The following is a 72,089-nucleotide window of genomic DNA, read 5'->3' as shown; positions in this document are numbered from 1 at the left end:
CAGAGGCACAATTTAGCAAGGAGAAGAAAGACCATATGAAGAGTGACCAGGAAAGTCACAGCAATATCCCAATGCTAAGGACTGTGCAGACTGATGAAAAAGCCCAAGAGGATGTTAGAGTGTTGGCCATTGAGAAGAGAGGTCCCCAAGGAAAGTCTACAGCCAGAAAAGAAAGATCAACAAAAGGAAAGATGAAGCGCAGAAACAAAGCAAAAAGGGGCTGGAAGAATAGAAAGATTCCAACAGAGGGGCTTTCTAAAGGTGACAAAGTGCAACTGATATATCAACAGCTGGAGGCAAATCAACAAACTGAGGATTACTACACTGTCAGCAACATACTATCATTAGAGCATGCTGAAATTGAACACCAGAGAACAAAGAAGAGGATCACGGTCAGGGGAGACAAATTGAGGCCCTACAAGCACCAACCACCATAAAAGAAAGCCTCAATGTCAAGCTAGTGACAATAAAAGAGCGCTCCATGGGAGGCAACCCATGCTTTAAGATTCATGCCATTTTACATTTAATAAGTTATGATCACTTGATGCATGAATTCTTTTCCCTTTTCATGAACACGTCCATTTATTGCATGCACTATTTTGAAACATATGCTAAGATTGGTGTGTCTTCAAGCACACTTAACCAATATTACAAAGGATTTTGTTTCACATGCTTAAAATGTTTTGATAGAGCATATGGCCGAACACTAAGTTTGGTGTCCACAATAGCTTCATGAAAATTTGAAACTCATGCATCAATAATCATACATGTGTTATCTTCCAAAACCTTATAAATAGAAAAATTCTTATTCGATAATGAAGGCATTAATTGTGATGTATCCTTTGACAAAAAAAAAAAAAAAAAAAAAAAAAACAAGTTTGGTGTTCATCAAACCTTGATGCACCGATTCAAGGATACAATTAATCCTTCATGAAAAAAAAAGAGAAAAAGAAAGTATGATGAAGACAATTCTTATGAACATTTAACATTTGAACTTCACTAATTGGAGGAAGAAACTCATTTTCTTTATACATTACCAAACATCAAGTTTGGTGTCCTCCAAAGGAAGTGTCACGGTTCACATGAGATAAGAATTGATGGTTCACATATTTTTACTAAAAAGAACAATATTGCTACGGTTGGATAAGACTAATGCATGTTGTCTTGTTGTGATGACTAGGAGGTCAAAAAATCTTCAATGAAAAAGACAAGACAAAGGAAAGCATAGCATAAGGACAAAATCCTATCACATGCTTCAAGGAAGAAATCTGCCACTCCTTGAGAATGATCACGGCAAAGGCAAGGGAAGGAGCAAATTTTGTCTTCATTCTTCCTTACATGCATACCTTTGATCTCCATAGTGTCTAATTGCATCCTAGCCCTTCATTGCTCATTTAAAAGCATACCACCTTCAAGCCATGCACATGACCGAATCACTCCTCAACATAACAAGCCTTGTGCAACTTTTCTTCTACTTTAAACTCCAAACACTTAAACTTCTCTTCATAACTTCTTGTCATAGCAAGTCCGGACCTAATCTCTTTCTCCTCCACACACACACATCAAACTCTCCAACATTCTTCACATTCCCTCTCTACCAACCAAGTGATCATGGCATCCTCCTCAAGAACCAAACGACGAAAAGGAAAAGATCCAATAGTGGAGGAAGAAACACATGAATATGACCAATGGAGGTTCAAGTCTTGGTCTCATCAAATGCAAATTCAATGGATGAACGAGAAAAAAATCTATCCTGAAATTCCATTCATGTTGCCGGATGATGGATGTCAAGAAATAAAGAACAAAATCCGGAAGAGGAGATGGGAGGAACTTACATCACCAGCCACCCGAATTAATACCAATATCATAAGAGAGTTCTATGCAAATGTCCCAAGGATTGACATGCGTGAACCTCCAACGTACAAGAGCTATGTGCGTGGGGTGGAAGTAGACTTTGGCCCGGATGCAATCAAGAAAGTCTTGAAACTGAAATCAGTCCGCTTTGATGAACCGGGATATCAACAAAGATTGAATGAGGAGCAGGATTATGAGGAGATTGCAAGAGACATTTGTTTTGAGAACTCAGAATGGGAAGGAGATAACAAGAACAGATACAAGTTCCTGAAGAGATGTAACCTCACTCCGGAAGCAAAAGGATGGTATGAGTTGATGAAAAGGTCAATTCTGGGGACAGTGAACACCTCAGAAGTTAACAGGGAGAGAGCCTTAATGCTGCATTGTATCATGGTGGGTGGAGAGATAAGAGTTCATGAGATCCTTGCAAGAGACATTCAAAAGATAGCTGAAAAGAATTCGGCCGGATCTTGGTTGTACTATCCGAGCACCATTTGGAAGTTGTGTGCAAAAGCTAAAGTTCCATTGGAAGAAGAGAATCCAATGTGGTTAAGCCAAGGAATGCCCATAACCATTGAACGAATGATGATGCCCCTTGAAGCACATCAAGGCCGAAGACCACATGGAGGAAGAGAAAGAGAAGAGCCAATGGAAGAAGATGAGCTACACATAGAAGAAGAGCCACAAGAGGAGGAGGAGCAGCCACACTTTTTCCCACATGGCAATATGGATATGACTCAAATGCAAGAAGCAATAGGGAGATTGTCTCAACAGTACACGAGAATCCAAGAGAGGCAAGAGGAATACCATTCTCTGTACATGCAAAACCAACAAGCACAAGAAGAAAGAGAGCTAAGAATAATAAACAAAAAAAATGAATTCGAGTCAAGATTTCTTGCGATGCAAGAAGAACATGCCTTTCAATCTCATGAATCTTTTGGGAAGTTGGAACAAATGCAAGCTGAAAGTTTGAAGGCTTTCAAGGAGTTCACAACACTCCAAGAAGCAAGGTATGAAGTGCAAGCCGATTACAATGTCAATAGCCAAATCAAACTGAACTATATTGGAGAACATTTGCACAACATGGATCCGGCGTTCCCAACTTTTGATGAATTCTTCAAAATGAGAAGTGAGGTAAAAGTGAACAGGGCTATGAGACTTGAAGATAGAGTGGAGGAGGCTATGAATAATGCTGGCTTTTGGCAAGATCAACAAGCACCAAACAAGGATGGTGGGAACACTAGCAGCCAAGTGTATGAAAGGAGAAAGAAGAGGCATGACAAATGAAAGGTGGACTTGCTCCTTATTCAAAGAAAAAAGCATGCATTCTGTCTGTTCTAAGTTGTCTTTGCATTTCTAAGTAGTCCTCTTTAATTAAAAGTCTTTGCATTGTGTTTGTTTCTTTCAAAATAAGTAGGCTAGTTTTTGTGTTTGCTTGTGTGTTCATTTTCACTTGACAAGAAGTATGTATTGTCCCCTGCATCTTTAAATTTAATAAAAGAACAGTTTGAATGTGAAGTGAAATGGTCTCTGTTAGATAGAAGTGGAATAAAAGTAAGTGGTGGTATGTGTGTGATTGTATAATAGCTCACTTTTAGTGAATAAAGAGCTAGGATATCCCCTTCTAAGTAAAGAGTGGCTTACTGTCTAGGAATCTCAATTGAATTAAATTCCTTGGTTAGAAAGAAAAACAAAAAGAAGGAAAGAACAAAGAGAGCCAAAAAGTGGCAAAACAAAAGAAAAACAAAAAGAAACAAAGCTGGACACCAATAGCTTGAACCTTAAAATATATGCCTGTGATGTCTTTGTACTAGGATCTGCTTGGATTAGTAAGCTTTTAGGAGTGCCTCAACACTTGGTGACTTGGGTTAACTAACCCGGGATCATCAGCTGAAAGTCCACTATCAAGAGCAACCTAACTACAAGGCATTTAGTAGCCCAAAGAGGTGCTGGGCATCAATGTTTTAAGAAGGAATGTGAGCCAAGTGTCTATGGTGAATAATGTGTCAAGTATAAAGAAAAGAAAATGAACTTGCTACACATGACACTCAAATAAAGCTTTTGAATAAAGTAATAACCAAGGATAAAGGAATAATGAGAGGTCATAGCAGTATGTCACTTGAAGCTTGAAGGAGACTTTCTAGGCCTAGGAGTCAATAAGAAGTGAGTATTTGCATATCCACATAAAACCCCATGAACTATCAATAATACTCTGCTAGCATGAACTTCCTCTTCCATTTCATTCTTGCTTCTTAATAATTCATTTCTTGCTTGGGGACAAGCAAGCTTTAAGTTTGGTGTTGTGATGACAAGTCATCCTAGCCTATTTTAGCTAGTCTTTTTCTTTAGTTTTCATTAGAATTATGCACTTTCTTGAGCTACAAGCAAGCTAATTGAGTAGATTTTCATGGTTCCCTTGATTGAACCAACCATATATGAATTCATGCCATTTCATGAGGTTTTGTGCTATATTTGTTGCATATTATGAAAGAATGAAGATCTCATGATTTTGAGCATAGCTTTGATTAGTTTGGTTGATTAATGATAGGTGAAGAAAGCTTGGAGAAAGGTTGAAGCAAAGAGGAATGGCTAGAAGTGAAGAGAGGACAATGGAATAAGTGAAATTGAACCAGGAGACATGAAGTTAGCCCCAACGTTAGCCCCCTAACTTGGAGGCTAACGTTAGGCATGAAGATTACTCCCTGGGCTCCCCACGTTTGAGCCAACGTTAGCCCCCTAACTTGGAGGCTAACGTTGGCAAGAGAAACTTCTTCCCTGGGCACCAACGTTTGCGCCAACGTTAGACCCCTAACTTGGGGGCTAACGTTGGCACATGAACATTCAAGGAAGAGGCAAAAGTTAGCCCCAACGTTAGCCCCTAACTTGGAGGCTAACGTTGGAACTTGAGAGTTTCTCCCCTGGGCACCAACGTTTGCGCCCACGTTAGCCCCCTAACTTGGAGGCTAACGTTGGCACATAAATTACAAAGGGGGAAGGGCCAACGTTTGCGCCAACGTTAGCCCCCTAACTTGGAGGCTAACGTTGGCGCAACTAGCACTAGACAAGGCCAACGTTAGGGTCAAAGTTAGACCCCTAACGTTGGCACCAACGTGCACACCAGAGAAATATGCTTGCTACTATGAAAAGTTAGGGCCAAAGTTAGACCCCTAACTTTGGCTCAAACTTTAGGTCCAACTTTGGCTAACTTCAAAACCGGTTCAATTGGTTCACTTTGGTTCTTCTTCAAACTTCAAGAGCAATCAACCAAGGTCTCTTTCAACCCAATTCCACCAAGAGCAAAGGCCCAACTCAAGGCTTGAAGATCATTTTGGAAAGTGTATAAATAGGATAGAATTCAAGTTATTCGGGGAGCTTTCCTTTTAGAATTTTCAAAATAGTTTTCGGAGAGCTTTTGAACTTGAGTGAACTTTAATTTCTTGTTTTCATTGCTTTCAATTTCATTTTACATTTGTCTTGGATCTTGGATTGGAGAATTGAAGAAATTCTGTTTCAATCTCAATCTTGGATCTCTCTGTTTCTTTACTGTTAATTGAATTTCATTTCCGGTTCATTGTTCTTCATCTCTTTTTTTTTGCAATTTACAATTTCCTTGCTATTGTTCTTGTTGGATCTAGGAAGGCATTGAGATCTAGACTTGGTTTTCTAGTCTCTGGGTCCTGAGATCTGAATTTCTCATTTCAATTCCTTGTTTATTGCTTTTTCTGTTAATTTACTTTATTGCTTCAAGATCCGGTTTAATCCCAATTCCCTTTCCCTCTTCTGTTTGATGAAATTTAGTTTTTCCTTGTTTAAATTCTGCAAATCCATTCCCCAATTCCCTTTACATTTCAAGCAATTTATATTCCTTGCACTTTAAGATTCCGCAATTTACATTTCTTGCACTTTAAGTTTCTGCCATTTAATTTCTTGTTCTTTAAGTTTCAGCAATTTATTTCTTGTTCTCTTTACTTCAATGCAATTTACATTCTGCAAGTCACACAATCATCAACCAAATCTTGATTCGCTTGACTAAATCAACCACTAAACTAAAATTGCTCAATCCTTCAATCCCTGTGGGATCGACCTCACTCTCGTGAGTTTTTATTACTTGATGCGACCCGGTGCACTTGCCGGTTAGATTTGTGGTGTTTTGGAAGAGATTCGTTTCTCACCAAAATATCTCATCAGTTAGTGGTCACGTTAGTGCCACTAACGTTGAAGTTAACGTGAACCATCTTGGGCTAGGAACGTTAGTGAAAAAGGTGATTGTCACTAACGTTCTCGAACCCACATTTTCACTTAACATTAACGCCACTAACGTCCTAGCTAAAGTCCATGCCTACTTCACACTTTCTCTGCAAGTAAAGTTGAGCCCACTGAAGACTGCAACTGCTTCAACTTAAGATCCAAAGGCCCATATCCAAGACTTGAAGAGCCAACTAGAAGATCAGAAGAGTAGTATATATTGGAGTAGTTTTGAACTAGAGAGTAGCTTTTGGGAGCATTGAGAACCACTCTCTGTATAATTTTACTTTCTCTGCAACTTCTAGTTTTTACTTTCAGAATGTATTTTCCATCTTTGCTTTCCATTTCCAGATCTATGAACAACTAAACCCCTTTCATTGGGTTAGGGAGCTCTGTTGTAATTTGATGGATCAATAATAGTTTTCATTATTCTTCCTCTTTCTTTTCTCTTGATTTTACTAGAAAGCTTTCAATCTTCATCCAATTGGGTATGTCTTGGAAAAGAAGCTATTCATACTTGGATCTCTTCGGAACCTTGGAAGAGGAATGAAGAGATCATGCTAGAAATGCTTTCTCATGTTGGACCAAATTGGGGTTTGGATGGATATAGTGACATATAATCCTACCAACATTTTGATTTGGGAATAAATGTGGTATAATCAGTGACCACACTTCATCTCTTCTCATGAGCAATTAGACCAAGGAATTGGCTATTGATCAAGATTTGAGAGATTGAATTACCAAGGAATTGGAATTCAATCACTTAAGATTGCCAAGGAGATCAATGAATGCATTGATTGAGGAAGAGATGAAAATGAACTTGATCCGGAGAATACAACATTTCCTGAGCCCAATGAATTCCCCATTTCTGATCTTACCCATTCTCTTTACTTTTTGCCATTTACTTTTATGTTCATCTTCCCCATTCCTCATTTAAGATTCTGCAATTTACTTTCCGTCATCTACATTCAGTCCTTTATTTCCAGTAATTACATTTCCTGCCATTTACTTTCTGCCATTTAAATTCCTGCAATTCTCCAATCAAATTCTACTTAGCTCAACTAGAAAATTTCACCAATTAAAGTTGCTTGACCAATCAATCCCTGTGGGATTCGACCTCACTCTATTGTGAGGTTTTACTTGACGACAATTCGGTATACTTGCCGAGGGAAAATTGTTGAGACAAGTTTTTCGGCATCAAGTTTATGGCGCCGTTGCCGGGGATTGATTTTGTATCAACAATGATTAAATTGGTTGATTACCTAGATTGAGCATTTTTCTTCTGTTTGATTTAATTTCATCTCAATGATTTACTTTTAGTTGTAGTTATTTTCTTTCCTTTACCCATTACCCGTTTGTAGTGTTCTCTTATTTGTTACAATTCAGTTCACTAACCTACTAACTGTTTGATATATTGCATCACTCACACTAACAGCATTTCTAACAAGAATACTTCCTACATTTATCTCTTTCTTACTTGTGCCTTGTTGGTTGTATGACAGGTAGAAGAAGCGGGGCTTCAACTTCCTTTAATTCTGAACCTGAGAGAACCTTCCTTAGACTAAGGAGGGAAGCAAGAGGAAAGAGAGTCGTTAGTGCTGAGGAAGAGGAGTATTTTGAACCAAACATGGATGAGAATATGGAGAACCATCATGAAGAAGAGGCTCACAACCATGGCAGAGAAGGTCCAGTGCATCATGCTGGACAAAAGAGAAGGGTTCTGGGATCTTACATAAATCCAAACCCAGGAAACTGTGGAAGTAGCATCCAAAAGCCAACCATACATGCAAATAACTTTGAACTAAAGCCACAGCTCATTACCCTCGTTCAGAACAACTGTTCATTCGGAGGAAGTGTCCAAGAAGACCCCAATCAACATCTCACCACATTCTTGAGGATATGTGATACTGTGAAGTCTAATGGTGTTCATCCTGACACCTACAGATTGCTTCTGTTTCCCTTCTCACTCAAGGACAAAGCATCTAAATGGCTGGAATCCTTCCCGAAGGAGAGTTTAACAACCTAGGAAGATGTGGTGAACAAATTCTTGGCAAGATTCTATCCTCCTCAAAGAATCAACAGGTTAAAAGCTGAGGTACAAACCTTCAGGCAACAAGATGGTGAGACTCTATATGAAGCATGGGAGAGGTTTAAGGACTTGACAAGAAGGTGCCCGCCAGATATATTCAATGAATGGGTGCAGTTACACATTTTCTATGAAGGTCTTTCTTATGAATCAAAGAAGGCAGTAGACCACTCATCTAGGGGATCTCTGAACAAGAAGAAGACCATAGAAGAAGCCATAGATGTCATTGAGACTGTAGCTGAGAATGACTACTTCTACGCTTCTGAAAGAGGCAAAACTAGAGGAGTGATAGAGCTGAACAACGTGGATGCACTGCTGGCCCAGAACAAGCTGATTACCAAGCAGTTGGCTGACCTTACCAAGAAGATAGAAAGGAATCAAGTAGCAGCAATCACTACCTCATCAGCAGCTCAAGAAGGAGTGAATACAGAGGCAGAGGGTGATCAGGAACAAGCCAACTACCTTGGAAACTCACCTAGGCAAAACCATGATCCATACTCCAAAACTTACAATCCTGGTTGGAAGAACCACCCAAACTTTGGGTGGGAAAATCAACAAGATCAAGGCAAAGATCAGAGCCGCCACAACCCCAACAACAATGCAGCTCACCAACATTCCACACAGAGATCATATCAGCACCCACCTAACAACACCTCTCAACATCCATATCAAAACTAAAATGGCCATTCTCACCCCTCCAACTCCAACTCACCATCATCCGAAGATAGACTCTCAAGGATTGAGACCCTACTTGAAGGCATATGCAAGGAACTCCAAGAGAACAAGGTGTTCAAAGAGGAGGTTCGAGCCAATATCAAAAATCAGGGAGACACCATTAAGAGGCTAGATAATGAGCGGATAATTTATACGCTTTTTGGCATTATTTTTAGTATGTTTTTAGTATATTTTAGTTAGTTTTTATTATGTTTTTATTAGTTTTTAAATAAAAATCACATTTCTGGACTTTACTATGAGTTTGTGTGTTTTTCTGTAATTTCAGGTATTTTCTGGCTGAAATTGAGGGACCTGAGCAAAAATCTGATTCAGAGGCTGAAAAAGGACTGCAGATGCTGTTGGATTCTGACCTCCCTGTACTCGAAGTGGATTTTCTGGAGCTACAGAAGCCTAATTGGGCTTTCCAGCAATATATAATAGTCCATACTTTGCCCAAGATTTGATGGCCCAAACCGGCGTTCCAAGTCAGCTTAAGAATTCTGGCGTCAAAATGCTAGAACTGGCACAAAAGCTGGAGTTAAACGCCCAAACTGGCACAAAATCTGGCGTTTAACTCCAAGAAAAGTCTCTACATGTGAAAGCTTCAATGTTCAGCCCAAGCACACACCAAGTGGGCCCGGAAGAAGATTTCTGCATTAATTACTTATTTCTGTAAACCCTAGGCTACTAGTTCTCTATAAATAGGACCTTTTACTATTGTATTTTCATCTTAGTTCTTCAGGTTCCCTCTCTGGGGCCGAAGCCAATGACCACCATTATCACTTTTGTATTTTCAACGGTGGAGTTTCTACACACCATAGATTAAGGTGTGGAGCTCTGTTGTTCTTCATGAATTAATGCAAAGTACTACTGTTTTTCTATTCAACTCAAGTCTATTTCTTCTCCAAGATATTCATTCGCACTCAAGAACATGATGAATGTGATGATTATGTGACACTCATCACCATTCTCACCTATGAACGTGTGCCTGACAACCACTTCCATTCTACATGCAAACAAGCTTGAATGTGTATCTCTTGGGTTTCTAATCTAAGATTAGAACCTTCGTGGTATAGGCTAGAATTATTGGCGGCCATTCCTGAGATCCGGAATGTCTAAACCTTGTCTGTGGTATTCTGAGTAGGATCTAGGAAGGGATGACTGTGACGAGCTTCAAACTCGCGAGTGTTGGGCGTGTGACAGACGAAAAAGGATCAATGGATCCTATTCCAACTTGATCGAGAACTGACAAATGATTAGCCGTGCGGTGACAGCATGCGTAGAACATTTTCACTGAGAGGACGGGAAGTAGCCATTGACAACAGTGATGCCCAACATAAAGCTTGCCATGGAAAGGAGTATGAATGATTGGAAGAAGGCAATAGGAAAGCAGAGGTTCAGGAGGAACAAAGCATCTTCATACGCTTATCTGAAATTCTTACCAATGAATTACATAAGTATCTATATCTCTATCTTTATTTTATATTTTATTTATCTTTAATTATCAATCCTCCATAACCTTTTGAATCTGCATGACTGAGATTTACAAGATGACCATAGCTTGCTTCAAGCCGACAGTCTCCGTGGGATCGACCCTTACTCACGTAAGGTATTACTTGGACGACCCAGTGCACTTGCTGGTTAGTTGTGCGAAATTGTGACAAAGTGTGATTCACGTTTGAGAGCTCCAAGTCTTTGGTGCCATTGTTGATGATCACAATTTCGTGCACCAAGTTTTTGGCGCCGTTGCCGGGGATTGTTCGAGTTTAGACAACTGACGGTTCATCTTGTTGCTTAGATTAGGTACTTTTTTTTTTTATTTTTCAGAATTTTTGAGAATGAATTCTAGAGTTTCAAGGTGATGTTCTTATCATCACAAAAGCTGATTGATTCTCATCAATTTAGCTGCTGAATGTAATGTCCTGCTAAAGCTTGGCTAGCCATGTCTAATCTTTTTAGACTGAAGCTTCAGACTAACATTGCATGATTCCTGGAATTCTTATTAAAAGTTTTGAATCTCTTTATTCTCTTTTCCATATGATTTTTGAAAATCACAAAAAAAAATTATAAAATCATAATAATCAAAAATATTTTATGTATCTTAGTGTCAATTTTTAAGTTTGGTGTCTTGCATGCATTGTTTATTTGATCTTAGTTGCATTTTTTATTGTTTCTCATCATTAAAAATTCAAAAATATGTTCAAAATTGTGTCTTTTCAAGTCCATAATATAGAAAATTGAAGATTCAGAACATTCAACAGAGGAATTAAACAGAAAAAGCTGGGCATTCAAAACGCCCAATGAAGAAGGAAAACTGGCATTTAAACACCAGCCAGGGTACCTGGCTGGGCGTTTAACACCAAAAAAGGTAGCATTTTGGGCGTTAAACGCTAGAATGGATACCATTCTGGGCGTTTAACGCCAGGAGGACACTAGAGGGAAGATTTTGTTTTTAATCCAAATTTTTTTCAAATCTTCATAATTTTTCAAAATCAAATCTTTTTCAAATCATATCTTTTCAATCATATCTCTTCAAAATCAATTTCTTTCCATTTTTTATTTATTATTATTTCCGAAAATCCTTGCTACAATTAATGATTTACTTCAAAATTTTCAAGTTGTTACTTGCCTATTAAGAAAGGATCAAAATTTAAATTTTAGAATCATATCTTTTAATTTCTTGTTAGTCAAGTAATCAACTTTAATTTTAAAACTTTCTTTTTTAATTTGATTTTCAATCATATCTTCTCAATCATATCTTTTCAATCACATCTTTTTCAAAATTAATTTTCAATCATATCTTTTTAATTTCTAATTTCAAAATCTTTTTCAAAATCACTTAATTTCTTTCCCAATCTTAATTTTTGAAAATCTCAAATCAAATTTTCAAATTTCTTTTTATTATTTTAAAAATCTTTTACTTTAATTTCGAAAATTATTTCCCTCTTCTCACATCCTTCTATTTAAGGACTAACACTCCTCCACTATCAACAATTCAAACTCTATCCCTCTTGATAAGTTCGAATTCTTCTCTTTCTACCTTCTCCTTCTATTCTTTTTTTTCTCTGACACTTCAAGGAATCTTTATACTGTGACATAGAGGATTCCATACTTTCTAGTTCTCTTCTCTTTTATATGAGCAGGAGCAAGGACAAAAGCATTCTTGTTGAGGCTGATCCTGAACCTGAAAGGACCTTGAAGCGAAAGCTAAGAGAAGCTAAAGCACAAATCTCTGTAGAGGACCTAACAGAGCTCTTTAAACAAGAAGAAAACATGGCAGCCGAAAACAACAACAATGCCAACAATGCAAGGAAGGTGCTTGGTGACTTTACTGCACCTACTCCCGACTTCTATGGGAGAAGCATCTCAATCCCTGCCATTGGAGCAAACAACTTTGAGCTTAAGCCTCAATTAGTTTCTCTAATGCAATAGAATTGCAAGTTTCATGGACTTCCATTGGAAGATCCTCATCAGTTCTTAGCTGAATTCTTGCAAATCTGTGACACTGTCAAGACCAATAGGGTTGATCCTGAGGTCTACAGACTTATGCTCTTCCCTTTTGCTGTAAGAGACAGAGCTAGGACATGGTTGGACTCACAACCTAAAGAAAGCCTGAACTCTTGGGAAAAGCTAGTTAATGCCTTCTTGGCAAAGTTCTTTCCACCTCAAAAATTGAGTAAGCTTAGAGTGGAAGTCCAAACCTTCAGGCAGAAGGAAGGTGAATCCCTCTATGAAGCTTGGGAAAGATACAAGAAATTGATCAGAAGGTGTCCTTCTGACATGCTTTCAGTATGGAGCATGATAGGTATCTTCTATGATGGTCTGTCTGAACTGTCCAAGATGTCATTGGACAGCTCTGCTGGGGGATCTCTTCATCTGAAGAAGACGCCTGCAGAAGCTCAGGAACTCATTGAAATGGTTGCAAATAACCAATTCATGTACACTTCTGAAAGGAACCCTATGAATAATGGGACAAGTCAGAAGAAAGGAGTTCTTGAGATTGATACTCTGAATGCCATATTGGCTCAGAACAAAATATTGACTCAGCAAGTCAATATGATTTCTCAGAGTCTGTCTGGAATACAAGCTGCATCAGTCAGTACTAAGGAAGCTTCCTCTGAAGAAGAAGCTTATGACCCTAAGAACCCTGCAATGGAAGAGGTGAATTACATGGGAGAACCCTATGGAAACACCTATAATCCTTCATGGAGAAATCATCCAAATCTCTCATGGAAGGATCAACAGAGACCTCAACAAGGTTTCAACAACAGTAATGGTGGAAGAAACAGGTTTAGCAATAGCAAGCCTTTTCCATCATCTTCTCAGCAATAGGCAGAGAATTCTAAGCAGAGCCACTCTGACTTAGCAACTATAGTCTCTGATCTAATTAAAACCACTCAAAGTTTCATGAATGAAACAAGGTCCTCCATTAGCAATTTGGAGGCACAAGTGGGTCAGCTGAGTAAGAAAATTACTGAACTCCCTCCTAGTATTCTCCCAAGCAATATAGAAGAGAATCGAAAGAGAGAGTGCAAGGCCATAAACACGTCTCACATGGCCGAACCTGGAGAGGAGGAAGAGACAGTGATCTCCACTGAGGAAGACCTCAATGGACATCCACTGGCCTCCATGGAATTCCCTGATGAGAAACCATGGGAATCTGAGGCTCACACAGAGACCATAGAGATTCCATTGAATTTACTCCTACCATTCATGAGCTCTGATGAGTATTCTTCCTCTGAAGAGGATGAAGATGTTACTGAAGAGCAAGTTGCTAAGTACCTTAGAGTAATCATGAAGCTAAACGCCAAGTTATTTGGTAATGAGACTTGGGAGAATGAACCTCCATTGCTCACTAAAGAACTGGATGACTTGACTAGGCAGAAATTACCTCTGAAGAGACAAGATCCTGGAAAGTTCTCAATACCTTGTACCATAAGCACTATGACCTTTGAGAAGACTCTATGTGACCTAGGGTCAAGCATAAACCTCATGCCTCTCTCTGTAATGGAGAAGCTAGGGATCATTGAGGTACAAGCTGTAAGAATCTCACTGGAGATGGCAGACACTTCAAAGAAACAGGCTTATGGACTTGTAGAGGATGTCTTGGTAAAGGTTGAAGGCCACTACATCCTTGCTGATTTCATAATCCTAGAAACTGGGAAGTGTATGGATGAATCCTTCATCCTTGGCAGACCCTTCCTAGCCACAGCAAAAGCTGTAATTGATGTTGACAGAGGAGAATTAATCATTAAAGTGAATGAAGACTCCCTTGTGTTTAAAGCTCAAGGATATCCCTCTGTAACCATGGAGAGGAAGCATGAAGAGCTTCTCTCAATACAGAGACAAACAGAGCCCCCACAGTCAAACTCTAAGTTTGGTGTTGGGAGGTTCTAACATTGCTCTGAACATCTGTGAGGCTCAATGAGAGCCCACTGTCAAGCTATAGACATTAAAGAAGCGCTTGTTGGGAGGTAACCCAATCTTTAATTATCTATGTTAAATTTCTATTTTCTTTTGTTATTTTATGTTTTCTGTAGGTTGATGATCATGTGAAGTCACAAAAACAATTGAAAAAGCAAAAACAGACTGAAAAACAGAATGAAAAATAGAACACCCTGGAGGAGAAACTTACTGGCGTTTAAACGCCAGTAAGAGTAGCAGAATGGGCGTTAAACGCCCAATCTGGCACCATTCTGGGCGTTTAACGCCAGAAATGGGCACCAGACTGGCGTTTAACGCCAGGAATGGGCAAGAAGCTGGTGTTAAACGCCAGAAATGGGCAGCAGCCTGGCGTTAAGCAGAAAGGGGCATTTTTGCACGCCACTTGGTGCAGGGATGAGATATCCTTGACACCTCAGGATTTATGGACCCCACAGGATCCCCACCTACCCCACCTCTCTCTCTCTTCTTCACCCATTCACCAATCACCTCAATACCTCTTCCCCAAAAACCCCTTACCTATCAAATCCCACCATTCTCTTCACCACTCACATCCATCCTTCATAAAACCCCACCTACCTCACCATTCAAATTCAAACCACTTTCCCACCCAAACCCACCCATAATGGCCGAACCATACCCCCCCCCTCTCCACTCCTATATAAACCCATCTTCACTCCTTCATTTTCACACAACATACACACTACTTCTCCCCATTGGCCGAAATACTAAGCCCCCTCCATCTCCTATATTTCTTCTTCTTCTACTCTTTTCTTTCTTCTTTTGCTCGAGGACGAGTAAACCTTCTAAGTTTGGTGTGGTAAAAGTGTTGTTTTTTGTTTTTCCATAACCATTTATGGCACCTAAGGCCGGAGAAACCTCTAGAAAGAGGAAAGGAAAGGCAAAAGCTTCCACCTCCGAGTCATGGGAGATGGAGAGATTTATCTCAAGGGTGCACCAAGACCACTTCTATGAAGTTGTGGCCAAGAAGAAGGTGATCTCCGAGGTCCCTTTCAAACTCAAAAAGGGTGAATATCCGGAGATCCGACATGAGATTCGAAGAAGAGGTTGGGAAGTTCTCACCAACCCCATTCAACAAGTCAGAATCTTAATGGTTCAAGAGTTCTATGCCAATGCATGGATCACCAAGAACCATGATCAAAGTGTGAACCCGGACCCAAAGAATTGGCTTACAATGGTTCGGGGGAAATGCTTAGATTTTAGTCCGGAGAATGTAAGGTTGGCATTCAACTTGCCTATGATGCAAGGAGATGCACACCCCTACACTAGAAGGGTCAACTTTGATTAAAGGTTGAACCAAGTCCTCATAGACATCTGTGAAGAGGGCGCTCAATGGAAGAGAGATTCAAGAGGGAAGCCGGTTCAACTAAGAAGGCATGACCTCAAGCCCGTGGCTAGGGGATGGTTGGAGTTTATCCAACGCTCAATCATTTCCACTAGCAACCGGTCTGAAGTTACTATAGATCGGGCTATCATGATCCATAGCATCATGATTAGGGAGGAAGTAGAAGTTCATGAAGTTATATCCCAAGAACTCTACAAGGTGGCGGACAAGTCCTCTACTTTGGCAAGGTTAGCCTTCCCTCATCTCATTAGTCACCTCTGCAATTCAACTGGAATTGACATAGAGGAAGACATCCTCATTAATGAGGATAAGCCCATCACTAAGAAAAGGATGGAGCAAACAAGAGATCCCACTCATGGACATGAGGAAATTCCTCATCATGAAATCCCTGAGACACCTCAAGGGATGCATTTTCCTCCACAAAACTATTGGGAGCAAATCAACACCTCCCTAGGAGAATTAAGTTCCAACATGGGACAACTAAGGGTGGAGCACCAAGAGCATTGCATCCTCCTCCATGAAATTAGAGAAGACCAAAGAGTCATGAGAGAGGAGCAACAAAGGCAAGGAAGAGATATTGAGGAGCTCAAGCACTCCATTAGATCTTCAAGAGGAAGAGCAAGCCGCCATCACTAAGGTGGACCCGTTCTTTAATCTCCTTGTTCTTTATTTTCTGTTTTTCGAATTTTTATGCTTTATGTTTATTTATGTTTGTGTCTTTATTACATGATCACTAGTGTCTAAGTGTCTATGCCTTAAAGCAATGAAAATGAATCCATCACCTTTCTTAAATAAAAAATATTTTTAATTGAAAAAGAAAAAGAAGTGCATGAATTTCGAATTTTAAAACAGTTTAATTATTTTGATGTGGTGGCAATACTTTTGTTTTTCTGAATGAATGCTTGAACAGTGTATATTTTTGAATTTGATTGTTTATGAATGTTAAAATTGTTGGCTCTTGAAAGAATGATAGAAAAAGGAGAAATGTTATTTGATGATCTGAAAAATCATAAAATTGATTCTTGAAGCAAGAAAAAGCAGTGAAATTGGGCTACAGAAGCCCAATTGGGCTTTCCAGCAATATATAATAGTCCATACTTTGCCCAAGATTTGATGGCCCAAACCGGCGTTCCAAGTCAGCTTAAGAATTCTGGCGTCAAAACGCCAGAACTGGCACAAAAGCTGGAGTTAAACGCCCAAACTGGCATAAAATCTGGCGTTTAACTCCAAGAAAAGTCTCTACATGTGAAAGCTTCAATGTTCAGCCCAAGCACACACCAAGTGGGCCCGGAAGAAGATTTCTGCATTAATTACTTATTTCTGTAAACCCTAGGCTACTAGTTCTCTATAAATAGGACCTTTTACTATTGTATTTTCATCTTGGTTCTTCAGGTTCCCTCTCTGGGGCCGAAGCCAATGACCACCATTATCACTTTTGTATTTTCAACGATGGAGTTTCTACACACCATAGATTAAGGTGTGGAGCTCTGCTGTTCTTCATGAATTAATGCAAAGTACTACTGTTTTTCTATTCAACTCAAGTCTATTTCTTCTCCAAGATATTCATTCGCACTCAAGAACATGATGAATGTGATGATTATGTGACACTCATCACCATTCTCACCTATGAACGTGTGCCTGACAACCACTTCCGTTCTACATGCAAACAAGCTTGAATGTGTATTTCTTAGGTTTCTAATCTAAGATTAGAACCTTCGTGGTATAGGCTAGAATTATTGGCGGCCATTCCTAAGATCCGGAATGTCTAAACCTTGTCTGTGGTATTCTGAGTAGGATCTGGGAAGGGATGACTGTGACGAGCTTCAAACTCGCGAGTGTTGGGCGTGTAACAAACGAAAAAAGATCAATGGATCCTATTCCAACATGATCGAGAACCGACAGATGATTAGCCATGCGGTGACAGCGTGCGTAGAACATTTTCACTGAGAGGACGGGAAGTAGCCATTGACAATGGTGATGCCCAACATAAAGCTTGCCATGGAAAGGAGTATGAATGATTGGAAGAAGGCAATAGGAAAGCAGAGATTCAGGAGGAACAAAGCATCTTCATACACTTATCTGAAATTCCTACCAATGAATTACATAAGTATCTCTATCTCTATCTTTATTTTATATTTTATTTATCTTTAATTATCAATCCTCCATAACCATTTGAATCTGCCTGACTGAGATTTACAAGATGACCATAGCTTGCTTCAAGTCGACAGTCTCCGTGGGATCGACCCTTACTCACGTAAGGTATTACTTGGACGACCCGGTGCACTTGCTGGTTAGTTGTGCGGAATTGTGACAAAGTGTGATTCACGTTTGAGAGCTCCAAGTCTTTGGCGCCATTGTAAATGATCACAATTTCGTGCACCACTAGAATTTCAAGTGGGATACCTCTCTGAGAAGATTTCCAAACCTACTAACAGCTTCCCAAGTGACACAAAGAAAAACCTGAGAGGTGAAGCAAAGAAAGTAAGATGGGAAGACTGTAAGATGGTCAATATAAGTGATAAGGGGACTGAGGAAGAGCTGAACAAACCCTTTGAACACTCTGGAGATACTTCAGCAGAGAAGCAGGAAGAAGGTCACCAAAAAACCAAAATTACACAGAAGGAGATGCTGAAACTCTATGCACCTTTTTCCCAAAGACTCAAGGGTGGTGTGGAAAAGAGAATATACTCAAAGTTCCTTGATATGTTTGTATCTCTCCATGTAAACATACCATTCATCAAGGCTCTCCAACAAATGCCCTCGTACATTAAATATATGAAAGAGCTGCTGACCAGGAAAAGCTCACTCAAAGGAGGGCAAACAATAGTGATGAATAAGGACTGCAGTGCTCTCATTCAACCAGAGTTGCCTACAAAAAGGAAGGACCCAGGGAGTTTTCACATCCCCTGTGCCATAGGAGAAACAATGTTTGACAAAGGACTCTGTGACCTGGGAGCAAGCATCAACTTAATGCCTTTATCTCTTATGAAGAAGCTGCAGATCAATGAGCTAATGCCCACAGACGTAGTCATCAGGCTAGCTGACAAAACTCAAAAAAAAGCAGTAGGAGTGGTTGAAAACGTGTTGGTAAAGGTTGGGAACTACTTCCTTCCCACAGACTTTGTCATATTGGAAATGGAAGAGAGTCACCTTCACCCAATCATATTGGGAAGACCATTCCTAGCTACAGCCCGAGCGCTTATAGATATGGAGCGAGGAGAGCTAATACTGAGGATACATGATGAACAACTTACTTTCAATGTCTTCAAACCCTCACAAGAAGCAGATCAAGAAAACAAGGAACCAAGGGAAGATCACAACAAAGCATTGGTGGAAGAAACAAGCACTAAAGCACAAACTGTACACCTAGGAATTCCTTTGGTTGCTGAGCAAAACAGTCAGGAGGTGTCACAGCTAAAAGAAAACTAAGAGGAGCCTAAACCACCAGAGTCATATGAGACCAGCAACAAAATTTCATTGAAAAAAGAGGCCACAAAGAGCAGGGCAACAGTAAAAGAAACAAAGAAGAAGGCACCAAGGAGGTGGAGGAACAAGAAGATCCCTATAGAGGATTTCTCTCCAGGGGATAAAATGATCTCAGCTTATTTCCCAGTTATCCCATCTCATCTCCCCACCATCCCATCTCAGCTACCTAAAGTTTTCACCATCAACAGAATCCTCTCCTTAGAACATGTGGAGATTCTTGATGAAGCCAATGGAGATAGGTTTACTGTGAGGGGGGAAGATCTGAAGCATTACCAACCACCCTGACAAAGTCAGAACGTCAAGCTAGTGACGCTAAAGAAGTGCTTCATGGGAGGCAACCCATGTTTTATATGCTTTTAAAGTAGTTAATAATGCAAGGCTCATGAATTCCAAATCAACTTTGACACATACTTGAATGAATCTTTTTATGCAGCACATAGTGAAGAACAAGTTTGGTGTTCAAGGAACACTAAGAGGACATAAAAATCATGTCACTCTTAGCACCTTGAACAAATCTTTTTACACCACAGTGCCACAAACTAAGTTTGGTGTCACCAATGTTGCATACATGGACAGTTAAATTAGTCAGTTGGTTTGTATTCATGAATAAGCACTTACTATTTAGAAACAAAAATTTTAAAAAGTAGTTATTCTTTCCTTTTAAATTTTGCCGCCACTATCCACAAATTTATTAATCATATTTCTTTTATTGTGTAGGAGAATTGATGGGACAATTGAAGGAGGAGGTTTCGGCCATTTCAAAAGGAGGGGACTATACACATGTCTCAAAGGGGAATGCATTGGGAAATGTTGCCATGCAACATTGGAAGAAGAACACGCTTGGAAACTGAACCAACCCCATCATAAAAGTGATGATCCTTGTTCCCATCCCATGCTAAACCCCATCCGTTCATCATAGGCCTACACATTCAATCCACACCTTTCATTTACTCACCACTTCTCTATATAAGAGGTCCTTATTCCATACTCCTTTCACATTCCAATTTCCATCCTTTATACTTTCCACTTTCGGCACCCAACTCCTTTTACCCCATCAAAGAGACACTCCCCACCTTCACATATCAACTCCTACTCATGGCATCATCGAGCTCCAAGAGGCAAAAGAGGAAGGAACCGGTGGCGAGCATCCCTTTCGATGAAGGGAGATTCAAAACTGCATTCCATGAACTCGAATTTGAATGGATAAAGCTCAAAAAGATATTGCCTGAGATAACATTCCAGTTCAACGAGGATGAGTGCCCACAGATTCGAGAGAAGATTGAACAAAGGGGTTGGCAAAGGCTCACAAACCCAGAAGCAAAGATAAATGCAAACCTCATCAAAGAGTTCTATGCAAATATGGTCAGAGAAGACAAAACCAAGGCCCCCACCTTCAAAAGTTATGTGAGAGGAACAGAGGTGGACTTCAGCCCCAATGCCATAACAAGGACTCTTCAGCTGAAATCGCCACATTTTGATGAGCCCAGTTATCATGTAAGAATAAGTAATGGCCCCGACAATGATGAACTTGAAGAAATTGTGAACGATATGTGTGTTAAAGGATCTGACTGGGAAAGGTATTCGGATAGGAGACCCCGGTTCATCAGGAGAGGAGACCTCATCCCGGAAGCCAAGGGATGGTTTGAGCTCGTGAGGAGATCTATCCTCCCAGCCGCGAACAATTCTGAGGTTAACACTACTCAAGCTACTATGGTACATTGCTTAATAAAGGGTGGAGGCATCAATGTGCACGAAATTATAGCTGAGGGGATTCAAGAGTCAGCCGAGAAGAATGATCCGGGTGCTAGACTTTGGTACCCCAGCACCATCCTTAGACTGTGTACGAAAGCCAAGGTAGTCTTCGAGGACAGCAATCCAAATTGGGTAAACCCTGGGAGGTTAGTTACGCTACAGCGTATAACTTATGTGGCACCCGCCCAACAACAAAGAAGGCCTCAAATAGGGAAAAGAACATCACAAGAAGGACCTCACCGAGAAGAATCTCATCAAGAAGAATACCAACAAGAAGAGTACTATGATCTAACCAACATAAACTTGAATCACATTCACAGAGCCATTGAGGAGCTAGCAAGGAGTTATATGGAGGGACAAGAACAACTACTGCACATTCAAGCCCAAAGGATGGATTGTCAAGAAGAACTGCTCTCTAATTGGATGGGTCAACAGAGGGAGTGGCAGAAGCAACAAATGGAGCAGCAACAGGAGCAATACTCCCAGCTCACTCAAGCCATCAATCAAGTGACTGAAAGGCAAGAGCGTCAAGATAAACGCCTTCAAGAACTCAACCAACGTCAGCTAGCTCAAACAAAAGCATTCAATGAGTTCAGCGTGCTCAATGAAGGACGACAACTACATAGGGAAGATTTCAACATAAACACTCAAGTCAAGTTGAACTATATGTCTGGGCATATGCATAATTTACACTCTGCAATCCCTAGGTATGATACAGTCCAAAAAGATCTAACAGAACAAGAGAAAAGGAAGGTGAAACAGCAGAAGGACACATTGAAAAAAAAAAATGGAAGATGCTTGCTTCTGGAAAAAGTTGATTGGAAAAAGCAAGGGAAGTGGGGGTTCAAGCACTCAAGAAAGACACGAAGAAGACAAACAAGAGGGAGAGCATGGGCACCCCCGTGAGTAAAAGGTGGTGGATTTCCCTCTTTGTCCCATCTTTTTCAAGTTTTAAATAAGGAAAATCATGTATGAAATAGAACATGTTTCCATGGTAGTTTAGGATTTTAAATTCTGCCTTTAAGTTTTCATTGCTTAGTTCTATGCTTGCTAGTCTAATGTCACTGCTGCAATTTCACCTTGCCTACTTGTATGCTTGTCCTTTAAGTCAAATAAAAAGAAGTGTTATGAAAGACCAGAGTGATGTTCAAACTGTGGAGTAAGTTCTTAAGCTTGTGGTGTAGTAATTACTTAGCTAAGTTAGTTCACCAACAAGGTAGGAAGGCAACTATCTGTCCTGAATCATATGCTTGAAATACACCCCCATGAGACTAGCTAAATAACAAGATCCTAATAAGAAAAGGGGAAAGAAAAATGAAAGTTGAGAAATAAAGAAAAAGAGTAAGAAATAAGGCTAGGCACCAAGGGTTGAATCTTAAGGCATGTGTCTGTGGTGCTCCTGTGCAAAGGATATACTTGGATGAATAAGCTCTCAGGGGTGCCTTATCACTTGGTAACTTGGGTTAACTAACCCGGGATTATCAGCTGAAAGTCCACTATCAAGAGTAACCCTTGCTACAGAGCACTTAGTAACCCAAAGAGGTGCTGGACACCAAGGTCTCAAGAATAAAAATAACAAACCATGTGCCTGTGGTGTGAATGTATGGGGGAAAGAGACTTGAGGGAGTAAGTCCTTAGGGGTGTCTTAACACCTAGCACCTTGAAACAACTGGTTCGGAAGTGCTGGCTGAAAGCTTATATTAAAGAGTCGCCTCCTTACAAAGCACCTAGTCTAAAGAACACAATCAAACCCTGAAAAGACAAAGGGATCAATGAATAAAAGTCTCATAGGGTGCAATCAAGTGAGTATTCCAGGGCATGGTAAAGGTCTGAAAGCCAATGAAGGAATGAACCTAAGTTGTTATGCATGAAACCCCATAAAACCAAGGACATGACTTCTACAATAATGACTCATTTCTCTTGTCATTTCATTCATCATTCTCATGTTTCAGTACTTGCTTAGGGACAAGCAAGCTTTAAGTTTGGTGTTGTGATGCCAAGGTATTTTGGCCAGTTTCACTGACCTTTTCTTTAATGTTTTAGGATAGTTTCATGCATTTTCTTAGTTAATAAGCAAGTTTTGGGTAGATAATCACTTACATCTTGATTCAAGCAAACATTGTGAATTTCATGTGATTTTATGAGAATTATGCATGAATTGAATGACAAATTGGATAATACATGTCTCATAACTTGGATTAGAGCTTTGATGCACTTTATTTGCTTGATTTGAGGACAAAGGAAGCAAGGAAGAGACACATTAGCAGCCACGTTAATCTAATTAATGTGACCACTAACGTGGAATGGGAATAAACTTGCAACGTTAATGAGAAAAGTGATTGCCAATAACGCCTTTGAAACCATCATGGCCCACGTTAATTGCCACAGTAACTACATCAACATGGTAGTTAACGTGGAGAGAAAAGGAGCTCCAGCGTTAGTGGTAAAAGTGAATACCACTAACGCTCCAAATTGGCAATTAGCCACTTTAAGAGTCATGTTAACTCAGTTAACGTGAACTCTAACATGGAAAGGAAGACAAAGCCAACGTTAGTGACACTCACCTTTGTCACTAACGTTGGACTAAGCACAATTGGCCACGTTAAGAGTCACGTTAACTATATTAACATGAACTCTAACGTGGGAGGAGCAAGGAATCGCCAACGTTAGTGACACTCACCTTTGTCACTAACATTGGACCAAGCCACTATGAGCCACGTTAGTTGCCACGTTAATTGCATTAACATGGAATCTAACGTGGAGGAAAGAAATGATGAGCCAATGTTAGTGACACTCACCTTTGTCACTAACGTTGGAGATGGCAATCACCACCATGTTAGTGGCCACGTTAAGATAATTAACTTGAGGCACTAACGTGAGAAGGGGCGTTTGGAACGTTAGTGACAAAGGTAAGTGTCACTAACGCTCTCGAGGCTAAGGCATGCCCACGTTAAGAGCCACGTTAGTTATACTAACGTGGACTCTAACGTGAGAAAAGGGGGGCTAAGAGCAACGTTATTGGCAAAGGTGAACGCCAATAATACTTGCGATGGACCAAGAGGCAACGTTAGTGGTCACGTTAGTGCCACTAACGTTGAAGTTAACGTGAACCATCTTGGGCTAGGAACGTTAGTGAAAAAGGTGATTGTCACTAACGTTCTCGAACCCACATTTTCACTTAACGTTAACGCCATTAACGTCCTAGCTAAAGTCCATGCCTACTTCACACTTTCTCTGCAAGTAAAGCTGAGCCCACTGAAGACTGCAACTGCTTCAACTTAAGATCCAAAGGCCCATATCCAAGACTTGAAGAGCCAACTAGAAGATCAGAAGAGTAGTATATATAGGAGTAGTTTTGAACTAGAGAGGAGCTTTTGGGGGCATTGAGAACCACTCTTTGTATAATTTTACTTTCTCTGCAACTTCTAGTTTTTACTTTCAGAATGTATTTTTCATCTTTGTTTTTCATTCCCAGAGCTATGAACAACTAAACCCCTTTCATTGGGTTAGGGAGCTCTGTTGTAATTTGATGGATCAATAATAGTTTTCATTATTCTTCCTCTTTCTTTTCTCTTGATTTTACTAGAAAGCTTTCAATCTTCATCCAATTGGGTAGTTGTCTTGGAAAAGAAGCTATTCATACTTGGATCTCTTCAGAACCTTGGAAGAGGAATGAAGAGATCATGCTAGAAATTCTTTCTCATGTTGGACTAAATTGGGGTTTGGATGGATATAGTGACATATAATCTTACCAACATTTTGATTTGGGAATACATGTGGTATAATCAGTGACCACACTTCATCTCTTCTCATGAGCAATTAGACCAAGGAATTGGCTATTGATCAAGATTTAAGAGATTGAATTACCAAGGAATTGGAATTCAATCACTTAAGATTGCCAAGGAGATCAATGAATGCATTGATTGAGGACGAGATGAAAATGAACTTGATCCGGAGAATACAACATCTCCTGAGCCCAATGAATTCCCTATTTCTGATCTTACCCATTCTCTTTACTTTCTGCCATTTACTTTTATGTTCATCTTCCCCATTCCCCATTTAAGATTCTGCAATTTACTTTCCGTCATTTACATTCAGTCCTTTATTTCCAGTAATTACATTTCCTGCCATTTACTTTCCGCCATTTAAATTCCTGCAATTCTCCAATCAAATTCTGCTTAGCTCAACTAGAACATTCCTCCAATTAAAGTTGCTTGACCAATCAATCCCTGTGGGATTCGACCTCACTCTATTGTGAGTTTTTACTTGACGACAATTCGGTATACTTTCCGAGAGAAAATTGTTGAGAGACAAGTTTTTCGGCATCACCTACCCCACCTATCATTCACTCCCTTCTTTCTTTCTCCTCTTACACCCTATATCCCATCCACATTCATCCATCACATCCCAATCACCTTTCCCTCTTCCCAATAACCTTCTTAATTTCTATCACCTTTCCCACCTACCCCACCCACTTTAAATACAAACATTTCCCACCCATCTTTCCCTCCCATATGACCGAACCCTACCTCTCCCCACCCATATAAATACCCCTTCATCCTTCATTCATCCTCACACCTTCACTAAACCCTTCCCTTCTTACATCTTCACTTCTTACATTTCCTTTCTTTCCTTTCATCCCCACTTGGCCGAAGCATCCTACGCCTTCCCCTCTATCTTTTCTCTCTTCTCCTACTATTTTTCTTTTCTTTTATCACTCTTTGCTCAAGGACGAGCAAAGTCCTTAAGTTTGGTGTTGGAAAAGCTCCATTTTTACCTCCTAGTTCCTTATCTCTATGGCACCAAAAACTGGAGAATCCTCAAGGAAAAGAAAAGGTGATGTGCAGAATTTGTATCTCTACAATTTTCTTTCAGTAAGTATACCGAATTGTCGTCAAGTAAAAACTCACAAGAGTGAGGTCGAATCTCACAGGGATTGATTGATTGAGCAATTTTAGTCAAATGGAAAATCTAGTTGGACAAAGCATTAATGAGATTTGATTGCAAGAATTTAAATGGTGGGAAATGTAAATGGTTTAAAGTAAATGACTGAAATTAAATTACGGAATTGTAAATTACGTGAAATATAAATTGCATAAAGTAAAGAGGAATTAAATGACTGGAAATTTAAAAAGGAAGGGGGTTATGAATATAAAAGTAGACAAACAGAATAAAAAAAGGGATAAATGAGAATAAAGAGGATCATTGGGTTTAGGATATATTAAATTCTCCGAATCAATGTAATCTCATCTCTTCTTCAATCATGGAACATCATTAATCTCTTGGAAATCATGAGTGATTGAACCCCAATTTCTTGGCAATTCAATCTCTTTAAACTTGAACAATTGCCAATTCCTTGATCTAATTGCTCATGAGAAGAGATGAAGCTTGGTCACTGATTATACCACACACCTTTCTAGATCAAAGCATCGGAAGGATTATATGTCACTATATCTGACCAACACCCAATCTAGTCCAGTATGAGAAAGAATTTCTAGCATGATTCTATTATTCCACTTCCAAGGTTCCAATGGAATCCATGTATATTCAATCTCTCTTCCAATACAATTGAATAATTGGATAAAGCACGAAATCTTTCAAGCAAATCAAAGAGAGATGAAAAGAAGAAGGAAATAAGAATTCTATTGATCCATCAAATTATAATAGAGCTTCCTCCCCCAATGAAGTGGGGTTTAGTTGGTCATAGCTCTAGAAAACCCAGAAGCAAAGTACAAGTGCATGAAAAGTAAACTAAGTACAAGCAAAAAGAGAAGAGAGAAAAGTAGATCTAGCTAATGATTAGTGAAAAGTTTCCAATCCGGGATCACCCCTTTTGGAGTTTAAAACTCCACTTATTTATACTACTTCTCTAACTTCAAGTGAGTCTTCAAGTCTCTAGATGTGGGCCCTTGGCCTTAGTTGAAGCAAGTGAGGAAAACTCAGGCCCTTTTCATAACGTTACTACTAGCGTTATCAACGTTACCACTAGCGTTATCAACGTTGCCAATGCTACCTTGTGTGCGCATGCATACTGACTTGTGCATACGCATATCTGCCAATTTTCCTCTTGTGCGTACACACACTAGGTTGTGCGTACGCACACTGCCCCAATCTTTCCATGCATTTGTTGAAGACATTATTAGGGCAGCGTTGGCATTGTTAACGCTGGACATGCCCACCCTGGCATTGGCACTGGCATCACCAGCGTTGGTAACGCTAGCAAAAATGTATGTTTTGACCTTGGAGTTTTGATGAGTTGATATTTTATACGCTTTTTGACTTAGTTTTCATATACTTTTTAACAGGTTTCATTTAGTTTTCATTAAGTTTTTACAGGTTTTAGTGTTAATTTCACATTCTTGGATTCCACTTTCAGTTTGTGTATTTTTGTACCTTTTCAGGTATTTTCTGGCTGAATTTGAGGAGATGGAGCAGAAGTCGAATTCAGAGACAGAGAAAGCACTGCAGATGCTGTCCAGATTTGACTTCGCTGCACTCGGAATGGATTTTCTAGAGCTATAGAAGTTCAAATGGGGTGTTCTTAGCGGCTATGGAAAGCTGACTTCTATAGCTTTCCAGCAATACATAATAGTCTATATATTGTTTCGGATCAAAAGGCCCAAAACTAGCACCCAACGCCAACTTCCTACCTTTTCTGGCGTCCAGCGCCCAAGGAAGCTGAGCCCAATGTCCAAAGGCCCAGAGATGACTCCCTAGCTGGCATTCCACATCCAGAATACCTCATAGCACGTGGACCACTTCAAGCTCAGCCCAAACACTTACCAAGTGGGCCCTAGAAGTGGATTTTAGCACTAAAAAGACTGTTGTACCCTTACTAGTCATTAGTTTAGTATTTAAGGGATTAGATTCATGTTATTCACACTTTTGGATCATCATCAACACTTTTTCATCAATTTTCTCATTATTTTCGTTTTCACTATTGTTGTACACCTCAGTATGAGTTTCTAAACCTCCTAGGTTGAGGGGAGGAGCCCTGCTGAGTCCTATGAATTAATAAAAGTACTATTTCTTCTTCTTCGATCTATGTCTAATCTTGTTTTCACCTATGATCATCTCTTTTCTTGCAAGTTTGTAAATTCTTTTCAATAACTCAAATCAATTGTGGATTTGATTTGGTTGTTAATACCTTTAGCCCTTGTGTTCATATATGCTTTCATGGAAATTGATTTATTTTGACCAAGTAGTTACATTCATTTAGATAGATTGGATGTAGATAGGTTGCATTTAGATAGTTTATTTGCATTGAATAAATGTTGATACCCTTTGCCTCTTTCTTGAGTTTAGCATTAGGACATGCTTAGTTTAAGTGTGGGGAGGTTTGATAAACCCCAATTTTATGGTTTATCTTATGTTGAATTTGGTGGGTTTTATCAACTTTTCTCACATTTATTCAATGAAATAGCATGGTTTTGTAATTCTCCCTAAATTTGTGCTTAAAAGTGAAAACATCCCTTTTAGGCCTTAAAATAGCTAAATTTAATTCATTTTAATTCCATTCGATGCCTTGATATGTTTGTTGAGTGATTTCAGATTTATAAGGTAAGGATTGATTGGAAGAAGTGAAGAAAAAAGCATATAAATGGGAGAATTCATGAAGAAATGAGTATTGGGAGAATTCAAGGCCACGTGCACGCGTCATCCACGCGTACACTTGAGTAGGACATTCATGGTCACGCACACGCATCACCCATGCGTACGCGTGAGGAGGGAATCTGCCAGCGACGCGCACGCGTCATCCACGCGCATACGTGATGCTGATCATGTGACCTTATTAAAGTGAGTTCGCTGGGGGCAATTTCTGAACTTTCCAGGCCCAAATCCAACTCATTTCTGAGGCTATTTCATGCAGAATTGAAAATTGGACAAAAGGAGAGTAATTAGATTAGGTTAGGATGATGCTTTAGGTAGTTTCTAGAGAGAAGCTCCCTCTTCTCTCTAGAATTAGGGTAGAATTAGGGTAATTTCTCTTAAATTTAAGGTTTAATTTTTGCTTTCATCTTATTTTCTTTACAATTTCTTGTTCTATTGTCTTGATTTTCCTATTTCTTTCTATTAATTTCTCATTTTGGTTACTTTTTTGTTCATGCACTCTTGTTAATTTTCATTCTCTTTAATGCAATTTTGAGGTATTTCATGTTTAATGTGCTTTCCTTAGTTGTTATTGTTGATTCCTTGCTTTGGGTAGTCGTAGAATTTATTATTTCTTGCAATTTATGATGCTTTCCTTTTATGCTTTTCAAGTGTTTGACAAAATGCTTGGTTGGATGTTAGAGTAGCTTTTTGAACATTCTTGACTTGGAAAGAGAAATTAGGCAATCTTGAGTCATTAAGACCCAACTTATATTGGTGATCTAGAGTTGTTAGTTAATATTATTTCCATTGACTCTAATCTCTTACTAATTCAATTAGTGAGTTGATTAGGACTTTTAGATTGAGTTAACTAGTTTTATTTGACTTTCTCTCAAGTAAAGATAATATTATACCTTCTTCCTTTGTTGGAGATGACTAAAGAGGATTAGCTCTTCATAATTATTGTTATATGATAATTAATGACTAGGATAGAAAGCCTAGATTCTCAATCCTTGCCATGAATGTCTCTCTTTATTACTTGCTCTCTTTAGTTATTTGAATTTATTCTATTGCCATTTATTTTCTTGCATTTTTATCAACCCAACCCGTTGCATCTTATAACCAATACTTGAGCACTCGATTGTGATTCCTAGGGAGAACGACCCCGGACTAATACACTCGGTTACTTTTATTGGGTTAGACTTGTGACAACCAAAACTTAAACTTTGATTTGAGGATCGATTGTCGGTTTGGGCTATGCTCACAACGAAATTATTTTGTTAAATTTTGAACCGGTATAAATCCTCACATCAATATCAAAATTAATTGTGTAAATTTTAGCCACATTAGACCTCCGTGGAATTAAGATCTTCTTATACTATCTTGACAGCCACATTTCTGTGTTTTAACTCGTCTAAGGCAGACCATGTATTAGGAGATAACACCTGGCTGATCCTGGTCGAACTTCATGCGGTAGGACTACTTAACCTACAATCATTAATGGTCACAAAATTTTAGATAAAACTGAAATTTTTACCTTTTTCCTAAATCAAAACATATAGAAAATCGAAACCACTAACTTGCTCTTGAATTGGATGACTTTTGTTAATTCGGGATTAATATGGACCTTCGAGATTTCAAAGTTGCTTTGCACCGATATTTTCTTATTCCACCTCATTGCTTTAAAATATTGCAACACAACAATAAGTGGTTCAGGTCTCTCCTCTTCAAGGTGCGGTAGGAGATGGTCAACTGACTCACCAAACAAAATGCAATTGATCCTATTATTCCTAAGTATAACACAACCAAGGATAAGATTCTATCACCATAAGTTGTCAAGAAAATAATTTTAACTTAAACCTTTAAATGTGCATATAATACATACTCGAGGTTTTGAAGGATGATAACTAAACACTTAGTCTCCTTCCCTTTGCTAGTGATCAAGTTCCTAGGATCTTCCTTACTAACAACCTCGCCGATCAGATCTACACTTATTAACAGCGGTATTAGCTTCTGTGGAACATAAACAAAAATTTTTTAAATGCATAATCTACCCTATAAGTATATATGACATTGACCAAATATTTTAGAATCTGATAATTTGTTAGTAGTTAGAAGATCCACATAGGATTTAAGGCAGAAAGCCTCAAGGAGAAAGCTTGGCTTCTTACATGATTGACCAAAGTCCTCTCGGAGAATGTCAACACTATCCTACTCACATCATTCTTCTCCTTATAGTACTTATTGTCGAACACACCAAAATTAGTGTACATCTGAAACTCGAAAATAGCACCACGTCATTTTTTTACTAACCCCTTGGGAATAGTGCAATGGATTCTACCAAAATAAGTAATGTATTTTGACTGTTTTATATATGTATCACACCACTATAAAAATATCAACAATAAATAAAAAGAAAACATATTTTATTACGAAAATGATACCTTTGCATCTTGGAGAATAATTTCAATTGGCTCAATCTTTTTTTTATTGTATTTATTTGAAACCTCCCATATCCTAACAACATATACTTTGAAATGCTATTAAAAATTTTTTGGTTTGACATTAATTACTAAATTAAATTTTTTTTTTATTTTTTTTTTTCAGGTTCTGCGTGAAGTTGATGAGGAGAAAGTGATAAAGAGATATATTTTTTATAAAATGCTTACTTCTCAAAATATGGGCCAGACTATTTAAATGATATCTTTAAAAAGTTGATGTAGCATTTTTTTTCTTTTATAAAATGTTTACTTTGAATAATTTGTATTTATTTGGTTTGTAAAGTCTTTTTTATCCAAATATTTTACTCTATTACTTGTTATCTCTTGTTGCCATTTGGCAACTAAATAAATTATATACTTGTCAAATAAAGATGTTGTACAGTTGTCAAAAAAAAATATGTACTAATTATTTATTATATATTAATAGATAGATATATGAACTTTCAAGATATATCTAATAATAAGGAAAAAGAGCAAGGAGGATAAAAAGGTAATTGACACCACCAATTAATTTGGTATATACACTAACAATAACATGATAATATAGTTTACCAATAGCGAGCAATTATGCACAAGCTAAGTCATACACTTGCATTTACACGTCAGCACTGATTAGGCCAATGGAATTTGCAAACCAGATTTTGCGGAGAATTATTGAAAGGGATAGATGTGGAAGCCGGAAAACCACATGTTTTGCTTTGTTAGAAGGAAAGCAGAAGATTGGTGATGCAAATGTTAAAAATAAAAAAGGAAAAAAGAAAACAAAAAGTGGGATATATAAGAAGAGATTTTGATTTTGATTGATTTGGATTATATGCTTTCAACTTGTGTTACTACTTTGGGTGACCAACAAAGGGCAAGAGGTATATACTAAACCAAAGGTATGGAAAATGCCCATGGAAGACCGGGTTAAAATCATATCATTATTCAGTCGATCTCTACTCCTTCGGTAATTTTTTTCTTTTTCCGGAATGGATGTTTTCAATTCTTTTAATTATTTTTTTAATTGTAATTTTTTATTAATTTAAGAAGTATATAGTGAAATCTCGTACTTTACAATAATTGAGAAAAAGAATTAAAAAGATTCATTTCTGTCCCATAATTTTTCTACCAAAAGAAATTGTTTAAACTCTAAATTAAAAATCTTGTATTATTGGTGTTGCTTATACGTTATAAACTGTTAGTCATTAAATAATTTTAGCTCTTTTTTGAATTAAAATATTTATTAAGATCAGATTTGTCAAATGTTAACTATCTCAGTTGTCTTGTTGTGATGATATTTATAAGTGATACCACGCTACAAATAAAAAAACAAAGGAAACAAAAACAAATTAATATCTATAAATAAAAGTCATAGAATTGCTAGATTGTTATAAAAACTTAAACTAATAAATAAAAATACATAAATAATTTTATATTTTATAATATATATTTTTTCTAAAAATACATAAGTTATATACTCATTTTTATACACTACAATAAAAAATTATTTTTAATAACAATAACATAATAGCTATTATATATCTTATTTAATTTATATTTTTGTGATAATTATATATTTATTTTTATCACTATATGTTATAATAACAATAATATAATTTTTGTTATCATTAAAATAGTCTTTATCAATTAAAGTCTTTTAACGATAAAGTATAAGACGATTAATGTCTAATTATCAGTAAATATATTATTAATAATTATTTTAATTATCACTAAAATAAAAATAAACGACGGTCAAATTAAAGTAATTTTTCTAGAAAATTTAGTACTATAATATTACATATCACACTTTTATTTATAAATTGCATATCTTAGCATGATGCGTAAAACTTAAGTTATAACATAACATTAACTCTCCTATGTTTCAAAAAAATATTGCTACATAATTAACAAAATTTATTAGTTTTAGACAATAATTGATTAAATTATTACTGTAAACTCTAATTACTAAATTTTAAATCATACACTTTAAACCATAAACCTTAATAGATAAAAATAGTGTCAGCTGGTAAGTGTTAAATAATATTGATGATAAAAAATATCACCCTCTAACATTTTTCTTTCAAAAATGCATGCGACATTTGACCTAATATTTGTAATCTTATGATAAGTTAGTTTTATATATAATCTACAATTGATATACACTACTTAATGAGTCGTTAAAAGAATCATATCTTTAGTGAATAAGAAGATCATATATGTATATGAAGTCCCTCTCATCATGGAATGAGAGTCAAGTTTCCAATCAAGTATGTATACAAGAACAAAGGAACAGACACAATGCGCAAATTGTATGAACACTATATATACAACAAAAGAGAGTGAAAAAGACAGGCATATTGGAAGGAGGAACTACTATTTGAATCTTTCTAGACCATTAATTCATGACTTCCATTATCATCACTATCCAAAAGGTTGGTGATGAGTACTCCCATTTATATCCCCCACTACAATGCAAGGAGATATACGTCTTAATTTTGCTAAGCATTTCGAATATGAGCTTCTGGGAGCTGAATAATGTAAAGCAAAATCCTTTGACACAAATCAGCATATATAAATAACAAGTATGCTAAGTGTATACAAAAATCAATTATTTTTATAAAATATATATTAAAAATAAATTAAACACTACATATATTTATATACAAATAATATTTTTTTATAAATATATGTAGTATCATTAGATTAAGAGAAAGGAGCATACGCACTATGTGTTGGTACAAAAAGGCATATAGACATGCTATGTACTGCAACCATTTTTGAGATTTGTCTAAAATCATGTATTTAACCCTAGTTAGTGTCCATGCATGTATATGTCCTACAAATTATCTAGCTAAGCAGACAATGTTCATCATAAACATTAAATTGTCATGGAATAAGTATAAGTACATGAATTCTAAGCATTTAATTCGATGGCTAAAAGTAACTTAGAACATTACATCAGAAATGTCACTACTTTATACATGCAGTGAGTGGGAACAAAGATCCTGACTTGTGGAACACTAACATATTATACCATCTTTAATACACAATACATGTTACTTTAATGGTTTAACTAACATGTGCCTAAAATACAGAAGTTAAAGTTACTATTAGTAAAAAATTTTAAATTTTTATTTTAATAAATATATTAAATTAAAATTTTATATTTTTTTAGTTAATATCGTTGACTTATGCTTTTAAAGACACATGTTAGCTAAACATTTACTTTAATCATTTGTACGCTAGTTAAGAAACTCATATTCAAGAGTTTATTATAATATTATTTCTGGAAATAACCTAATTAGTTAACATCTAATTTATGTAGTATTAATTATTTCAGTAATTACTATGTTATCATCATTATGGAGAGCGTAAATTAAGGTAGAATATACATAACAAGCATGCTACAATATTAACATGAGGAAATTAATTAATAGATATGTATGTGAATCCAAACCATTTTTTTTAAAGTAACAAAAATGGTATTATTTTATTTTCAAAATTTATACAGCAGACACTAGTCATATACGAAACTTTATTAATGTAATTTTAGCCATAGGACCGACCAATATGGCTCAATGCTACTTGACAAATCGAACTCCCTTAAACTCTATCTGAAACACACAAAATTATCACGAAATTGAAGTACAAATCCTAAAATAAGAAAACATGTAAAGTGATAAACAAAGAAAATATAACTATATACATACCCTAAATTCAATAAAACTCATTTGAGAAGATGCAATCCGTTCCATACATATTCCTATAACTTCAGTAATAATAGAAGTGGAAGTTCGTGTTAGGAAACTATTTCCCAAGAGTAGCAATTGGTATATATACACTAAAAGAAATATATAAAAAATTTATGTACAAGATACATCAATAATTGTAAATAAGAACAGACACATATGCTTCTTAAGAAATATAACATTAACTCCAGAGATATAAAACTTGGCACAAGATACTGTAAAAAAAAAAATATCATACTTATTATTCCTAATATTATCTATTTATTATAGAAATAATTGATGAATATTAAATAAAATAATTTTAAATTAATTTTAGACTGATTTATATTATCTCTTAAATATTTTTGAAAATATCAGTACATAATTACTAACTATTAGGGTTGAGACAATATAACAATAATATTTTTAGACATTATTTATTAGAAGATTCTGGACACATATAAACTATATGTATGGAAGAAATTATAAATAAATAAATCCTAAGAATATTTCCAAACCCACATCTCTAATAATTATGAATGTAGACAAAATAAATAACAATAAGTAAAGAAATTATTGCTAATATAGAGATGTAATAGTGATCTAGCTGTAAAGATTGTTTTTCCCTTCTCTGAAGAGACCTAAAAAAGGCAAGGGACAAAGAGAGAATTACAAGGGGGAGAATATACGTAGTGCCAATTTTATTTAACTTGACATGTATGTGTGCGTGGTCACACTCATTGTTGCATTCAAGCAAGACAACTAATCAATTTGTCCTTAACCATATTTTTAATTAAGAAAACAATGGATCCTACCATCAATGGCCTACATACACGTATGGCTAATCAGAACAATAAAGAAAATTATATAGCGTTATAAAAACAAATCATGCAATAGATAAAAATTCACATATAATTATTTTTATGTAAAATTAATAATTAAAAATTATTTATAAAATTATTTAACCATTTTTATATATCAGCTTTATATTAAGATAATGGCATGTATGTAAATTTTTAAATTAAACAAGTCTGACTCAAAAGTACACCATAAAATGGTAGTTACTAGATTAAACTAATTTTAACTTAAGAAACTAATTAAAGTAGTGGTGTATGCAAGGTGATTGGACAAGAATTGAAATTACAAAAATGAGCCAAAATAATTATCATCACATTAATTAAATTGGCCGTGACATTAGCTAAACATATCATCAGTAATAATAATCATCATAGAAAAAAAAAAAAAAAAAAAAGATGACAGGTGAAGCAAGATTGAAAAGATTGACCTGGGTCTCTTCCAGGCACCCCCTCTGCTGGTTATACAGTCGAAAAGATAAAAATTAAACTGATTAGATTCTCCTTGTCGCATATCCTCATCCATCATCCGTTCTCCTATGAAACCACACTTCGAATGGTGACCAATTGAAAGGCCTACAAAAGAAAACACCACAGAGAAAAGAAAAAAAAAATTAGTAACTGATGAGTGATGAGAGAGGACTTAGTGAACACTACTATTTAAACTGACAAAAAGAAAACAAATTTCAGCTCCATTCATCACTCCAATAGTATCATGGTCAATGTCCTTTTCTCAATATAAAATAAAAAAACAAATGACAAAATAATAAAAGTTTATGGTCAAATTTGTCCATAAAAAAGCACTCATTCTTCAAATTAATCTCCAAAAGTTTTTTTAATCAAATTTATTTTTCAAAAATTTTAATTAATTGTATTAGTTTTTCTGTCATTTTTTTGTTGACAGTACCAAAATTTATTAATGTTGCACGTTAAGTAATAATATAACATATACATAATTAAATGTTTGTATAAGTTACATCAATAAATTTTTATCTTTAATAACGGAAGTGATAGAAATACTAAAATGATTAACTTAAAATATTTGAAAGATCAATTTAATTAAAAATATCTTTCAAGAACTAATTTGGAGAATGAATATTTTTTCAAAGACTAATTTGATCATTTTCTCTAAATAATAATTTTTTTATAACTGTATTAAAAATCAAATAGATGCATATTTTAAATTTGTTAAATAAAATTTCTAATATCTATTTTTTTTTTTTTTCATGTAGTAAGACACGTATAAAAGTATAATAATACAAATATTTAAATTTTAATTTATTCAAAATAGTAAAAATATAAAATTTTATTTAATTTAAAAATATTTAGTCAAATATTTTTTATGATATTTTTAAAATATGTAATTGGAGCATATACTAACAAGATATCTATCAAATATAACGCAAGACACACATTAGTGATCCACTAATATAGTCCATTAAGGTTATTAGATGATAGATCTAATAGTTTATATAAAAAATATAAAAAATATAAAAAATAAATTTGTCAATAATATATATGTTAAAATATAAGGATATTATAACAAATGAATAATGACGCAAAAAAATTTTATATTATATAAAATTGAACACAATTCCAAAATTGCAATTTATTTGTGTTTTTGAAAATACGAGGGCAAATTCAAAACTAACAAAACTCTAGAGTGAATTGTAATTTTTTTTTTTTACTTTTGTAAAGAATTGAAAATTTTTTTAAAGCAATTCTTAGATGTAAATTGTATTTTTTTTTTTTAAGAAAATAAAAAAACAATATGCCGAGGACAAATTGTACTTTTTAAAAGAATTTAAAAGAAATTTTTTAGAAATGAATTGTATTCTTATATTTTTAAAAATATTTTTAAAAGGAATTCGTTGGAACGAATTGTGAAAACACTGAAACAAATTATGCAAAATAATTTGGCTCCCGTCGAATTGTTAGTTCACCATAACTCAGTAAATCACGAATTTTTGTGCAATTCACCTTCTACACCACCATATGTAAAGATAATGTTATATATTGAAAAGTAAGCCATATTTTTAATTATTATGGTGTAAAATAATTATAAACAAATTTTGAAACAAATAATTATTCTAAATAATAAATTACATACGAGAATAAAATTTATAATTAAAATATCTCAAATATCTAAAATAAACTTAAATTTAAATTAATATAATTTACAATATTAAAATATATAAAAGTACGTATTCTTAATTTAAAATTTAGTGTTATAATATATATATTGAATATAAAAAAAATGCAACATTGAATTTTGGAAATAAAATTAAGTAGTTAAATATAGAAATTTATTTTCGTTACCATCATACTCGAACTCTTTGGTAATTTTATAAAAAGGAATGTTTTTTAACAAAAATAAAACATTAGATATCCAAGATAGTACGGAAAGAGAGTAAATAATGCGACCCTTAGGTACTCTATAGTCCTTGTCAAATTTTAATAACCAACCTAAATTAATTAACCATAACATGTCAGAAATTTTTCAGAAATTTCGAGCCAGCTAAGAAGCTAGCTATAGCAGAATAGTATACCTCTTTGTTATAGGTAGCAGGAAGATTTAGTAGTCATGATGAGAGTGATGATGGTGGTACATTGTTGGGTCACATCCACCACCTTGCGACCCATGACGGTTCATGGCTTCTCTCTGGTTATGGCTACTGTGGCTGCTACTATCTTCGTCACCACCACCACTACCCATTTGTCCGGAACCGGAAGCACCAAGGTTAAGGTACACCAGTCTCGAATCCAAGTTCCCACTATGGTCCTGATGATGATCGGTGCTAAGTGGAGGAGGATATATTGCTGTTGCTGAAGAAGGAGGGTTTGCATTCCCTTCTTCTCGCGAAAGAACGAGTGCCGCTGATTGAACGAGCTCCAAACACAGCCTTAGCTTGTTGGGTTCAATGTGTGTGAGACCAGGAACCGCACCTTTGAAGAGGAAATCGGAGGTTAGGGTTCTGAGGATATCCAGAGGGGTGACGCCGTCCACAGTACGCACGTTAGGATCGGCGTGGTGGTCGAGTAGAACGGCCACCATGTCGGGGGACACCATTTCGGCAGCTACGTGGAGCGGCGTCTTCCCTGCTGGTCCAGCCGGGAAGTTGACGTCCGCAGCGCCGAGCTCTAGAAGGGCCTTGACGACCTCCCTGGAGCAATTCTCCACTGCATAGTGAAGGGCGAGAGCCTCGTCCAAGTTGAGACCCTCGCCCATCACCATGAGCTTTACGAGCTCTACGTCAGAGGAATCGAGGGCCCGTCGCATCCGGCGAATCTTTTGGTCCTCGATATCCCCGACGACCGTGAGATCATGGTGGTGGTGGTGGTGAGGGTGGTGGTATGGAGATGGGATGAGGGAGCGGCGAGAGAGGGAGGATTTGAGGCGGAGCTCTTCGATCTTGGCAACGAGGTCGATTGGGAGGTGCTTGGCAAGGACTTCAGGTGGGAGGCCTGACTTGGCCACTAGGTGGGAGCACGTTGTCCATAACTGCTGCATTTCTTGCTTTCTCGATGCCAACAGTACCTTCATCACATCTTCAATTGACGCTTTCTCTACCATGCTTGCTAGTTGTTTCTGCGAAAACCCACCCAAATAAAGCTAGCATTGTTAATAATAGGTATTTACAGCCATAGAATGATCACAAGGCTACATAAAAATATTAAAAAATGCATAAAAAAAATTTAATTGCTAAATTAATCATCATGTATAAATACGTATTTGTTTAATTTATTTTTAATATATATTTTATATCTCAATTAATTTTGTAACTAATTTTTATTATGCGTCCAACTAGTTAAAATATATTATTTACTCTTACTATCACTGTATATATAGATTTAAAATATTTATAAAAAAATTTTGACCAGGTAAGAGGACTAATTTGCATTATTTGAAAGGGTATTTATATTATTTTTATTTTTTTATTTTATTATATTTTTAATATAAAAATAAAAGGAGTATATAAGAGATCAAGACTAATAGAAATACAATACGTGTAATATTTTTCGTTTGTTTTATACGTTTTATAAGAAAGAAAATAATGCATTCTATGTATGGTATAATTTGGTTTAACAAAAGAAATGGAAAATAAAGGGAAGGGGAGAGTATGGGATGGGATGTTTGATAGATGTGTTTGCCGGAATTACGTTCAAGAGGCAGAACCTTTCTTTTGATGTGGTTTATGCTAAGAACCTAAATGAGGAAAGTGAGTGCGTTTGGGAAAGATCTCGTGGGTGCTTCACTGTTTGGTGTGTGGAAGACAAGACTGGATCCAATGTTTATCATCATGCACCTAAATTTGGAAAAACTTTAGAGTGCATCGTAATGGGTAGTAACTGGTTGAGAAACATAAACACCAATTCGAGTAAAACTTTCTTTTCTTTGTTTCCTTTTTCATGTTTTGGTCTCCAAAATATGGCGCATGAAATCAACGGACGTCAAACTAACATTGACCAACACAAACAAAATTATATTATAAGAGAAGGCCGCAGACAAGTTTAAACAAAATAAGAAGCTTCAAAGATCATTACTTAAATCGGAGGGATTGAGAGGAAGGAGAAAACTACAGCAGAATTGATTAGAGGGATCATAAAACCAACGGCTGCAAAATCCAGAATCCAAAATCCAAGTTCACTACCTCCATCAATCACCCATCATAACCCAAAGATTTCTTTTTTTTTTTTTCCCTAAAGAAAATCATAATCAATCAGAATAAAATAGAATGAAAAGGAAGGGAAAAGAAAGCACCCATTATTCCCACTTCCCAAAAACCAGACCCTCCTATTCTTGCAGCAAGCAACAGTCCAAATTCCCAAGACCCAGAAAAACATACGACTGGTCACGCAAATCAGAGAGACACTGAGGCAGATAGACAGAGAGAGAAAGAGAAAACAATTGGTAAATAAACGACTCCAACAACTAACAAAACCAAGTTTCCCCGCCTCCGTCCCTTTTTGTTCCCATTCCAATAATAATAAACATAAATAAAAGAGGAGAGAAAAATGGATGTTCGGAAACAGACAGGAGAGAGACCTGAGTGAGCAATGCAAGCTGTTCAACGCCAAAGTATCTAGCGGCAGCGAGAGTGTCGAGGGCGAGATCAACGGCTGAGGTGCAATGCGTGTGCCAGCAACCCCTCTCACCGCAATTGGGCCGGGCCTCGTGCTTCTGAGGCACGATGGACACCTGGCCGCTGTAAAGGAACTGAAGAAGCAGCAAGAACACCTCGTAACCGACAGAGTTCACCGGGATCACCCCCGCCGGGGACCTCGACGAGCCCGTTGTGGTCGGACCCGGGCTTCCCCTGGAAGCGCCCACCGGGTCAAGCCCGCACGGAGGGTCCGGGCCGCAAAAGAATTTCCTGAAGAATAGGCTGCGTGCTGCGAGGATGCAGCGGTGGGCGTGGACGAGTCGGCCTTCGACTTGGAAAGTGACGTCGCTGAAGGCTTGGCCGTTGATGAGCAGGTTGAGGTAGTCAAGGGAGAGAGATCTTAGAGACTCTTCAAGAGACATTTTCTTTTTTCTTAATTTATTTCTTGGTGGATTATTGCTTTGGTTTCTCTAATTTTCTTTTATTTTTGCTGTCCCACTCACTCACTTGCTCTCAGCTTTTAGGGCTGTTTATGGGTTTGGATAGGGTAATAACTCCTCGTCAAGGGAGAGATGGAGAGAGAGGAATGAAATAGTGGGAGGAGTACTGATGTGCAAGAAGAAGAAGAAAGTGTGGGAACATTTGCTGGAATATGGCTTAATTTGTTTGTTATTCTTCTTGTTTGATTGATGATAGATGTTGCTGATGTTGTTGACGGTGGTGCTGATGATAATGGTATAATTGTTTTTATGGGATTCTCTTGGGGGGTGATTGGAGGAGTGTTTTTTTTTTTTGTGTATAGTGTATGTATTGATGGTATTTCCTGTGAGTGAGTGAGAGAGAGAGAGGGGGGGGGGGGGAGAGAGATTGCAATTTGGGTGGCTGTTCTGGGCGGCTGCGGGTTTAAAAAGGGGCTTGTCAAATTAATTTAATTAATTAACAAGAGTTCTTTCCTTGATTTTCTTTTTCTTTTTCTCTTTTTCTTACGATTTTATTGTGTCTGTCTGTATAGTATACATGCAGAGAAGTAGACAAATACGAAAATAAAAGTGAGTAGAGTAGAAGAACATTTAGTGGTAGGGGTTGAAAACGACTGCCATAAAATAATAGCAGAAAATTCTTTCGTCCATCCTTTCTTTTCGTAACAATTTTTTTACCGTTTGCATCTAACATATTATCTTCTTTACGACTCTCAATGTGCTAACATCTTTGTTAATGAAAAAGGCACTTCATAAATATTTTTTTTGTCAAATATAAGTGTTTCAGTGATTTTAATGGTTAATTTTATATAATATATATTATATTATATATATATTTTTTATAATAGAATCTAACTATTAAAATTATTAAAATACTAATATGTTAAAAATATTTAAAATTCTTTCATTATTATGGTCTAATTTTTAGATGAATTTAAGTCATTTCAAAAATATTAGTTTCGGGCATGTGAATTCATAAAACACGTAATTTAAATATCTATGAGAAATCATATATATATCTGGTACGAATTTATCTAGATTTTTTTTAAATTTTATAAATAAAAGACTTAATATATCAAAAATACTAAGTAAATAAATTATTTTTGTAATTAAATTTAACTATGTCTTTTTTTTGTATTTTTTTTAACTAAAAATTATGGTTATCAATTGTTAAGTTATTGGATCAACTTAGTTGAACTTAATTATTAAACTATGACTTAGTCATAACATCATTATTGTATATACCAAAAGTATGTTATATATCTAACTTAATTTTTATACCTCTTACATTATTATTAGGACAAATGACTTGATTAACTCCAATACATTTTAATATGTCCTGAATGTTCCAAATAAAAAAAATGCATCGTCAAAGTCCCAAACCAGATTTCTATATAAATCAATTTGAGTGAATTTGATTTAGTGAAACATGTAGTAAATCGAATCAAATTAATTCGAATTAGGTAAAAAACGAAGTTCAATTAAAATTGAATCAAATCAATTTGATTTAGAGATGAACATAAATCGAATCTAAGATTCGATTTAGGAATGAACGTAAATCGAATTCGATTTACACATGCAACCAACGTTAGAGCAAATCGAATTTAAATGTTTTGATTTACAAAGCACTGAGGTATATAAAAATGAGCTGCTATACGAAATTTTATAGAAGAGTGAGATTCACAATGACTAGTGATGAGAGTTTTGTAGCTCTTGTGCACTATAGATGGTCCATTAAGAAGAAAACGCGATCAGGAATTAAGTTCACTGACAAGGACCCGCAAAGTGTTTTTCTCAAACCTTTGACCAATTTCGCTGAGTTTAATAATACTATACTCCAGAGACTAGGACTGCATGGCGTGAAACGGGTGGAGAAGTTATTCTATCGAATTCCGATTTCTGTGTTACGTGATGATGTAAAGTATGATTCATTCGTTATTAGCAGTGACAAAGATATGCAGGTGCTGTTTCATTGTCGCCGTCAGTTTCCTAAGATGAGGACTCCAGAGTTGTTGGCAAAACTTGTGGATGTGGCATCTAGTTCTGGAGGCTCGAACAGGAATATGCACTCCACAGGACATCTAGCCAGCTCTAGTGCATTGCCTGTTGGATCCTCGTCAGCAGTGCCGGTGATTGCACCCGAGCCAGATTTAGTGGCTTCACCATCCTTTGCCGTCAATCTAAATTGCAGTTCTCCTCCGTGTGTTCCAGTATTCGGAGAGGTTGGAGCACCCGATGGGGTTGAGGATGCATTACAGGATGATGATGATGATGATGTGGAACCCGCAACGATTACTGCTGATGATAGCGAGGAGGAGGCACCACGGACGACTTCACCTGTGGGTGGGGGTGCATCTAGTTCAGGTACTAATCAGTACCCCCCGCACTTCTCTGCTCTAGACTTGGATGCCATGGCACCTCAGGAGGATCCCTCTGTACCTGTTGGCTTCGGGGCAAGAGACTAGCAAAATGCAAGAGGTGTAGCTGAATTTCAGGTCGGTCAGCAGTTTCAGGATAAAGAGGAAGTCGTGCTTAGCGTGAAAGACCTATAGCATTCGCCGCGGGGTTGAGTACAAGGTATTGGAGTCAGATCACCGCAAGTACTATGGCAAGTGCAAGGAGTTCGGGAGCGATTGCGTATGGCTAATCCGGGTCAACCTCCGCCAACGCAAAGGGATTTGGGAGGTAAAACCGTACAATGGTCCTTATACTTGTCTAGCCACATCGATCTCTAGTGACCACAGAAAGCTTGATTATCATGTTATATCGGCCTTCATTATGCCCCCTGATCAGAGCTGATGCTGCCACGTCGATTAAGGTACTGCAGAATACCACGGAAGCACACTTCGGGTTCAGACCGATGTATAGGAGGGTTTGGATGGCCAAACAGAAGACCGTGGCACAAATTTACGGAGACTGGGAAGATTCGTATAATGAGTTGCCACGATGGGTATTGGGCTTGCAGATGACTATGCCGGGTAGTGTGGCTGTGTTGAAGACGAGTCCTGTTCGAGTAGGTGGGCAATTGGATTACTCTACAGCTTATTTCCATCGCTTGTTTTGGACATTCCCACCATATGTTGAGGCATTTCGACATTGCAAGCCGTTAGTTAGTGTGAATGGGACCCACCTGTACGGTAAATACGGTGGTACACTGCTTATCGCGATTGCACAGGATGGCAACTCCAACATCATCCCTATTGCTTTTGCACTTGTGGAAGGTGAAAATGCAGAGTCGTGGTCATTCTTTCTATCCCACCTTCGGGCTCATATGACGCCTCAACCGGGTATACTTGTCATATTAGTGATGAGCGGATAATTTATACGCTTTTTGGCATTGTTTTTACATAGTTTTTAGTATGATTTAGTTAGTTTTTAATATATTTTTATTAGTTTTTAAATAAAAATCACATTTCTGGACTTTACTATGAGTTTTTGTGTTTTTCTGTGATTTCAGGTATTTTCTGCCTGAAATTGAGGGACTTGAGCAAAAATCAGATTCAGAGGTTGAAGAAGGACTGCAGATGCTGTTGGATTCTGACTTCCCTGCACTCAAAATGGATTTTCTGGAGCTACAGAACTCCAAATGGCACGCTCTCAATTGCATTAGAAAGTAGACATCCATAGCTTTTCAGTAATATATAATATTCCATATTTTGCTCGCGTTTAGATGACGCAAACTGGCATTCAACGCCAGTTCCATGTTGCATTCTGGAGTTAAACGCCAGAAACAGGTTGCAAAGTGGAGTTAAACGCCAGAAATAGGTTACAAACTGGCGTTCAACTCCAAGAGAAGCCTCTACACATGTAAATCTCAATGCTCATCCCAAGCACACACCAAGTGGCTCCCAGAAGTGGATTTCTGCATCATTTACTCATTTCTATAAACCCTAGTAACTAGTTTAGTATAAATAGGATTTTTTACTATTGTATTTACATCTTCGGATCGATCTTTTGATCATGTTTTGATGATTGAACCCTCTTTGGGAGGCTGGCTATTCGGCCATGCCTGGACCATTATCACTTATGTATTTTAAACGGTAGAGTTTCTACACACCATAGATTAAGGTGTGGAGCTCTGCTATTCCTCATTAATTAATACAAAGTACTATTGTTTTTCTATTCAATTCAAGCTTATTCCGATTCTAAGATATTCATTCGCACCTCAATATGAATGTGATGATCGTGACACTCATCATCATTTCCAACCTATGAACGCGTGCCTGACAACCACTTCCATTCTACCTTAGATTGAATGAGTATCTCTGGGATTCCTTAATCAGAGTCTTCATGGTATAAGTTAGAATCCATGGACGGCCATTCTTGAGATCCAGAAAGTCTAAACTTTGTCTGTGGTATTTCGAGTAGGATCTGGGAAGGGATGGCTGCGACGAGCTTCAAACTCGCGAGTGCTGGGCGTAGTGACAGACGCAAAAGGATCAATGGATCCTATTCCAGCATGATCGAGAACCGACAGATGATTAGCCATGCAGTGACAGCGCATTGGACCATTTTCACTGAAAGGACAGGATGTAGCCATTGACAACGGTGATGCCTAGCATACAGCTTGCCATAGAAAGGAGTATGAAGGATTGGATGACAGCAGTAGGAAAGCAGAGATTCAGAAGGAACTAAGCATCTCCATATGCTTATCTGAAACTCTCACCAATGAATTACATAAGTATCTCTATCTTTATTTCATGTTTATTTATCTTTTAATTATTAAATCTCCATAACCAATTGAATCCGCCTGACTGAGATTTACAAGGTGACCATAGCTTGTTTCAAGCCGACAATCTCCGTGGGATCGACCCTTACTCACGTAAGGTTTATTACTTGGACGACCCAGTGCACTTGCTGGTTAGTTGTGCGAAGTTGTGACAAAGTGTGATTCACGTTTGAGAGCACCAAGTCTTTGGCGCCATTGTTGATGATCACAATTTCGTGCACCAAGTTTTTGGCGCCATTGCCGGGGATTGTTCGAGTTTGGACAACTGACGGTTCATCTTGTTGCTCAGATTAGGTAATTTTATTTTATTTTTAAGCTTTTTATTTCTTATTTTCGAAAAATACAAAAAATTTTTTTCTTTTTTTTCGTTTTTCCCAAAATATGTTTCGACAAAAAAATACCAAAAAAATTAATAAAATCATAAAAACCAAAAATATTGTGTTTCTTGTTTGAGTCTTGTGTCAAATTTTAAGTTTGGTGTCAATTGCATCTTTTTAATTTTTCTTAAAATTTTCGAAACTCATGCATGGTGTTCTTCATAATCTTCAAGTTGTTCTTGATGATTTGCTTTGTTTGATCTTTGCAATTTTATGTTTTGTATCTTTTCTTATTTTTCATATACATTTTCAATTTGTTAGTGTCTAAAGTTTAAAAATTTCTAAATTTGGTGTCTTGCATGTTTTTTTTTTCTTAAAAATTTTCAAAAATAAGTCTTGATATTCATCTTGATCTTCAAAGTGTTCATGGTGTTCATCTTGACATTCAAAGTGTTCTTGCATGCATTAGTTGTTTTGATTCATAATTTTTATGTTTTGTTTCAATTTAGTATTTTTCTCTCTCATCATTAAAAATTCAAAAATAAAAAAAAATATCTTTCCCTTCTTTCACTCATAAATTTCGAAAATTTGAGTTGACTTTTTCAAAACTTTTTAAAATTTAGTTATTTCTTATGAGTCAAATCAAATTTTCAATTTAAAAATCTTATCTTTTTCAAATCTTTTTCAAAAATCAAATCTTTTTCATTTTTCTTTCATAATTTTCGAAAATTTCAAATTGATTTTCAAAAATCTTTTTCTCATTTTGTTTCATAATTTCAAAATCTTTACTAACAATTAATGTGATTGATTCAAAAATTTTAAGTTTGTTACTTGACTAGTAAGAAAGGTTCAATCTTTAAACTCTAGAATCATATCTTTTTAGTTTCTTGTTAGTCAAGTAATCAACTTTAATTTTCAAAATCAAATCTTTTCAATTTCCTTTTCAAATCTTTTTCAAATTAAATGTCAATCACATCTTTTTCAAAATCAATTTAAAAATCTTTTCTAACTTCTTATCTTTTCAAAAATTAATTTTCAAATCTTTTTCAATTAACTACTTGACTTTTTGTTTGATTTTAAAAGTTTACTATTTCAATCATATCTTTTTCAAAACTACCTAACTAATTCTCTCTCTAATTTTCGAAAATCACCTTCCTCTTTTTCAAAATTTTTTTCAATTAACTATTTGTTTTAAATTTTAGTTTAATTTAATTTAATTTTTCTTTTTTTAAGTTTTCGAATTTTAACTTTAATTTTAAATTAAAAACAAAAATACTTTTATTTTAATTTATTTAATTTTCGAAATTCTCTCCCCCTCATCTCTTTCTAATTATTTTATTTATTTACTAACACTTCTCTTCATCTAAAAATTCGAACCCTCTCTTCCTCCTGGTTTTCGAATTTCTCTTCTTCTACTCACATAAAGGAATCTCTATACTGTGACATAGAGGATTCCATATTTTCTTTTCTGTTTTCTTCTTTTTCACATGAGCAGGAATAAGGATAAGAACATTCTTGTTAAAGTTGATCCTGAACCTGAAAGGACTCTGAAGAGGAAGCTAAGGGAAGCCAAAGCACAACTCTCTGGAGAAAATTTGACAGAAATTTTCGAAAAAGAAGGAGACATGGCCGAAAATAATAACAATGCAAGGAAGATGCTTGGTGACTTTACTGCACCAAATTCCAATTTACATGGAAGAAGCATCTCAATCCCTACCATTGGAGCAAACAATTTTGAGCTAAAGCCTCAATTAGTTTCTTTGATGCAACAGAACTGCAAGTTTCATGGACTTCCATCTGAAGATCCTTTTCAGTTCTTAACTAAATTCTTGCAAATCTGTGATACTGTTAAGACCAATGGGGTTAATCCCGAGGTCTACAGGCTTATGCTTTTTCCATTTGCTGTAAGAAACAGAGCTAGAGTATGGTTGGACTCTCAACCTAAATATAGCCTGAACTCTTGGGATAAGCTGGTCACGGCTTTCTTAGCCAAGTTCTTTCCTCCTCAAAAACTTAGCAAGCTTAGAATGGATGTTCAAACCTTCAAACAGAAAGAAGGTGAATCCCTCTATGAAGCTTGGGAGAGATACAAGGAACTGACCAAAAAGTGTCCTTCTGATATGCTTTCAGAATGGACCATCCTGGATATATTCTATGATGGTCTGTCTGAGTTATCAAAGATGTCACTGGACCATTCTGCAGGTGGATCCATTCACTTAAAGAAAACGCCTGCAGAAGCTCAGGAACTCATTGACATGGTTGCAAATAACCAGTTCATGTACACTTCTGAAAGGAATCCTGTGAGTAATGGGATGCCTCAGAGGAAGGGAGTTCTTAAAATTGATACTCTGAATGCCATTTTGGCTCAGAACAAAATATTGACTCAGCAAGTCAATATGATCTCTCAGAGTCTGAATGGATTGAAGGAATCATCCAACAGTACTAAATAGGGCTCTTCTGAAGAAGAAACTTATGATCCTGAGAATCCTGCAATAGCAGAGGTGAATTACATGGGTGAACCCTATGGAAACACCTATAATCCCTCATGAAGAAATCATCCAAATTTCTCATGGAAGGATCAACAAAAGCCTCAACAAGGCTTTAATAATGGTGGAAGAAACAGGTTTAGCAATAGCAAGCCTTTTCCATCATCCACTCAGCAACAGACAGAGAATTCTGAGCAGAATCCATCTAGCTTAGCAAATATAGTCTCTGATCTATCTAAGGCCACTGTAAGTTTCATGAATGAAACAAGGTCCTCCATTAGAAAATTGGAGGCACAAGTGGGCCAGCTGAGTAAAAGAGTCATTGAAACTCCTCCTAGTACTCTCCCAAGCAATACAGAAGAAAATCCAAAGAGAGAGTGCAAGGCCATTGATTTAACCATCATGACCGAACCTACAAGGGAAGAGGAGGACGTAAATTCTAGCGAGGAAGACCTCCTGGGACGTCCAGTGACCAATAAGGAGTTTCCCTTTGAGGAACCAAAGAAATCTGAGGCTCAATTAGAGACCATAGAGATTCCATTGAACCTCCTTCTGCCCTTCATAAGCCCTGATGAGTATTCTTCCTCTGAAGAGGATGAAGAAATTACTGAAGAGCAAGTTGCTAAGTACCTTCGTGCAATCATGAAGCTGAATGCCAAATTATTTGGTAATGAGACTTGGGAAGATGAACCTCCCTTGCTTACCAATGAACTGAATGCATTAGATAGGCAAAAATTACCTGAAAAGAAACAGGATCCTGGCAAATTCTTGATACCCTGTACCATAGGCACCATGACCTTTGAGAAGGCTCTGTGTGACCTGGGGTCAGGAATAAACTTAATGCCACTCTCTGTAATGGAGAAACTTGGGATCTTTGAGGTACAAGCTGCTAGAATCTCATTAGAGATGGCAGACAACTCAAGAAAACAGGCTTATGGACAAGTAGAGGACGTATTAGTAAAGGTTGGAGGCCTTTACATCCCTGCTGATTTCATATTCCTAGACACTGGGAAGGAAGAGGATGAATCCATCATCTTTGGAAGACCCTTCCTAGCCACAACAAGAGCTGTGATTGATGTAGACAAAGGAAAATTAGTCCTTCAACTGAATGAGAACAACCTTGTGTTTCAAACTCAAGGATCTCTTTCTGTAACCATGGAGAGGAAGCATGAAAAGCTTCTCTCAATGCAGAGTCAACCAAAGCCCCCACATTCAAACTCTAAGTTTGGTGTTGAGAGGCCATAACCAAACTCTAAGTTTGGTGTTGAACCCCTGCATTCAAACTCTAAGTTTGGTGTTGGGAGGTCCCAACAATGCTTTGAACATCTGTGAGGCTCCATGAGAGCTCACTGTCAAGCTATTGACATTAAAGAAGTGCTTATTGGGAGGCAACCCAATATTATTTAATTATATCTATTTTATTCTATTGTTATTTTTTTTAGGTTGATGATCATGTGGAGTCACAAAAACTACTGAAAAATCAAAAACAGAATAAAAAACAACATTGAAAACAGCACACCCTGGAGGAGGAGCATTCTGGCGTTTAAACGCCAGAAACAAGCATCTTTCTGGCGTTTAACGCCAGAAACAAGCACCAAGCTGGCGTTTAACGCCAGAAACAAGCATCTACCTGGCGTTAAACGCCAGAAACAGGATACTTTTGGGCGTTTAACGCCAAAAACAGGCAGCAGTCTGGCATTAAATGCCAGGATTGCACAGCAAGGGCGTTTTACACGCCTAATTTGAGCAGGAATGTTAAGTCCTTGACCCCACTGGATCTGTGGACCCCACAGGATCTGTGGACCCCATAAGATCCCCACTTTTTCTTCTCTCCTCTTCACATCTTTCCATAACACTCTTCCACAAATACCACTCACCTCCCTCCATCTCCTCCATTTTTTTCTTCTTCTACTACTTTCTTCCTTCTTTTGCTCGAGGACGAGCAAACCTTTTAAGTTTGGTGTGGTAAAAGCATTGCTTTTTGTTTTTCCATAACCATTTATGGCACCTAAGGCCGGAGAAACCTCTAGAAAGAGGAAAGGGAAGACAAAAGCTTCCACCTCCGAGTCATGGGAGATGGAGAGATTCATCTCAAGGGTCTATAGCTCAGTAGTAGAGCATTTGACTGCAAAATAAGAGATCATGGACCTCAACAAGAGCATGAGAAAATTCCTCACCATGAAATCCCTAAGATGCCTCAGAGGATGCACTTTCCTCCACACAACTATTGGGAGCAACTAAGGGAGGAGCAACAAAGACAAGGAAGAGACATAGAGGAGCTCAAGAGCACTATTAGTTCTTCAAGAAGAGGAAGACGTCACCCTCACTAAGGTTGACCCGTTCCTTAATCTCCTTGTTCTTATTTTCCTATTTTTTGGTTTTTGAGCCTTATGTTTTATTTATATTTGTGTCTTTACTATATGATCATTAGTGTTTAAGTGTCTATGTCTTAAAGCTATGAATGTCCTATGAATCCATCACCTCTCTTAAATGAAAAATGTTTTAATTACAAAAGAACAAGAAGTACATGGTTTCGAATTCATCCTTGAAACTAGTTTAATTATTTTGATGTGGTGACAATACTCTTTGTTTTCTGAATGAATGCTTGAACAGTGCATATGTCTTTTAAAATTGTTGTTTATAAATGTTAAATATGTTGGCTCTTGAAAGAATGATGAAAAAGGAGACATGTTATTTGATAATCTGAAAAATCATAAAAATGATTCTTGAAGCAAGAAAAAGCAGTGAATATAAAAGCTTGCGAAAAAAAAAGAGAAAAGAAAAATGGCGAAAAAAAAGAGAAGAAAGAAAAAGAAAAAGCAAGCAGAAAAAGCCAAAAGCTCTTTAAACCAAAAGGCAAGTGTAATAAAAAGGATCCAAGGCTTTGAGCATCAGTGGATAGGAGGGCCTAAAGGAATAAAATCCTGGCCTAAGCGGCTAAACCAAGCTGTCCCTAACCATGTGCTTGTGGCGTGAAGGTGTCAAGTGAAAACTTGAGACTGAGCGGTTAAAGTCGAGATCCAAAGCAAAACTAAGAGTGTGCTTAAGAACCCTGGACACCTCTAATTGGGGACTTTAGCAAAGCTGAGTCACAATCTGAAAAGGTTCACCCAGTTATGTGTCTGTGGCATTTATATATCCGGTGGTAATACTGGAAAACAAAGTGCTCAGGGCCACAGCCAAGACTCATAAAGTAGCTGTGTTCAAGAATCAACATACTGAACTAGGAGAATCAATAACACTATCTAAATTCTAAGTTCCTATAAATGCCAATCATTTTGAACTTCAATGGATAAAGTGAGATGCCAAAACTATTCCAAAACTATTCAAGAGGCAAAAAGCTACAAGTCCCGCTCATCTGATTGGAGCTAAGTTTCATTGATATTTTGGAATTTATAGTATATTCTCTTCTTTTTATCCTATTTTATTTTTAGTTTCTTGGGGACAAGCAACAATTTAAGTTTGGTGTTGTGATGAGCGGATAATTTATACGCTTTTTGGCATGGTTTTTACATAGTTTTTAGTATGATTTAGTTAGTTTTTAATATATTTTTATTAGTTTTTAAATAAAAATCACATTTCTGGACTTTACTATGAGTTTGTGTATTTTTCTGTGATTTCAGGTATTTTCTGGCTGAAATTGAGGGACTTGAGCAAAAATTAGATTCAGAGGTTGAAGAAGGACTGCAGATGCTGTTAGATTCTGACCTCTCTGCACTCAAAGTGGATTTTCTGGAGCTACAGAACTCCAAATGGCGCGCTCTCAATTTCGTTGGAAAGTAGACATCCAGGGCTTTCCAGAAATATATAATAGTTTATACTTTGATCGAGTTTAGATGACGCAAACTAGCGTTCAACGCCAGTTCCATGTTGCATTCTGGAGTTAAATGCCAGAAACAGGTTGCAAAGTGGAGTTAAACGCCAAAAACAGGTTACAAACTGGCGTTCAACTCCAAGAGAAGCCTCTACACATGTAAAGCTCAATGCTCAGCCCAAGCACACACCAAGTGGGCCCCAGAAGTGGATTTCTTCATCATTTACTCATTTTTGTAAACCCTAGTAACTAGTTTAGTATAAATAGGACTTTTTACTATTGTATTTACATCTTCGGATCGATCTTTTGATCATGTTTTGATGATTGAACCCTCTTTGGGAGGCTGTCCATTCGGCCATGCCTGGACCATTATCACTTATGTATTTTCAACGGTAGAGTTTCTACACACCATAGATTAAGGTGTGGAGCTCTGCTGTTCCTCATGAATTAATGCAAAGTACTATTGTTTTTCTATTCAATTCAAGCTTATTCCGATTCTAAGATATTCATTCGCACCTCAATATGAATGTGATGATCGTGACACTCATCATCATTCCCAACCTATGAACGCGTGTCTGACAACCACTTCCGTTCTACCTTAGATTGAATGAGTATCTCTGGGATTCCTTAATCAGAGTCTTCGTGGTATAAGTTAGAATCCATGGACGGCCATTCTTGAGATCCAAAAAGTCTAAACCTTGTCTGTGGTATTCCGAGTAGGATCTAGGAAGGGATGGCTGCGACGAGCTTCAAACTCGCGAGTGCTGGGCGTAGTGACAGACGCAAAAGGATCAATGGATCCTATTCCAGCATGATCGAGAACCGACAGATGATTAGCCATGCAGTGACAGCGCATTGGACCATTTTTACTGAGAGGACAGGATGTAGCCATTGACAACGGTGATGCCTAGCATACAGCTTGCCATAGAAAGGAGTATGAAGGATTGGATGACAGCAGTAGGAAAGCAGAGATTCAGAAGAAACTAAGCATCTCCATACGCTTATCTGAAACTCTCACCAATGAATTACATAAGTATCTCTATCTTTATTTTATGTTTATTTATCTTTTAATTATTAAATCTCCATAACCAATTGAATCCGCCTGACTGAGATTTACAAGGTGACCATAGCTTGCTTCAAGCCGACAATCTCTGTGGGATCGACCCTTACTCACGTAAGGTTTATTACTTGGACGACCCAGTGCACTTGCTGGTTTGTTGTGTGAAGTTGTGACAAAGTGTGATTCACGTTTGAGAGCACCAAGTCTTTGGCGCCATTGTTGATGATCACAATTTCGTGCACCAATTAGATAGACACAATTAGAGAAAGGCTGCATTCGAGGCTCCTGATGGGGGATTGCTTCCGCCTACTGCATATAGGGTGTTCTGCATCCGTCACGTGGCGGCTAATTTTGCACTGACCTTCAAGGGAAAGGATGCAAGGAGGCTGTTAGTGAATGCTGCATATGCAAAGATGGAGGTCGAGTTTCAATACTGGTTTGACATCCTGCGAACGTTTGATCTTGTGATGTGCGACTGGGTTGATCGAATTGAGTATGCACATTGGACTCAGCATCAGGATGAAGGCCGCAGGTATGGTTTCTCAAGAAGATATACGCATGAACTTGCGGTTGGAAGTAATGGGCGCTAATTTGGATTTCGATTGTGTTTGTTAATCGAGTAGGCCTGATCGAATGGGAGATTCGATTAGAGAAATTGAGTAAGGTCTTCGATGAGCTAGTCGAGTAGTCATAGAAGTGGGAGAGTTAGCGGCTTTTATTACACGAGGAAATTATGGGGAATATCTACCATCATGCGGCGGGAACGGTTACCAAGAGAGATTGCATTTTAAATTTGCAATTGTGTATTTAATTGTAATTAATTGTAAATTAATTGTCAGTTATGTAAGATTAGTCTATAAATACTAAGAAGTGTTAGGGAATAAGGGTTGGAACTTTTACTCAGAAAACACTCAAGCACACTCACATCCCAGGGAATTCCTGAGTCTGCAATCGAGTAATTTTTCTGTAGGGTTCCTTCCATCTTTTCATTCTTTCAATTTATCTTTCTGTAAACTTTACGTTTTAAGTATATTTATTTTTCAAGTATTTTTTACCTTCATCATTGTCCAATTTACATTCTTGCATTGTTGATTTCCAAGTCAGAGTCCTTTGATCCAATCAGAGGCATTTTATCGCTTTCTTTTAATTTCAACGCAAACTTTTCTGTTTTCAACATGTTTTCTTTTCGAAAACTTTCCTTTTTATTCTTTTCCTTGATTTATCAATTTTAATTTATTTTTTATTCCTAATCTTGGTCTAATCGAAGATGCTTTGATGCATTTTTAGAAAACTAGTACCTTCAAAGAGGAGTAGGTTTTGCTCCCAGATCACTAGATATCGAACCACCATCGATTTGCTAAAAATCGACAAAACAAATTGGCACGCCTGGTGGGACAATTTTTTAATCGAAGTGTGTCAGATAAATATTCTTTCAATAATTTTTAGTGTATGTGATTACGAAGCGGGAAGGTCATTCACATGGCTGATGAATTCTCAAATGTGAATGGTGGTTCATCCACCAATGATAGCATACCTGTATCTATGCAACAAGCTGACGTATCTTCACGATCGGAAGGTGCAATCGGAACTGAAAGTATTGTTGTTGTGACTATTCAAACTGGGAATGTTGGATGAAATATTCGTCCACGTGGTCCTGTGCCACCATATCAACCTCCATTAACCGCTGGTTGGCCCCTTTATGGTCTTCCTCCTGGTTATATCCCACCGGTGGTTAGTTTTGTGCCACCTGTCTGCTTTGGAAATTTAAATGGAGTGAATAATGTTCAAAACCCACAACAACATTTCGAGTACTCACGTGATTATAATGTGGGCTCAACTTCGAATGCTGCTAATTCAATGGCAGCATATCGACAACAAGTGGAAGAAAGTCATCATGACTTGGTCAATTTGTTGACTCAGCAAATGACTGCAATTCTGAATCCCATGATGGCTGATCATGAATCGACATTCGAGCGTCTTGCTAGACAAGTCGAGAGGATTGCTCGAATTGTTGAGTATGATGAAGGTGAGAGGCATAATGCCAGGGGAAATAACGAAAGGGTGGAAAATATTTTTCAAAATGAAAACAATATTCCGAATCGAAAAAATCCTCACGTGGTTCCTCGAGGTCAAAATGCTGATGACTTTTTAGCAAGATTGCGTGGTAGTGAACGCTATCAGGTCACTAGAATTGTTGAAGAGGTATTAAATCGAGTTGGGCTTAATGTTGGTTTTATTAATCGACCACATTTTGTGTCTACTTTTTCCCAAGTTATTCAGATGGCTGAAGTGCCAAGAGGGGTAAAAAGTCCAAAAACAGTCACAAAATTTGCTGGTGAGGTTGGAAAATCAACTACTGAGCATGTTGCTCGTTATTTGGTTGAGATTGGAAACTTAGCTAATGATGAAAAATTGAAAATGAAGTTTTTTCCTTCTTCGTTGACGAAGAATGCATTTACTTGGTTTTCGAATCTTAGACCAAATTCGATTACAACATGAAATCAGTTAGAAAATGCTTTTCACGCTCAATTTTATCGAGGAAAAATGAATGTGGCAGTTACTGATCTAGTGGCTTTGAGACGTGAAGATGGTGAAACTATCGATGATTATTTAATACGTTTCAAAAATGTAAGGAGTAGATGCTATGTGTCATTACCCGAAAATGAGGTAGTGAAAATAGCAACTATGGGGTTAGGATTTTATATGCACAGAAAATTGCTCAATGTGCATATTCCTAATTTAGCCCATTTGGCTGAGAAGGTTCGACAGACCAAACTTATGAAAAAGAGAAAGAAAAATATAGAAATGAACAAAGATCAAAGAGTAAACCTTTTACTCGAAAAGAAAAGGTTGCTTATGTAACCATGGAGTCCTCAGAGGAGGAAGTCGATTTCGAAACGGAAGTCGATCTGGCCAAACTTAAGAAAGGTCCTCCATATGTTTGTCCTTTGTTGAAGAAATTGCCAAGTAATGAAAATTCGAATGATTCAAAACTAAAAAGTTGAAAGAAATATGGTTTTGATATCTCAAAATCTGATCTGATTTTCGATGTGTTGCTTAAAGATAAACAATTAATTTTTCCTAAGGGTAGAACTTTGCTTTCTGTGAAAGATTTAAAAGGAAGCCTTACTGTAACTTTCATCAAGCAACAAGTCATTCGACTAACAGTTGTGTCTGTTTCAGGGACTAAATTCAAGAAGCGATAATGGAGGGACAGTTGAAATTTGATGATGGTAAGAAAGAGATGAAGGTAGACGTGGATCCCTTCGAGGTTGATGCCAGTTATGTCGAGCCTTGCTTTGGAGTGAACATGGTGGGCATGTCCTATGATTTTGATGTGGCTCTTGAGGATTTTGAGTCACAGGTTAGATCAGTATACCCCAGAACAGGGGATGGTTTGTTGGATTTCTTGGTTCAGCAAAAGATCAAAGACTGGAACGTATCTCTGTGTCCGCGATGCAATACTGTTTTTGATGCTGAAGTGGCAGCAATTTTTGAAAAGTAAAGGATGAAGAAAAAATTGGCTCATAGAGAAGAGCAAGCGCGCCAGAGGCAGCCAATTAGGTGTTTAAAGGGTTCTAGTTCAAAGACCCCTCAAGAAAATGTATCTACACATTTAGGCCGTTCTCAGGCCATAGGTGTTCAGTGGATTAGGAATTTCTGAGAATTCCAGAGATGTGATCGTGTGTATCAACGTAATCCACAGTGGGGGCATCGAGCAGCTTCTCGAAATCAGTATTCTTATTATAGAGGTCGTGCTAGAGGTTATCCTTCTGATGGAGAAACTTATCCTAAAGAGGTTCCATCACCTGCGAAGATGGAAAAGGGCAAAGCAATAGCCCAATCTTCTGGAATTGATAAAAACAAAGATGTTGATGTTGATGAGGAATATTTCGATGATGGTGACGATGACATGGTTGGGACAATTTCGATCATTCCAATCGAATATTTGGGGGAGTATGAAGGTGATCCCGATGAAGATTATGATTCGGAGGATGAGGAAGTTTTTTTCTTTATCAGAATCGAGGACGAGCTGGGTTACTTTTTGCGGCCTACTGAAAAACAAATGTCTCATCTCTGCCCACTTCATATAACAACTACTTTGAGAGGGATAAGGTTCTGATTGATGGTGGTGATGCAATTAGTTTGTTGCCAGAGAGGATTTTAATTAAGGTAGGAAATCATCCTGACGATTTAGTCCCTACAAACATTGCTGTGACGGATTTCAGTGGGACTTTGACCCCAGCCAGAGGATTGGTAACTTTGACTGTGAAGGTCGGCTCGTCTGAGTGTAATACTGTCTTTGTGGTGGTTCCCTGAAGATCAAGTTATAATGCTTTGTTGGGGCGAGATTGGATCCATAGTGTGGGGGTCGTACCTTCTACTGTGTATCAGAGCGTCCTCTTATGGACTAAGGAAGGAAAACTTGAAACCGTCAAGGCAGATTCGAATTTATATGTCGAACAGATGCATGTCGATTTCAGGATTTATAATCGTAAGTTAAAACCCTTAAATGTTGATCGATCACTGATCCCTTATAATTGTGAAGGATGCTACTTGTCTTCGGAAGGTCTCTCGGTGAAGTTACGCTATCCAGAATTGTGTTTGGAGCCAACTGGTTGGGATTGTCTTTCTTGAAGGCTTTGGAGGAAATGCTCTATGGACCAGGTTGAAGAAGTTTTTGGCTACCTGGTAACATTACATAATTATTTAAATAATTCTCAGTTATTAGAAAATAAAGTTGGTTCTGCTGATGAAGTTGAATCACATAGGGTTAGTAATACTAGTAATTATGGTGTGTCCGATTCGACATCCTTAGTCAAATTTAATTATGATTTTCTTATTTCTTGTAAATAAGTAGTGATGCAAGCCGGATTGCCGATTTAATAGCAGAGGCTCATTATGCAGAAAGTAAAAATAATGATGTTTTTATCCATGATCAAGTCTCTTCTGTTTCTAATAATTCCATTGATTTCACTTTTGATTGCATTTATGATCTCGAACAATTGGATTTTGAAAAATATTTAGTAAATGATGATTATTATTATAAACGGTTTGAATCTCAAGATCCCTTAGAAGAAATTAATCTAGGGACTCCTGATGATATTTGATGAGCGGATAATTTATACCCTTTTTGGCATTATTTTTACATAGTTTTTAGTATGTTTTATTTACTTTTTATTATATTTTTATTAGTTTTTATTCAAAAATCACATTTCTGGACTTTACTATGAGTTTGTGTGTTTTTTTGTAATTTTAGATATTTTTTGGCTGAAATTGAGGGACCTGAACAAAAATCTGATTCAGAGGCTGAAAAAGGACTGCAGATGCTGTTGGATTCTGACCCTCCTGCACTCGAAGTAGGTTTTTTGGAGTTACAAAAGCCCAATTGGTACGCTCTCAGTTGCGTTGGAAAGTAGACATCTTGGGATTTCCATCAATATATAATAGTCTATATTTTTCTCGAGATTTGATGGCCCAAACTGGCGTTGAAATCCAGCCTAAAACTTTCTGGCGTAAAACACCAGAGCTGGCATAATTCTTGGCGTTAAACGCCCATTTTGGCACCCAGGGTGGCGTTTAACTCCAATATGAGGCATATTCACGTGAAAGCTTGAAAGCTCAGCCCAAACACTCACCAAATGGGTCCCGGAAGTGGATTTCTGCACTATCTGTACTTAGTTACTCATTTTCTGTAAACCTAAGTTACTAGTTTTGTATACAAACTACTTTTAGAGATTCAGTTTACAACTTATGACATTTTTACACTTCATATTGTAATTTCTACGGCATGAGTCTCTAAATCCCATAGGTGGGGGTGAGGAGCTCTGCTGTGTTTCAATGGATTAATGCAATTACTACTGTTTTCTATTCAATCACGCTTGATTCTATTCTAAGATACTCACTCGTACTTCAATCTAGAGAATGATATAATCCGTGACACTCATCATTATTCTCAATTCTATGAACGCGTGCCTGACAACCACTTCCGTTCTATCTAAGCTCAACGTATTCATTGGGCGACAGCTTGAGTGCGTATCTCTTGGGTTTCTAATCCACAGACCGAGTCCGGAGGTTAGAACCTTCGTGGTATAAGCTAGAATCAATTGGCAGCATTCCTGGGATCTGGAAAGTCTAAACTTTGTCTGTGGTATTCCGAGTAGGATCTGGGAAGGGATGACTGTGACGAGCTTAAAACTTGCGAATGTTGGGCGCAGTGACACTGTGCAACAGGACAAGGGTCCTATTCCGACGCTAGTGGGAACCGACAGATGATTAGCCGTGCGGTAGCTGTACAAGGTATTTTTCATCCGAGACGAGAAATCTGACAGTTGATTAGCCGTGCAGAGATCCTACCTGGTATTTTTCATCCAAGAGGATCATAAAGCTTGCCATTGAAGGAAGCCATGCATGTTTGGAGAAGAAGACAGTAGGAAAGCAGAAATTCAGATGACAGAGCATCTCCGGAACCTCAGCCTGTTTCTCACTACTGAATCACAAGTACTATTTATTTCATGTTATTTATATTTCATAAATACAATCACTCTTATCATTAATCTCCTGACTAAGATTTACAAAATAACCATAGCTTGCTTCAAGCCGATAATCTCCGTGGGATCGACCCTTACTCACGTAAGGTATTACTTGGACGACCCAGTGCACTTGCTGGTTAGTTGTGCGGAGTTGTGAAATGTGTAATCACAATTTCGTGCACCAATATTCGAATTACATATATTTGTAAAGATCTTGTTGATCCTTTTTGAACTGAACTCTTTAATATTTTACATGAGTTTAAAGATTGTTTCGCTTGGGATTATCATGAGATGCCTGGTCTTGATCGTTCACTAGTGGAACATCGATTAGCATTAAAACCTAATGCTCAACCTGTGAAACAAACTCCAAGACAATTTGCTCCTGAATTTAATATAAAGATTAAGGAGGAAATCGAACGTTTGATCAAAGCAAAATTTATTCGAACTGCACGCTATGTTGAATGGGTGTCGGATATTGTCCTTGTTATGAAGAAAAATGGGAAGTTGAGAGTATGCATTGATTTTCGAGATTTGAATAATGCTACTCCGAAAGATGAATATTGTATGCCTATTACAGATATGCTAATCGATTCTGCAGCAGGAAATGAAATACTTAGTTTCATGGATCGTTATTCTGGATATAACCAAATTTTTATTGCAGAAGATGATGTGGCTAAACTGCTTTTCGTTGTCCTGGGGCATTGGGTATGTATGAATGGGTAGTTATGCCTTTTGGCCTGAAAAATGCTGGAGCAATATATCAATGGGCAATGAATGCTATTTTCCATGAGTTCATTGGGAAATTTATGGAGGTGTATATCGATGACATTATGGTTAAATCGATTTCGGTAAATCAGCAGATTGATCATCTAAGGAAAGCATTCCTTACTATGAGAAAGAAAGGTTTAAAAATGAATCCTTTAAAATGTGCTTTTGGTGTGTTAGCCAAAAATTTTTTGGGTTTTGTTGTTCATAAAAAAGGGATTGCCATTGATAAAATAAAGTAGATGCGATATTGGCATTATCTGCACCAAGATCCAAGAAAGAGGTACATTCATTTTTGGGTAAAGTGAATTATCTTCGAAGATTCATTTCGAATCTTTCGGATCAAACTAGGGTGTTCGCACCTTTAGTGAAATTAAAAAGTAATTCGCATTTCGAATGGACAATGGAGCATCAATCGGCGTTTGATTTGATTAAAACTTATTTGTCTCAAGCCCTGATTATGGCAAATGTTCGACCATTTGAACCTTTGAAGTTATATATCTCAGCATCTAAAGACACTATAGGATGTATGTTAGCCCAAGATGATGAAAATGGGCAAGAACGAGCGGTTTATTACCTTAGTCGAGTACTAACTGATATCAAAACAAGGTATTCCCCAATCGAAAAATTGTGTTTGTCTTTATATCATGCTTGTACGAAGTTAAAATGTTATATGGTGGCCAAGTCTGTGAAAGTTATAGCACAAACTGACTTAATTAAGTATATGTTAAGTTTTCCTATGTTAAGAGGACGTTTGGGGAAATGGATGCTGACATTGACGGAATTTGATTTACAATACGTTCCAGCAAAGGTTATGAAAGGACAAGTCATTGCAGAATTTCTTGTAGATAAATTGAAAGATCTGAATGACCAGGGGGCAAATATAATCGAGGTAAAAATCGATTATTGGATGTTATATTTTGATGGGTCAAAACATAAAGAATGTGCAGGAGTTGGGATTTTAATTGTTTCACCAGAAGGAATCTTGTTGAAATTTTTATTTGAAATAAAATATCCTTGTTTGAATAATAAGGCAGAGTATGAAGCATTAATTTTGGGCCTTGAAATTTTGATTAGTAAAGGGGTCTCGGAAGTTCAGATATTGGGGAATTCCCAGTTAGTTTTGAAGCAGTTATCCAAAGAATTTAAATGTAACAATGAGAGGTTACAGAAGTATTTGACAACCGCTTGGGAATTGTTAACTTCTTTTCAAAAAGTTTCTTTGGTCCATATTCCAAGGATTCAGAATGAAATAGCTAATAAATCAGCCCAAATTACTTCGAAGTATAAAATCGGTTCAGGAACTCTTGAATCTTTAATAGGTATTAATCAGATTTTAGTACCTGCAAGTGAAAGAGAAGTTTTGTGTGTTGATGAATGGGTAGATACTGATTGGAGGAAACCTATTGCTCAATACTTGAAAGAGCCTAATATTCCAGTTGATAGAAAGATAAAATTGCAGGCAATAAATTTTATTTTAATGGCTGATGAACTATATAAGAAAGATATCGATGGGAGTTTATCGAGATGTTTAGGTCAGAATGATCAAAATATTGCTTTGGGTGAAGTTCACAATGGAATATGCGGTGCTCACCAGGATGGAAAGAAAATGAAATGGGTGCTATATCGCAATCATGTATATTGACCAACTATGATTAAAGATTGTATTGATTATGCAAAAGTGTGCCTGGAATGTCAGAAACATGGCTCGATTCAACATATTCCTGCATCCAAATTACATTCGATAATAAAGCCATGGCCATTTAGAGGATGGGCTTTAGATTTAATTGGATTAATTCATCCTTCTTCATCCAAACAACACAAGTTTATCCTAGTAGCAGTTGATTATTTAACAAAATGAGTTGAGGTAATTCCCTTGATCGAAGTAAGTCAGGGTGAGATAATAGATTTTATTGAGGAACATATTATTCATCGATTTGGAATTCCTCAAACATTAAGTACTGATCAAGGAACAATGTTTACTGGTCAGCGGGTTAAAAGTTTTACAGCTTTAAGAAATATCAATATGGTTATTTCGACTCCCTATTATGCACAGGCTAATGGGCAAGTAGAAGCAGCAAATAAAATTTTAATAAGTTTGATTAAAAAGCATATTGAAAATAGGCCTCGAACATGGCATGAAACTTTAAGCCAAGTGTTATGGGCCTATCGGAATTCACCAAGAGGTTCGACAGGTACTTCGCCATTTAAGTTAGTATATGGTCATGATGCAATACTACCATTAGAAATTAATTTAAACACTTTAAGAGTATCAAGACAGAATGATTTGTCAGTTGATGATTATTGGAATGCAATATTCGATGAGTTGAATGAATTAGATTCAGAACGAGTTTTGGCACTTGCTAATATGATTCGACAAAAAGAAAGTATTGCTCGAAGTTATAATCGTCGAATCAAGGAAAAGTTTTTTAATGTAGGTGAATTGGTTTTGAAAATTATTTTGCCAATAGAAAAGAAATTGAGATTTCTTGGTAAGTGGTCCCATACTTGGGAAGGCCCATTCCAGGTAATAAGAACATATTCTGGAAATTCTTAGCAGATCAAAGATATCGAGTAAGGAAAAGTGATTAACTCGATTAATGGAAAATACTTGAAACTTTTCTATTGCTAGCAAACATAGAAGTTCAACATATATATATATATAAGTTCAGAAGAGATGGAAGTTATTATAAAAGTAAAAATTAGAAATAAAAAGGAATTTAAGGTGCCACCAGTTTTGCCAAATCGGAGCGCAGGTGGATCCATTCACCTAAAGAAAACACTTGCAGAAGCTCAAGAGCTCATTGACATGGTTGCTAATAACCAGTTCATGTACACTTCTGAGAGGAATCCTGTGAGTAATGGGACGCCTATGAAGAAGGGAGTTCTTGAAATTGATACTCTGAATGCCATATCGGCTCAGAACAAAATATTGACTCAGCAAGTCAATATGATTTCTCAGAGTCTGAATGGAATGCAAGCTGCATCCAACAGTACTCAAGAGGCATCTTCTGAAGAAGAAGCTTATGATCCTGAAAACCCTACAATAGCAGAGGTAAATTATATGGGTGAACCTTATGGAAACACATATAATTCATCATGGAGAAATCATCCAAACTTCTCATGGAAGGATCAACAAAAGCCTCAACAAGGCTTTAATAATGGTGGAAGGAATAGGTTTAACAATAGTAAACCTTTTCCATCATCCACTCAGCAACAGACAGAGAACTCTGAACAAAATACCTCTAATTTAGCAAACTTAGTCTCTGATCTATCTAAGGCCACTGTGAGTTTCATGAACGAAATAAGGTCATCCATTAGAAATTTGGAGGCACAAGTGGGCCAGCTGAGTAAAAGGATCACTGAAATCTCTCCTAGTATTCTCCCAAGCAATACAAAAGAAAATCCAAAAGGAGAGTGCAAGGTCATTGAATTAATTACCATGGCCGAACCTGTGAAGGAAGGAGAGGACGTGAATCCCAAGGAGGAAGACCTCCTGGGACGTCCAGTGATCAATAAGGAGTTTCCCTTTGAGGAACCAAAGGAATCTGAGACTCATCTAGAGATCATAGAGATTCCATTAAACCTCCTTATGCCCTTCATGAGCTCTGATGAGTATTCCTCTTCTGAAGAAAATGAGGATGTTACTGAAGAGCAAGTTACCAAGTACCTTGGTGCAATCATGAAGCTGAATGCCAAATTATTTGGTATTGAAACTTGGGAAGATGAACCTCCCTTGTTCACCAATGAACTAAGTGATCTAGATCAACTGACATTGCCTCAGAAGAAACAGGATCCTGGAAAGTTTGTAATACCTTGTACCATAGGCAACATGATCTTTGAAAAGGCTCTGTGTGACCTTGGTTCAGGGATAAACCTCATGCCCCTCTCTGTAATAGAGAAACTGGGAATCTTTGGGGTGCAAGCTACTAAAATCTCATTAGAGATGGCAGACAATTCAAGAAAACAGGCCTATGGACAAGTAGAGGACGTGTTAGTAAAGGTTGAAGGCCTTTACATCCCTGCTGATTTCATAGTCTTAGATACTGGGAAAAATGAGGATGAATTCATCATCATTGGAAGACCCTTCCTAGCCACAGCAAGAGCTGTGATTGATGTTGATAGAGGTGAATTAGTCCTCCAATTGAATGAGGACTCCCTTGTGTTTACAACTCAAGGTTACCCTTTTGTAAACATGGAGAGGAAGTATAAAAAGCTTCTCTCAAAACAGAGTCAATCAGAGCCCCCACAGTCAAACTCTAAGTTTGGTGTTGGGAGGCCACAACCAAACTCTAAGTTTGGTGTTGAACTCCCATATCCAAACTCTAAGTTTGGTGTTGGGGAGTCTCAACAATGCTCTGAACATCTGTGAGGCTCCATGAGAGCCCACTGTGAAGCTATTGACATTAAAGAAGCGCTTGTTGGGAGGCAACCCAATTTTTATCTAATTTAAATTTTTATTGTTTTTCATGTTTTATTAGGTTCATGATCATGTGAAGCCACAAAATAAATATAAAAATTAAAAACGGAATAAAAAAATAGCAGAAGAAAAATCACACCCTGGAGGAAGACCTTACTGGCGTTTAAACGCCAGTAAGAAGCATCTGGCTGGCGTTCAACGCCAGAACAGAGCATGGTTCTGGCGCTGAACGCCCAAAATGGGCAGCATCTGGGCGTTTGAACGCCAGAATTGCACCCTGGAGAAGAGCTGGCGCTAAACGCCCAGAACAAGCATGGTTCTGAAATGGGCAACAAATGGGCGTTCAACGCCCAGAACAAGCACCAATCTGGCGCTGAACACCCAGAGTTGTGTGCAAGGGCATTTTGCATGCCTAATTTGGTGCAAGGTTGTAATTCCTTGAACACCTCAGGATCTGTGGACCCCACAGGATCCCCACCTACCTCCACTCACTTCTTCTCACCCCTCTTTCACACATTCCCATTGAGGAAGAGAAGCCCATCACTAAGAAAAGGATGGAGCAAGCAAGAGAGCCCATTCATGAATCTCAAGAGACGCATGAAGCTCATCACCATGAGATCCCGGAGATGCCTCAAATGCATTTTCCTCCACAAAACTATTGGGAGCAAATCAACACCTCCCTAGGAGAATTAAGTTCCAACATGGGACAATTAAGGGTGGAACATCAAGAGCACTCCATCATCCTTCATGAAATTAGAGAAGATCAAAAAGCAATGAGGGAGGAGCAAAAAAGACAAGGAAGAGACATAGAAGAACTCAAGGACATCATTGGTTCCTCAAGAAGGAAACGCCACCATCACTAAGGTGGACTCATTCCTTGTTCTTACTTTCTCTGTTTTTCGTTTTCTATGTTAAGTGCTTATCTAAGTTTGTGTCTTATTACATGATCATTAGTATTTAGTAACTTTGTCTTAAAGTTATGAATGTCCTATGAATCCATCACCCCTCTTAAATGAAAACTGTTTTAATTCAAAAGAACAAGAAGTACATGAATTTTGAATTTATCCTTGAACTTAGTTTAATTATATTGGCTCTTGAAAGAATGATGACAAGGAGACATGTTATTTGATAATCTAAAAAATCATAAAAAATGATTCTTGAAGCAAGAAAAATCAGCAAAGAACATAGCTTGCAGAAAAAAAAATAGACAAAAAAAAAATAGAAAGAAAAAGAAAAAACAAGCAGAAAAAGCCAAAAGCTCTTAAAACCAAGAGGCAAGAGCAAAAAGCCAATAACCCTTAAAAACAAAAGGCAAGGGCAAATAAAAAGGATCCCAAGGCTTTGAGCATCAGTGGATAGGAGGGCCTAAAGGAATAAAATCCTGGTCTAAGTGGCTAAACCAAACTGTCCCTAACCATGTGCTTGTGGCGTGAAGGTGTCAAGTGAAAACTTGAGACTGAGCGGTTAAAGTCAAGGTCCAAAGCAAAAAAAGCAGTGTGCTTAAGAACCTTGGACACCTCTAATTGGGGACTTTAGCAAAGCTGAGTCACAATCTGAAAAGGTTCACCCAATTATGTGTCTGTGGCATTTATGTATCCGGTGGTAATACTGGAAAACAAAGTGCTTAGGGCTACGGCCAAGACTCATAAAATAGCTGTGTTCAAGAATTATCATACTGAACTAGGAGAATCAATAACACTATCTGAACTCTGAGTTCCTATAGATGCCAATCATTCTGAACCTCAATGGATAAAGTGAGATGGCAAAACTATTCAAGAGGCAAAAAGCTACAAGTCCCGCTCATTTAATTGGAGCTATGTTTCATTGATAGTTTGGAATTTATAGTATATTCTCTTCTTTTTATCCTATTTGATTTTCAGTTTCTTGGGGGCAAGCAACAATTTAGGTTTGGTGTTATGATGAGCGGATAATTTATACGCTTTTTGGCATTGTTTTTAGTATGTTTTTAGTAGAATCTAGTTACTTTTAGGGATGTTTTTATTAGTTTTTATGTTGAATTCACATTTCTGGACTTTACTATGAGTTTGTGTGTTTTTCTGTGATTTCAGGTATTTTCTGGCTGAAATTGAGGGACTTGAGCAAAAATCAGATTCAGAGGTTGAAGAAGGACTGCTGATGCTGTTGGATTCTGACCTCCCTGCACTCAAAGTGGATTTTCTGGAGCTACAGAACTCAAAATGGCGCGCTTCCAATTGCGTTGGAAATTAGACATCCAGGGCTTTTCAGCAATGTATAATAGTTTATACTTTGAACGAGTTTAGACGACGTAAAAGGGCGTTGAACGCCAGTTCTACGCTGCTGTCTGGAGTTAAACGGCAGAAACAAGTCACAAACCAGAGTTGAACGCCAGAAATACGTTATAACCTGGCGTTCAACTCCAGAAAGAGCCTCTGCACGTGGAACATTCAAGCTCAGCCCAAGCACACACCAAGTGGGCCCCGGAAGTGGATTTATGCATCAATTACTTACTTCTGTAAACCCTAGTAACTAGTTTATTATAAATAGGACTTTTTACTATTGTATTAGAAATCTTTGGATCATCTTTGGACGCCTAGTTCTTAGATCATGGGGGCTGGCCTCTCGGCCATGCCTGGACCTTTCACTTATGTATTTTTAACGGTAGAGTTTCTACACTCCATAGATTAAGGTGTGGAGCTCTGCTGTTCTTCAAAGATTAATGCAAAGTACTACTGTTTTTCTATTCAATTCAACTTATTCCGCTTCTAAGATATTCATTCGCACTTCAACCTGAATGTGATGAACGTGACAATCATCATCATTCCCCCACGAACGCGTGCCTGATAACCACTTCCGTTCCACCTTAGATTGAATGAGTATCTCTTGGATCTCTTAATCAGAATCTTCGTGGTATAAGCTAGATTGATGGCAGCATTCATGAGAGTCCGTGATGAGCGGATAATTTATACGCTTTTTGGCATTATTTTTAGTATGTTTTTAGTAGAATCTAGTTACTTTTAGGGATGTTTTCATTAGTTTTTATGTTAAATTTACATTTCTGGACTTTACTATGAGTTTGTGTGTTTTTCTGTGATTTCAGGTATTTTCTGGCTGAAATTGAGGGACTTGAGCAGAAATCAGATTCAGAGGTTGAAAAAGGACTGCTGATGCTGTTGGATTCTGACCTCACTGCACTCAAAGTGGAATTTCTGGAGCTACAGAACTCGAAATGGCGCGCTTCCAATTGCGTTGGAAAGTAGACATCCAGGGCTTTCCAGCAATATATAATAGTCCATACTTTGGCCAAGAATTGACGACATAAACTGGCGTTCAACGCCAGTCTTCTGCCCAAATCTGGCGTCCAGCGCCAGAAAAGGATCCAAAACCAGAGTTGAACGCCCAAACTGGCACAGAAACTGGCGTTCAACTCCACAAATGGCCTCTGCACGTGCAACACTTAAGCTCAGCCCAAACACACACCAAGTGGGCCCCGGAAGTGGATTTATGCATCAATTACTTACTCATGTAAACCCTAGTGACTAGTTTATTATAAATAGGACCTCTTACTATTGTATTCCGAATCTTTGGTCTCAGTTTTATTCCATTGTTCATCTTTGGATTACCTTATGATCCTTTGATCACGTTTTAGGGGGCTGGCCATCTCGGCCATGCCTGGACCTTTCACTTATGTATTTTCAACGGTAGAGTTTCTACACTCCATAGATTAAGGTGTGGAGCTCTGCTGTTCCTCAAAGATTAATGCAAAGTACTACTGTTTTCTATTTAACTCTTCTTATTTCACTTCCAAGATATCCATTCGCACCCAAGAACGTGATGAAGGTGATGATTATGTGTGACGCTCATCATCCTTCTCCCTTATGAACGCGTGCCTGACAAACACTTCTGTTCTACATGAATTAAGCTAGAATGAGTATCTCTTAGATCTCCTAACCAGAATCTTCGTGGCGTAAGCTAGAATGATGGCGGCATTCAAGAGAATCCGGAAGGTCTAAACCTTGTCTGTGGTATTCTGAGTAGGATTCAATGATTGAATGACTGTGACGAGCTTCAAACTCGCGAGTGCTGGGCGTTAGTGACAGACGCAAAAGGAGGGTGAATCCTATTCCAGCATGATCGGGAACCGACAGATGAATAGCCGTGCCGTGACAGGGTGCGTGAGCATATTATTCACTGAGAGGAGGGGATGTAGCCACTGACAACGGTGATGCCCTTGCATAAAGCCAGCCATGGAAAGGAGTAAGACTGATTGGATGAAGATAGCAGGAAAGCAGAGGTTCAGAGGAACGAAAAGCATCTCCATTCGCTTATCTGAAATTCCTACCAATGATTTACATAAGTATCTCTATCCCTATTTTATTATATAATATTCGAAAACAACATTATCACTTTATATCCTCCTGACTGAGATTTACAAGGTGACCATAGCTTGCTTCATACCAACAATCTCCGTGGGATTCGACCCTTACTCACGTAAGGTATTACTTGGACGACCCAGTGCACTTGCTGGTTAGTTGTATCGAAGTTGTGACAATTATGAATTAAGATCAAAGCACCAAGCTTTGGAGCCATTACCAGGGATTGTTCGAGCCTGGACATCACAATTTCGTGCACCAAGTTTTTGGCGCCGTTGCCGGGGATTGTTCGAGTTTGGACAACTGACGGCTCATCTTGTTGCTCAGATTAGGTAATTTTCTTTTCGTTTTGTTTTCAAAAAAATCTTTCAAAAATATTTTCAAAAATCTCTCATATGTTTTCGAAAAAAAAAAAAAATAAAAATGTTTTCAAAAATTTATTCAAAATTTTTAAGAATGAATTATAGTGTTTCATGAAGCATGTGAAGCCTGGCTGGCTGTAAAGTCATGTCTAAATTCATTTGGACTGAGGCTTGCAATTTGTTATCAAGAGCAACTTAGTTGTTGCTCATCCACCTGCTGCTGATCCATGATCACCTGCTGAAGCTTGGCTGGCCATTGGCCATGTCTAGTGTTTTGGACTGGAGCTTTCATTGAAAGCTTGGCTGGCTAGTGAGCCATGTCTAATTCCTGGACTGAAGCTTTAGACTAACATGGCAAGATTCCTGGAATTCATATTAAAAATTTTGGAATCCTTATTTTTCTTTTTCAATTAATTTTCGAAAATTCAAAAAAAAAAAAAAATTAGAAAATCATAAAAATCAAAAATATTTTTGTGTTTCTTGTTTGAGTCTTGAGTCATATCATAAGTTTGGTGTCACTTGCATGTGCATCTTGCATTTTTTCGAAAATATCATGCATTCATAGTGTTCTTCATGATCTTCAAGTTGTTCTTGGTAAGTCTTCTTGTTTGATCTTGATGATTTTTTGTTTTGTGTCTTTCCATGTTTATCATATGCATTCTTGAATTCTTAGTGTCTAAGCATTAAAGAATTCTAAGTTTGGTGTCTTGCATGTTTTATTTGCATTAAAAATTTTTCAAAAATATGTTCTTGATGTTCATCTTGACATTTAAAGTGTTCTTGATGTTCATCTTGACACTCATATCATTCATGCATGCATTCATTGTTTTGATCTAAAAATTTCATGTATTGCATCATTTTTCTTGTTTTTCTCTTGCATCATAAAAATTCAAAAATAAAAAAAAATATCTTTCCCTTTTTCTCTCATCAAATTCGAAAATTGAGTTGACTTTTTCAAAAATTTTTAAAAATCAAATTGTTTCTTATGAGTCAAATCAAATTTTCAATTTGAAAATCTTATCTTTTTCAAAATCTTTTTCAAAAATCAAATCTTTTTCAAAATTCTTAGTTATTTTCGAAAATTCCAAAAATATTTTTCAAAAATCTTTTTCTTATTTTTATACCAAATTTTCGAAAATAACATAATCAATTAATGTTTTGATTCAAAAATTTGAAGTTTGTTACTTGCTTGTTAAGAAAGATTCAAACTTTAAGTTCTAGAATCATATCTTGTGATTTCTTATGAATCAAGTCATTAATTGAGATTTTAAAAATCAAATCTTTTTCAAAAACTAATTTCTATCATATCTTTTCAAAAAATATCTTCTCAACTTATCTTTTTCAAAAATATCTTTTCAAAATATCTTTCCTAACCTCCTAACTTCCTATCTTTTCAAAATTTGTTTCAACTAACTAACTAACTTTTTGTTTGTTTCTTAACTTTTTCAAAACTACCTAACTAACTCTCTCTCTCTCTAATTTTCGAAAATATCTTCCCTCTTTTTCAAAAATTTCTTTTTTTATTAACTAATTATTTTTATTTTTAAATTTTAAAAAAAATTTTTCGAAAATTTCCAAGATTTTTTTAAAAAAACCATTTTTCAAAAATCACTAACTCTTTTTCAAAATAATTTTCGAAAATTATTCCTCCCCCATCCTATTCTATTTATTCATTCATATCCTAACATCTCATCTCACATCTCTTCCATCCGTACAGTTGTGTTTCTTCCTTTACATCACATTCTTTGTCTCCCCCTCTTTTCTTCCACTCACAAAGGGATCCCTATATTATGGTATAAAGGATCTCTATTATTATTATTTTTCTGTGCCTTCTTCTTTGTCATATGAGCAGGAGCAAGGATAAGAACATTCTTGTGGAAGCAGATCCAGAACCGGAAAGGACTCTGAAGAGAAAATTAAGAGAAGCTAAAATACAACAATCCAGAGATAACCTTTCAGAAATTTTCAAACAGGAAGAGGAGATGGCAGCCGAAAATAATAATAATGTAAGGAAGATGCTTGGTGACTTCACTGCACCTAATTCCAATTTACATGGAAGAAGCATCT

At 37.1% G+C, this 72,089-nt stretch overlaps 4 protein-coding genes and 3 non-coding genes across 7 annotated transcripts; 3 read left to right on the top strand and 4 right to left on the bottom strand.

The window, feature by feature from the left end:
* Positions 1–8,179: 8,179 nt before the first annotated feature.
* LOC148574699 (small nucleolar RNA R71) lies at positions 8,180–8,286 on the bottom strand. The gene has a single exon (XR_015905843.1). It is a non-coding gene; the product is annotated as a small nucleolar RNA R71 (small nucleolar RNA).
* A 4,291-nt stretch (positions 8,287–12,577) lies between these two features.
* Positions 12,578–12,685, bottom strand: LOC148574698 (small nucleolar RNA R71). The gene has a single exon (XR_015906134.1). It is a non-coding gene; the product is annotated as a small nucleolar RNA R71 (small nucleolar RNA).
* Positions 12,686–35,812: 23,127 nt separating this feature from the next.
* On the bottom strand, positions 35,813–41,532 carry LOC107625400 (BTB/POZ domain and ankyrin repeat-containing protein NBCL-like). The gene is made up of 3 exons (XM_016328029.3): positions 40,648–41,532; positions 38,150–39,189; positions 35,813–36,176 (listed from the first exon to the last, which is right to left on the bottom strand). Exons 1-2 carry the CDS (start codon positions 41,125–41,127, stop codon positions 38,176–38,178), a joined length of 1,494 nt encoding a protein of 497 aa, XP_016183515.1. The 5' UTR covers positions 41,128–41,532; the 3' UTR covers positions 35,813–36,176; positions 38,150–38,175.
* A 2,410-nt stretch (positions 41,533–43,942) lies between these two features.
* LOC148574697 (uncharacterized) lies at positions 43,943–44,503 on the top strand. The gene has a single exon (XM_088505934.1). The coding sequence runs from the start codon at positions 43,943–43,945 to the stop codon at positions 44,501–44,503; it is 561 nt and encodes a 186-aa protein (XP_088362060.1).
* A 3,745-nt stretch (positions 44,504–48,248) lies between these two features.
* LOC148574696 (small nucleolar RNA R71) lies at positions 48,249–48,356 on the bottom strand. The gene has a single exon (XR_015906796.1). It is a non-coding gene; the product is annotated as a small nucleolar RNA R71 (small nucleolar RNA).
* A 7,091-nt stretch (positions 48,357–55,447) lies between these two features.
* Positions 55,448–56,089, top strand: LOC148574695 (uncharacterized). Its single transcript, XM_088505933.1, has one exon. It carries the CDS (start codon positions 55,448–55,450, stop codon positions 56,087–56,089), a length of 642 nt encoding a protein of 213 aa, XP_088362059.1.
* Positions 56,090–56,795: 706 nt separating this feature from the next.
* Positions 56,796–63,445, top strand: LOC148574694 (uncharacterized). The gene is made up of 8 exons (XM_088505932.1): positions 56,796–57,029; positions 57,297–57,706; positions 58,140–58,258; positions 60,389–60,828; positions 61,382–61,497; positions 61,636–61,780; positions 61,922–62,524; positions 62,945–63,445. The coding sequence occupies exons 1-8, from the start codon at positions 56,796–56,798 to the stop codon at positions 63,443–63,445; spliced, it is 2,568 nt and encodes an 855-aa protein (XP_088362058.1).
* Positions 63,446–72,089: the final 8,644 nt, after the last annotated feature.

This window comes from Arachis ipaensis, chromosome B2, assembly GCF_059453495.1.
Source record: "Arachis ipaensis isolate K30076 ecotype BB chromosome B2, ASM5945349v1, whole genome shotgun sequence".
In the NCBI taxonomy this organism is placed as follows: domain Eukaryota; kingdom Viridiplantae; phylum Streptophyta; class Magnoliopsida; order Fabales; family Fabaceae; genus Arachis; species Arachis ipaensis.
Note: the sequence above shows the minus strand (reverse complement) of the source record. Positions and strands in the feature narration are given on the sequence as shown.

Coding starts and splice junctions, on each gene's coding strand:
- LOC107625400 (XM_016328029.3), bottom strand. CDS start 41,127: ATGTCTCTTGAAGAGTCTCTAAGATCTCTCTCCCTTGACTACCTCAAC. Junction 39,190..40,647: donor AGCTTGCATTGCTCACTCAG/GTCTCTCTCCTG, acceptor GGGTTTTCGCAG/AAACAACTAGCAAGCATGGT.
- LOC148574697 (XM_088505934.1), top strand. CDS start 43,943: ATGTTATATCGGCCTTCATTATGCCCCCTGATCAGAGCTGATGCTGCC.
- LOC148574695 (XM_088505933.1), top strand. CDS start 55,448: ATGGCAGCATATCGACAACAAGTGGAAGAAAGTCATCATGACTTGGTC.
- LOC148574694 (XM_088505932.1), top strand. CDS start 56,796: ATGGAGGGACAGTTGAAATTTGATGATGGTAAGAAAGAGATGAAGGTA. Junction 60,829..61,381: donor TCGTTGTCCTGGGGCATTGG/GTATGTATGAAT, acceptor GAACCTTTGAAG/TTATATATCTCAGCATCTAA. Junction 62,525..62,944: donor GGGTGCTATATCGCAATCAT/GTATATTGACCA, acceptor TATTATGCACAG/GCTAATGGGCAAGTAGAAGC.